At 30.8% G+C, this 72,089-nt stretch overlaps 2 protein-coding genes across 4 annotated transcripts; both read left to right on the top strand.

Annotated features, from left to right (window-relative positions):
- The first annotated feature begins 27,166 nt into the window (after positions 1-27,166).
- Positions 27,167-36,745, top strand: LOC132938730 (uncharacterized). The gene is made up of 6 exons (XM_061005740.1): positions 27,167-27,553; positions 28,996-29,092; positions 31,048-31,148; positions 35,489-35,624; positions 36,224-36,330; positions 36,409-36,745. The coding sequence occupies exons 1-6, from the start codon at positions 27,428-27,430 to the stop codon at positions 36,514-36,516; spliced, it is 675 nt and encodes a 224-aa protein (XP_060861723.1). The 5' UTR covers positions 27,167-27,427; the 3' UTR covers positions 36,517-36,745.
- Positions 36,746-44,370: 7,625 nt separating this feature from the next.
- Positions 44,371-54,025, top strand: LOC132939548 (uncharacterized). Of its 3 annotated transcripts, XM_061006776.1 has the most exons (7): positions 44,371-44,479; positions 44,585-44,832; positions 47,956-48,091; positions 49,002-49,105; positions 53,216-53,348; positions 53,470-53,552; positions 53,655-54,025. In XM_061006776.1, exons 2-7 carry the CDS (start codon positions 44,758-44,760, stop codon positions 53,781-53,783), a joined length of 660 nt encoding a protein of 219 aa, XP_060862759.1. In that variant the 5' UTR covers positions 44,371-44,479; positions 44,585-44,757; the 3' UTR covers positions 53,784-54,025. The 3 variants fall into 3 exon arrangements, with proteins under 3 accessions (XP_060862759.1, XP_060862758.1, XP_060862760.1); XM_061006775.1 differs by having other exon boundaries at positions 44,380-44,832; XM_061006777.1 differs by having other exon boundaries at positions 44,380-44,832; positions 53,470-53,565; positions 53,655-53,794.
- Positions 54,026-72,089: the final 18,064 nt, after the last annotated feature.

The raw sequence follows: 72,089 nt of genomic DNA, 5'->3' as shown, positions 1-72,089 counted from the left end.
TGTTCGTTTTGTTCGTTTTGTAACCGACGTTAAATATTTTTGTTTAGTATTTTAATATAATAAATTATAGTCTATGCTTACACGCGATAAGACATTTTTTTTAAATACTTGGAGGCATTTCCATTTCTCAAGTTAAACAAAAGCCAAAGACGGAAATATATTATATTATGGCAAAAGTTGCTTTCCGTAGTATTTAAAGACTGTTTCTGTTTATATTTCAATACAAAGTAGGTATACGCAATGTCTTAAACAATTCAAAACCATTCAGAAGCATCGGGTTTAAGAACTAAAATATAGTAAATACATTACATCTGTCGATAAAGAATTAAATTAAATTATATGGATGGCAAAGTTCACCTTATTATTGTTAGCTAAAATCTCGGTTTCTTAACACATAATAAAATATATATAAAAAAGAAAAGAAACAAAGAAACCTACATCAACAATGAAGAACGTCAAATTTTTAATTTATCAAACCTTTATTAATGCTTAATTTATTAAATAGAATAATTCTTGATTAAAAACTAAGAACTCGCTAAATCGTAAGTATAGTAAGAATTAAAATACAGTGTACTCTCGGTAACTCGAACCTTGAAAACTCGAAATTCTCGACATCTCGAACAAATAAAATTCCCCTTAAAATAACAATAACACATTAAGATTTTGATGACTCAAAATTTTTAGTAAGTCGAATTTTTTTTTTCCTTGTGAGCTTCGAGTTACCGAGAGTATACACTGTAGTTAGTTTTTTCGTTTAAAATAGAAAAATCCATTTAACTAGAAAATGTAATAAGCACATATAATAATGCAATATGAATCTTATGCTGATAGGTAGGTATCATTAAGCTTGTATATAAGACAGTACTTCCTCGATTTTTTATTTAGTTGTTTGTATTAAAGTTTAATCTTTATTATATATCATACATTAAACAATATGTAAAGTATATAATATGGTGCGCGAGCGTGACAATATTATATTATGGTTTGTTGAAGAGGCTATATCCGTTGAAATTAAAACCATTTATGCAATGAAAAGTAGTTTATGGCTCATTGGCTGGAAAATAAATCTGTTGTGTTTTTTTTGATAATAATTAAAACCTATAGTAATAATATATTATAATTTATGGAATATTTTATATTTTTGTATACAAATATTTAGTTATTTCATTATTATTGTATACTTAGCTTGCATAATATTGTAACATTTAAATACTATCAAGTTATAGCCAGACGTAATAACAACACTTAAATTAAAATAATTCTCTAAACTTTTATTATTATTAAATCAATTTGTCCGCATTTTCTATACTGTTAGGTAATTATTTCTCTGTTTGAAAACGTTTTTTTTTAGAATAAAAATAAAGTGTAAATAATGAAAAAAAAAGGCTTTGGTGAGTATTGGATGGTAATCTCATTCGTTTTTTGGTCATTTAAATATATATTGCTTCAGAAGATTTGAAACGCTTTTGGTTTAGTGATTCTGATCGTTTCCCGTTGTACGGTTTACGAACGTCATTGAAAATCGACTCTTTTTTTAAAATCCAAATCGGAAACTAATGTTAAAATAAAAAATCCCAAAATCAACAAATAACGGTTGAGTTTATCTGTAAATAATAATTTTCCTTATTAATACATAAATAAATTTTATTATATAAATATTACCCGACGTAAAATATGCATAATATACGTATCACTCGAATCCTATTATTTTTATTAATAAAAAAAAAACGCATGTTGTTAAATCCAGCGAATCATTTAAACGCTTCTGTCGTGGTCGAGGGAGTACCCAAAGACTGATTAAAACAAATTACAAGTAGGTATGCGTATTATACTAATATGTAAATAAAATATTTTAAATTGTGTCTTACATTATATTTTGTATATAATAATATTATAATATATAGCAATAAAATGATTATAATGAAACTTTAATAGTATATACTAGCTGATCCCGTGTACTTCGTTGCCCAATAAATGTACCAACCCCAAATGACTCGTACCTTGTTCAATTTGTTATTTAATATTCGGTGTATGCTGTTCAAAACTTATCTTAACTTTTCCGTTGCCCGGAATAAAAATTCTGATTCGCAGCAGTAGGTATATGTATTATCAGTTAGACGGACCCCGTGCTGTTTTTACGTAAGTGTATGATTCAACTCTAAAGTGCCAAAGTTATACCATGTTTGTCGTTTTTACATAATTTCACCTACGGTGGATTAATAAAATCAATTAATACAAAATCCTAACCCAACCGTACTAAAATCCGATGGATAAAAAAAAACAAATTCGACCCTTCTTAAATTAGCCTATCTTCTTCCCAAAGGTCTAGTCTACACATAAACGTCATAAACATTCATTTTTATATATAAATATACTGACCAAAAAATAATGTTACAAATCAACGCCCGAATAACTAATAGCACCGATATTTTATAATACACTATTATTATTTTCATCTACAACAATAAAATCAATTTTTTATTATTTAGTTGATTTTTTCTAGCGCCACTTGGTGTAACTCACTGCAGTAAGTGCAACTCAGCCACCCTGGTAGGCAATGTGCGAAAATTCAATTTGATGCATGCTTGTACCTAATCTGCCCGATTAACCAATAGCAACCAATAATAAATAAATACTATTGCTATTAATTATTTCTCCTATAACCAATAGCAACCATTTATAAACAAATATTTCCATCGTAAATCTCAAAATCCCTGTTTGAGCACTTCTATTAATTGGTCGTAGCGTGATGTTATATAGCCTATAGCCTTCCTCGATGAATGGACTATCCAACGAAAAAATAATTTTTCAATTCGAACCAGTATAGTTCCCGAGATTAGCGCGTTCAAACAAACTCTACAGCTTTATATATTAAGTATAGATGAATTATTACGATCACATGTTATAATATTATATAGCTATGGTGCTATATCATATATTATATGATTCGTAGTTCCCGCTCTTATATATTTCAGGCAGAGCCGTTTTTAGAAATTAATGACGCTTATTTTAAATAAATTTTTTTTTATATCATAGTACAGTGGTGGATGGCGCCCAATTTTTTGGAATAAATGTAGTTTAGCATCCAAGCGATTTTTGGAAAACCCGTGTATTAGAATAATGGTACAATTAGAATTTATTGGTTGGACTTTGTTTAAAAGTTGTATCCGTTTGAAGTTCACGATTTTGCAACCGTTTTTGTTATTTAAATTACTTTATTTACAAATAGCTGACCCCGTGCACTTCGTTGCACATTAAAAATTCCAACTCTATATTATGTTTCTAACTTTGTTCAATTCATTATTTAATATTCGCTATTCAGTGTAATGGTGTTAGAAAGTCAAACATTTTCATCCATCATATTGAATCTCAAAATACCTTAAAACTTTAAAACACCTAAAATCATTACAAAAACTATTTGATTTTTTTGTCACCAGTAGATAAATTATTTGTCCGAGTTCTATAATATTAGGTACTAAGCATATTTGATGATATTATTGTGATTAAAATAATTGATTTTACTATTAGGCATTAGTACAACAGTAGATTAAATTAATTTTTCCAAAAAAATTACCTTTGAAAATGTGTGAAATTGTGTGTCAAAAACATATTAATATACTGTAAAAGGTTTATATACCAATGAATAATATTTTTAAATTACGATAAAATAACTAAAATCTTTATTCTTTGTTTTAATATTTAATTTCGTTCAAATTTGAACTTATAATATATCTATAAAAAATAACTGTATTTATATATTTGTTTAGATTTTTTAGTTACAGTAGAACTATTTATGAGAATCCTTGTTTTAAATTATCAATCCTTAGCTATAAAAGTTGAACATTTTATAAATTTTTACCTACTAAATAATTTGTTAATTTTAAATTTGATAAATTATTAATTATAAAATTATAAATTAAATTCCTATAAAAAAATGTAAAGGGAATCTTGTATGGAAATTTCAAATCTTAGATATGAATAGGAAAGTTTTTATTAATTTCTAACTAGAAATAATTTGCAACTTTTAGAGTTTTTGATGAATTTTGTCAATTCAGGGTACTGATCAGTGCAGATCACCTTTGGCACCCCTATATGATCATTATTTTTATAATATAAACTAAATTAATTGTTTATAATTTTTATACAGCTTTAATTTAATTGCACGCCTTTTTATACTGATTTCCAAGGCACAGACACGTTTATCGCAAATTAATTCGTAAACATACTATATGTCTAAGTACAACACGGATTACTGGTTTTCGTATTTAATTAATGAGATGGACAATTTTTACATGCATATTTATCGAATATAATAACGAGTGTTTAAGCAAAATGTGCGGGACTTGATTGATGGCCTGACACGTATGTATTATAGTAGGTGTAACGTTTACGCGAACATAATCTATCATTTTATTTGACATTTCCGACGAGGAGCTTAAACGCCCGTCGTTTTTAATAATGTTTAAAGGTTGGATTATCAAAATTAGTGAACGGAATCGGTAACCTAACTGAGCAAATGATAAGGGAGCGTGATCAGCTCGTAGTGCTTTTCCGAACATTTTGCTAATCTCATCATTAACAAAACGGTTATCATACATCATAATAATGTGTGTAATTAATATATTATGTCCTTGAAGACGGTTAGGTACTGACACTCGTGAGAAGGTATATTTTCTTAATTACCAAAATGGTATGTAAATATCACAGATATAGCATAATATTATGATTTCTTTATAGCGAAATAAATGTTTAGATATAGGTACCTACTTATGTATAATTCCGCATACATAATTTATACATTCTCTACATCTTTATCGTACAACGGCAAAATATAAATTATAATACTGTTTTGGACGGACTTATTGTATTTAAAAAAATATATGTAATAATCAATAAACATATAAATATTTTGGAAAAACGTGTAAGTATTTATAGGTAGGTACCTAATGTAATAAACGAAATGGATTTACAATTTGAGAATATTTATTTACAACAATTGCCTAATATACTAGGTTGCTTTTATTGAATATAATTAATAACAAATTGACACAATATTTTTTAAAGTTTATATGGCACGTGTGTTGATATAAGATATTATGTAGGTACGATTGTAAAAACGTGCTAACATCGTTGATTAATTGAAAAATCACGAATTATCAACTTAAAAATTGTATATACATGTATGATTAAAAATTATATTGTGACCAAATTAGGGTTTAAAAAATGTTACTATGTAAATGGATATGATTGGTTTATAATAGTTATAATAGTTTTAGAATTTAATTTTGAATATACATGGTATACATTTCAGACGGAAACCATATTAAATATAACTAAATTGGTTACTAATACCTACATATTATAATTTATTGATCATTCAAAAAGAATAAATACCTATAATACGTATTATAGTGGCGCTACTATATAATCACCCTCATTTAAAATCACCAAGAAACAATAATGCATACGTGGATGCAAAAACCATACATTTGGGGAGAGGGTATATATTATATTACTATATAATTTAAGTAGCGTTCACTTGAACTTCTATTATATAGATAGCCATCACAGCTCTGTGCCTATAATTTATTTAGCGGCACTACGATTTTACATCGCGGTCTATAATAAGTAATAGTTACAAAAATATTACTATATATATTTTATATTTTACATCGAACCCACGACGATTCGTACTACAATTCTTATAAAAAAAAAAAATAATAAAATAAAATCCGAGTACACTCGGGGAAGTCGGCTGGGAATATTACTCCATATAAATTCGCGAATGTCGCTACGTCGTCGTCGAATCTTTGACGATTTAACGATCACAAAGGAATCTCGTTCATCAGTCATCATTTATACTTTCGTTGCATGCAGATGATAAATGGCATTAATTTTCCGCGTGATTTGTTATTTCATTTGTTTAATTACGACCATACTATCGGTATCGCCGGATAGTCCATATCAAAGAAACGACTGCACGAGTATTTAAAATTAAAATTAAAAGAAAAATTCTGCAGTATTTAAGCCGACTGTTTTCGGCCGATAATCGAGGAGACGCCGTTGAGTTTTAATTTAATACGCGTTAGTACTTATAATCCTGTAAAGTCAATTACGATATAAATATAGCTATCTAAAATATTCACTGTTCGCTGTAATACAGTACGCCTCCGGGGCGTATTGTTTTCGATTTTAAACTTTCTGAGAACCAACCAAAAAAAAAGTTTAATAAATAATTACTGTATATATTATATATATATAGCCATAAATATTATAATATTATGCTTTTATATAGCTGTTGGCTATATAGTCTTATATTAATATTATCCGAGGTAAAATATTTATACTTCTTAATAAAAAACGTGGGTTAAAATATGAAATCTTTAATTCAAAGATAAATTGAAAATATGAAGCTTCACACGAATGGTTAATTAAATCTCACTAAATTAATGCGATTTAACTATTCTAAAATAATATTATGGTTACAGTCTTCAATCAGATATTATAATACCGCTAAATGATTCAATGTGTTGACGAATAACACAGAAGATTAACCATAGAGTCTTATGCTAACTATATACCTGTATTATATATATTTTTTCTATTGAAAATATTTACATTTACAATAATTTAATATGGTTATTAATTGCTTAGCTAAATTACAGTGTTCACATTTTTATTTAAAGTTATATTATTTACATGTTTACATAGTGTTATCTCATGTTAACTTATTTTAAATGTTGGTATCGATACCAACTGCATAATATTATATTATATCCGGCTTACGACTTACGATTAATTTTTTCAGACCTATTTATGAAAACAGTGGTCCGGGGACTTGTGTACTGTAGCTGCAATGGTGCTAAACGGCTAGTCGTTCCACCATCGATCATCAGTGGTCTGAACTGTATTATTATATTATTATTATTATTATTAGACACTGCAGCAGGAGCACAAAGGCCGTCAGTTCCTTTTGAAGTCTCGACAAAGGCCCCATTGTCATGCACCGAGCAGTGAGGTTACGTTAGGTAAGACACAACCCGCCTTATTTATAATATACGCTGCATGTTATTAATAATCCACGGCTACCCAGATACTATGATCTCGGAACACGAAGCGGGACTTGCAGCGGCTGCACGCGTAACGGTATTGAAACAAATTGAGTATACGTTTCGCGAAATCACCTTAAAAAGAATTTTGTACGGATACGTTTGTCACGGGGAAGGTGAATAATATATACATCATATACGTATATAACAACAACGAAAGGAAAACGGAGTCCCTTAATCTTTTGTCCGGCGCGGGGCGGTGGCCCAGTAGATATAATAATAATATACAATATCTGAGGCCCGTAAATCGGTCGGACGACAACTGCAGGTGGTTCACTATGGTATATACCCGAAGAAACACGCACGAGTGTGTGAGTGTGCGCGGTCCAAGACTGCTGTTGCCCGCGTTATAGTCGCATGGCATGGCCGTCGGAAAAGTTTTGAGAAATTGTTTGGATCGCTGCGCGAGATCGTAAATCATCGGCGGTCCGCCGACCCACCACCCAATCGGACTCGCGCGGGACACAAAGGCTGGTGGTGGTGCTGGCGGTTGTGGAATAAAGTCGTGTGCGATGTGGGCGAGATTGTGGTGGCGTTTGGGTATACACTGCAGCACAATAGTATATAAAGGAGGCAGACCGGAAGGTCAGAAGTTTTCATTGTCATCCGGTCTTCTTCACCGCCAACCATCCTCCCCCCCCCCCCCGACCATTTTCCGTCGTCGCATTACGCACACGCGCGTACACATGTGCGACATAGAACATTCCGAAAGAAAAGGGTTAAAGGTCGGGTAAACGCGATGGCGTTAGCGCGACAGTGCGAGGCGCCTGACACAATGGAAATCGTCGCCACTGTCGACGTTCTACAGTCGCGTATTGTAATAGTGAACTTGTGTACAAACTACATATGTAAATGTATAAAATACGAATAATATAACTCTCCTATAAGTGCACTCCGAGAGTGCTTTTTCCAGTCGCCATGGTGTTGGAACACCTCTCCCCCCCCCTCTACAACTGAGAAAACGCTTGAACCTGCTACGCAGTTAGATATTAGACTGATATATTTACCCGCGATGGGGCACGGTGGTTGTTTAAATATTGTATACGTAATGCAAGGTTATCACTGAGCATCCTCACCCCTTTTAATCTTCTCCAATAATGCAGTGCCCTGAGAATATATACACACATTAAATGTTTTTCAAATGACAGTCACCCTTTTCATCTGTAAATTATTTAGCAGATAATTTTTATGAACATTTTGAATTTAGTTTTTGAATAATTTATGTCTGTTTGCTAAGGATATCCACGATAATGGGTTTGGAAGATATGATGACTGTGGTAATTAGAAGATTCTAGTGGTTTATATTAATCTATCAACATCGATCATTTGTACAGATGGTCCAAGATGAAGACCCAAGTATAACAGATTCTAGACCCAATATTAGATTTGTTATTATACCTAGCGGCTAGCAGAATAACTTGGATTCGCCAGTGTGCAGTTTTTTTTGTGTTATAACTTTCTTTATTTTAGTCAGTATTTATGTTACAGGTAGAGATTGCTTTTAAATCATTACTACAATTAATATTGTGATAATAACAATAATGATTATTATTTATTAGATCGTCTTGATTTATTAAAAATAGTTGTTTCTGAGTGCCTCCTCCTTTAAAAAGTAATTAGGTACCTTCAACGTCGGATTTTACCTCATCTGTCCGAGTAATGGCAACCATATTTATATACAAAAAATAATAAGCATTAAATTCAACTATTACTATTATCATCTGCAGTTAACGACAACCATTTATAAACAAAAATTATATTTTAATTTAACCATAAATCTAAAAATGTATGTTTGAGGACCTCTTTAAAATGCAAGTTTTTAAAAATCCTTTCTTAGTCGGTCTCTACATCATAAAACGAAACTACTGATCGAATATCATATTCATAGCTAAATTATTTTATAGATACATTTTTGTAAAGTTTTAAGAACTACTACTACTATTCATTTTAATAACACTTTTCGTTCATTCGTATTTTAAAATTTAAAAAAAAAATGATCCACTAAATAATTTAAACGATAGAATAGGGGTTCTTATTTCAAAAAAAAAAGTGGGTACCACCACAAGTCACTTCTTAAGTAGTTGGTACAAAAAAATCTCAAGAATTTGAAAAAATGGCATTTAGTTTTAAGTACCTATATTCAAAAATGCCAAAAATCAGAATTTGAATAAATTGAATATATTAATTATTAAATGAAAAAATGTGTGTGAGCATGCTTGGTGAATCACACTGTATATTTACAATGTAAAATTTATTTAATTATTTTATTGTCATATGGTACTTTTAATTTTTTTTTAAATAACATCACTACCAAAACCTAGTTAATTGTGAAACCTAGTTACTTGTGTAATATGATAAATTATTATATTTATAATTATTATATTATATTTAGGTATTGAATATTGTGCGTAAGCAGCAAGCATATGCTCACCCAACTCCCTCGTCCACTTACAAAGTTATTTTAATTTTTTTCAGCGTTAACGTTCTCGTTATTTTTGGAAAAGTTTAAATACGAAAAATTCTTCTTTTTTTTAATAATGCTATAATTGTTCACCATTTTTCTTTTATTTCAAACCAGCATAAACTTTTGATTTTCTAATGGAAATTCCTGTTTTTTTTTTACTTTTAAAAACCCATAAATTGTTTTTTTCCTTTGAGGTTAGCCGAGTTTATATTTTGTTTTAATCTTTTTTATGGTATAATCCTTTTTAAATTATAGGGATTGTATTAATTCCTCAATAATAGCTATTTTACATTTACATTATCAACCATAGACCACGCTAAAATAATTTATTCTTACATTATGATTTATAGTCCAAAACAATGTATACATTGGTAGAGATGAATATTATGCCTACATATACTGCGTAATATCAAGGTCCATCGTCCATTACTTCAGGGTGGGCGTACGAAAATTTTTTGGTTGTACAAAAATGTACAAAATTGAAAATAGTACAAAATAATGTAGGTATGCAATATAATACTGAATAATTTTGAAATTCAATTTCAAACATAGCAGTGTTGGGGACGTTGGGGCAACGGATTTGTAATATCATCGAGTTGTATACTCAATGGTATACTAATAAGTAATATGTAGCATAAAGTTCAAAGTATTTTATTATATATATACACTTAGTTACAATAAACACAAATTGACGTCTACAAACCGCTAAATGTTTAACATTGTGTTTAAATTAGTTAACTAATCAAACTATTCAAACTACACACATGGTCTTTAGCAAAACAAGAGTTTGTATTATTATACTAAAAATATGTTCACCCTTTGAAATCGTGCATCCTATCGTCGCCTGCAATGGTGCTAGTACGGTGCGGAGTACGATATTGAAAACTCTAAAAATGAATGTAACAGTATATTGCGTGAAAAGGGCGAAAAGTGAGCTATTTCTGTCGCGGGTGACGTGTGCGGCACGAGCCGCAGACGAGGGCCGCATTTCGCCCACGACTGAAATTGTGTTCCCGCACGAGCCACACATACTATTTTGTCACGTCTCTGGGTTCGTAGATCACGGCAAAGGTGTATTGCAGGCATCTATGCAACAACCAGACTATAATATTGTTCTGTTTCATATCTCATGAAAGGAACGATTTGGTCTTATTTATTTTAAGCGTCGTGCACGGAGGCTATACTATGAATATGAGATGTAACTAAAAATATTATTATACGTCTTGGCAAACTCGCATAAATTCGATGGGTTCATGTGGTTGGAAATATAATTATGACTACACTGCACTCGCGTCCAAAAATTACAGCAATATTGAACGCCGACGCACATCGGTGGACCGCATACAAATCGTTTGAAACAATAAAATAATGATATTATGCGTATAATGTATATAGCCGGTAATTACTATGTACCTACCTATAATATCATCATTATTATATAGGTTAGGTACCTACCTAATACAGAGCACAGGCAGGTCGGTTTTTCAGCCACTGACCAATGAATTTAGGTATAACTCTATACTAATGTGTGAAATATATATATATATAATATCATAACAATATAAACCACTTACCACGGTTATCTGCTTTTGATACCAATAATACCTATGGTATATAGTATTATTGAATCTTTAAATTTGTCCTCAGGGTGTGCTAGTAGTACCGGGAACAGCTGTTTCAGATAGTTAGTTCACCGGTCAAATTATGGGAGTTCGATACGCAGCCTGTATATTATCTTAAATCGTGGGTCCTATCCATTCTTATATTATCTATGTTGTTCACTCGCTAACTTCAACTTCAGCTGAACAAGCGGACAAAGAAACGCTTCGTCCGTTTCCACATAGATGGACGTTTGCGTTAATTCGCTATTTGTGAAGCTATGTATTCCCCAAATACTGTTTTAGGATTACGTTCTAGAAATATATTTTAAACTATGTCTGCGTAAGTCACATAGACCTGTATTGTGTTTATTCGCTGATTTGTGGGCTCTGTGTTCCTCTATGGCTGTTCTAGTATAATATTGTTGCACCGTATTATGAATTTTTTCTATATAACTATTATTATCACATTTCGGTAGACGAGCGTGGTTATCTGGGAGGAAACCTCATATTTTTATAAACAATATATGAATTTGTTTCGTACTGTTACTATTTTGCACTTTGTATTATAACTAATACGTAATAACTATGTGTTTGTTTTGTATTCATATAATAAATTATTAATTGCATGCACCATTTTATGTTCATTGGTTTATTTTTCAATTATATAATTACTAGCTGAATAACCCGGCGTTGCCCAGGAAAAAAATTATCAGAACGTCCGTGTTCTATAAAGTGCGTGGTACTCCAAATGTCAGTTCTATAATAGGATTCAGTATGACGCGGTCTTCAGAAGTAGCAAGTACGTGATAATATCATAAAATTATCATAATAAATCCAAACTATTGGCACTTCAAGACACTATCGTCCATCATTAACTACGAGAGGTGGAATGGACTCCGATGGAGGACCGAACTGAGACCGACTGTACCGTCGGCAAAGGCCGTGACTTGCATAGGTGTCTTCCTACGGAGAACGGACTACGGAGTACTATCATCGTTGATCAATTATTATTGCTGTATATTACTTTTTATTTTTTATTTTCATGGTCGAATACAAAAAGTCATATAATTATAAAATATTAAACCGATATGTCAATCACTCTGACAACACTTTATTATACTCTGTACATTTTGCAATAGGTAATTTTACTCTGAGATTACTAAAAAGTCATAAACAACGATTTTACGTGAATCTATTTGAATGCATCAATGTCGCGCGCGGGTCTGAGAACGAAAACAAAATGTATTGCGCTCAAAACATTTTGGACCCCTCAATGTCGTCAGCAGATACTATCTATATGGACTGCGGAAGATGTTTGCAATCATTTAAACATAATATCGAATATACAATTGCTTAGTGCAAATGTCAAATACCTATATTGGTACACGCTGGTACACACAAAACAAGACAGGTGCCATACGAGACCCATATGTTTTTCAATTCGACATAATATTTATTGATAACCACGGGACGTGTTCGACGAGTCTTCTGTTATACGTTTTACGAGAACCGTCGATAATATTAGTAAAAACGACGTCGATGTCATTATACTCATTAGTCATTATTTCAATTATTACCATTACTAAAATTACGCGAACGTAATATTGATCTCGGTCGTCCAAACACTGGCCGGCCATACGACTGCCACATAATCCTGCGGGTAATTGTTTCTTACCAAGAAAATATTATTATTTTTAAAATTATTTAAAATGTGATTTATTGATAGAACCGTCCAATATTATTTTGTATTTTTATTTTATTGTAATATTATATTTTTCATACTTATTAAATAATATTGGACCTCATATCGTATATTGTTGCTCGTTTCAGTTAATACGTTGGATCTCATTTCGTATTAAGAGCACATCGTAGTATCGTACCCACATGACGTGTTGTTTCGACACACTAAATTACTAACTTATAACGAAGCTAATTTTTACGTTGCTTCAGTGGCTCCGAAGTGTAATGTTGATAGTGGATACTTATTTGTGGAAGGTGTTGGCAATAACTCAAAAATATCGAATATACAATTATTTAATATAAACTTGTAGGGGTAGGTACACGCTATACACAAAACAAATTATACATGAAATCCATGAAAACTGCTACAAGTGGTCAACTATGGTCAGGTTACCCACTTTTGCGTTACCTATATACATACAACATAAATAAGAACGTTACGAGTTCTGCTGACCACAGTAGTATAAGCTTTGTGTATTAATATAATAATAATATGTAAGAAGATTGTATTACAATTCGTTAAGAGATCTGTTTAAATAATATAATAATTGTCATATTCCGTCTCAGTGTCTCACATACACAAGGTTAGCTACCTACTCTGTGAGACCGACATTATATTAATTGATTTATTTTCAAAATCACTGTACACCAAAATACCAAAATATAAATAAGAACGTTACGAGATCCGTAGGAGTATAAATGTATAATACAGTAATACAATTTACGTATTACATTCAATTGTATAAGAAGATTGTGTTATAATTCGTTACGAGATCGATTTAAATATGACTATTATATAACAAAATTTAACTAGTACGTATTGCTCTAGATCCACAGCCGCGGACCCCAGCAGTACCCTAAGTAGACACCTCCCCCCCCCCATCTAAAAAATCTTCTATGGCAGATGTCATAGATAAATTAGGCGATCGACGCCACTTTTGCAGATATCCATCTCTTCTACCTTAGGTAGTTTCAAGTATACAGCCGCATGTGTTTTCTGAATTAAAAATACATTTTAACATTACCTAGGTCTGCCCGGCTGCGAGGGGGGTATCTTACTACAACTGGCAGAGTGGAATTAATATCAATGTATATTACACGGCCGATTTGAGTATTTCGAGGGTATATGATGTCATGATGAAAATCTAGACTGTATTATATCATTGTTGGTATGTACTTCATATCATAAACTATATCTAAAATATTGTACATAGTGTTTATTGTAAAAATTGTAAAATAGACAACTCGCACGCGGTTCAAAAAATATCAAACATTCGCACGGCTCCGGTTGTGCGTTCTCGAGTCTGCTACGAAGCCGGTACGAATTATAACATAATATAAATTATGTTTTAGTTTCAGCGGTATTGTAATAACAATATGGTTTTGAAACGATTATATTAGATCCGGATTAATTAATGCGACGTTGCCGATACCTAGATCTCCGAGGATGGCGTAAATATCCTTGCACGGAGTTGTGCAATATTAAATAGTTTTTATGTCCGTATCGATAAAGTGGTGCGCGCCCTACATGGAACACGCCGATACCAAATTACACACAGATCTATTGTTTTCCGCATTTTATGAGATCCGGGCAATTGCAATGAAATATCGCGTTGAATCGTCGGTAGATTTCGTTTTAAGCGAAATCGTTGTCACCTCTGGCATTTCGGATCTCACTTCGCTGCTCGTCTACCGTATGTCGGATCCCATTTCGTAGTAATCATAAACGCACGCACGCACGCACACACGCGCGCACGCACACACACACACACACACACACACACACACACACACAAGTTTATATTATTTTAAACACAATACACTGAACATAACGAACACCCGGTAAACGGATGTGGGATATAAATAACAGCAGATTATCGTATAAACTATTTACCGACAACGCATAAAATCCAAACGGCGGTGTACGAAAAATACGATTGATAAGTACTTACACGTAACAGCACACACACACACACACACATACACAAACACATAAACGTTCAAAGCTATAAAATCGAAACCGATCAAGAGTCACACTCGCCCGCAAACATATATACTACGCCATAAAAAAAAAAAAAAAAATAATAATAATATATAGATACTACACGTATACATAATAATATAAGTATACTTCTCTCCGATATTATTTTTATTACAAAACCATTGATTTTCGAATAGAAAAAGTGTATACGAAATATTTATAGAAACAACGTCGAAACGTTTGTTATTTGAAAGTTGCAAAGTTCATAAGCACGCTCGTGAAATAATATATTATTGCAACTACGTTTACACGTTTTGTATATTTTATCAATTTATTTATTTAACTAAATAAATTAAGAACAATTAGTCGCTAATTGAAAATATTTCATTGATTTTATTATTGCAGACATCGTACAGAGGTAAAGTAAGTTAAAGAAAGTGTTTATATTTTTCTATATTCACTATGTTATGTGTACATGTTATTATTGTACTTAAAATAAATTGTACTTATTTAATACAAATTTTACTTAGACTAATGAAAATTGATTTTTAAGCTTAATTTAATTGATTAAGTTGTTAGTAATGAAGTTAATAAGTTCAGAATATGCACAAATAACATATTGAGACAATATTGGGTTGAAAATCTTCTAAATGGATGATAGAAGTAATTAAATTTGCTTTAGTTCTTCGATGAGTATAGAAACTATAAATTTCGGTGCAAACAAACAAGTTAAACTGCGCGGTAATTCTTAAAGCTCTAATCATTGGAGTATGAAATAACTCGAGGAAATTGTAAGTTGTCCCGTTTTTTTGAGTTCTCATTATGTATTTAAAAATACTCATTGATATTCTATTCACCATTTATATTATTATTATTACTCTGTAAACTAATTCAAATTTTGTACAGAATTGACTTCAGATGACCATTTTTGTAAAAATACAGCGACTCTTACAAACACTGTGTTACACAAAATCACAACAAAATTGTCTGTACTCAAACTTTAATAAATCCTAATCTCCCACAATCCTTGAATATAGGGCAAAATAACAATCCATGCGTTATATAAAACAAATAACTTTTCGCAAAACCGTAAGAACGAAAAAAGTGTTACACACTTACACGAGAACCGTAACTCACCCGAATACCGACAAGATAAATATTTGCACTTTTTATACCGTATAATATTATAATATAAAGTTTATGAAATACCGTTAATTTTACATATCTTCTACGAAATTATTTAAAATACTTGTTCATTCGTGAAAATAAAATCAATATAAACTTTTATAATAAGCCGATATCAAATTTAATCATAACAAAAACTAATAACAAATTTAAATGGCAGTTCTTAAAATAAAATACATTTTAGGTAGTTATAGTTGTATAATTGTATTATATGGAAAAATACAGTAAGGAATTTACGAATTATTGGTATTTTAAATATGTTGAGATACGTGACTAAATTAAAAGAGTTTATTTGTAATTTTTCGTTTTGTTATATTATAAGTATATAAGTACCTCCTTATTTCGTTATTTTTGTAAAACAATTATTTATTTAAAAAGCCCGTTGTTCTCCTACATAATAGATTTTACTAACTGGCGTAGGTATTGTTTTTGAACTAATAATATTTAATTCCATTTCAAATACTTTCAATTACACTTCTCATAAGTTTCACAAGATGCTTGATATTTTAAAGAAAATCATATACTTCCCATAAAATCCTTGGCGTATCGCATAAAAAAACATTGGGGATTTCATGAGTTCTTTAACAAGTTTTATTAAACTCTTGAAAATACCCTTTGGATGAAAGAATTATTCTATACAACTATAAGAGAATTATTTCCAATCTAATACTATACAGTTCTTGATAAATATTTGACCGTCATAGTATGACGTTTTCCATTAGATGAATTCTCTCGAAAACTTCTGATTGTATAGTCTGCTCGGATTTCTCCTATATAGAGTTTACCCTTTCCTAATGATAAATTTGCCATCCCAATTCTGTAGAGTACGTGCGTACGGGGTCCGGGAAACGCCATTGAACTATGCCTGACTAGGTTATTTTATGATTATATTATATTTTTGTCGTACTGTGGATATTCTACAGTTTAGCAGCGCTATTGATAATGCAGTTCGTAATAATGTGTATCCTAGTATATATATTATATACAGTGTATATTATATCAATGTACTATATATCCAAAATATGTTTGGCCCCTTTTACCTATACCTTTATTACGCAGTATTGTATGATAATCATGCCCGTTTGATCTTTTGTGTGGTCGTTATGTGATTTTCCTACCCGGATGTGTTTTAATATAACATAATTCTAATCGTTGAATTTTAATAGTCCTAATTAGATTTTCTATTCAACGTATACTTGCTAAATCTATTCCCGTCTGTAATCATAATACGGGGTTTTAAATATATATTCTATATATTTTATTACAAGCTCGTCTCTAGTACCTACATAACAATAGCTACGACATCATGAAACACACTTTATACAGTCTCCAGTTTAGAATCGCGTTTTTCGTGTACAATGATCTATCATTGAATTCAAATTTAACATAGTATCTATTACAGTGACCCAATTAACAGTTAACACCCGCTGTAAGGTATATTGCGGTACCTACTTGCTCATCTTTTTAGGTTAATACATAAGTTTAGTGTTCTAAGTGACCTTGTATCCCCGTCATGTCGGTCCATCCATCCATTAGTTACCAGTATACATAGTCACGGTTGTTGATAAATACGAATATACGATGGATAATGGATATGATAAATATTCTTTTTAAATTGTTTAATAATATGGGTTTATAGTTTGTTGCGTAATTGTATTCTCTATGATATAAACTAAGAGCATATTAAGTGGATCTGTGTGGACTTTGCGGCGATGCGATTTCTGAATTATCACAAAAACGTGCAGGATAAACATCCCTAGAAAAAAAACGTTAAAAAATACAGCGAAACCTCGATAAGTCAAACGTCTATAAGTCGAAATGTCGATAACTCGAAGGAATATCTTCGCCCCTGCATTTCAATAAGTACATACAATTTTTTCTATAACTCGAATTTTCGATAACTCAATTTTTTTTCACCACTAACACCGATTCCAGTTATCAAGGTTTCATTGTAGTTTGAAAACGACTATGCGGAGCGTGTTTCAAAAATCATGCACACACGTCGAGTAGTATGTGAGATAGAGACGCGTTTGTAATTATTATTATATTGTGTGCATATATAGCATAATGCTCGCGGCCTTTATAATATTATGTATTTATGTAGAACGATAAACACGCGAATGATTTTACACCATGAGCACGGTTTAATAATGAACTATTAATAATCGTGGGGGCGGAGGATTTTAATTTTCCAAAAACTTTTCAAAACAAAACTTCCGTTGCATAATACTGTAGTAATAGTAATACTATATTCAATCTTATCATACGTCTATCATTGATTTAATCAAACAAAACTAAATAAATTTAAAACTATTTGTATCTTCATAATTGTAAATATTTTATCGCTTTTATTATTGACATTACAGGGGTTATATTATATGAATTGAGAACTGAGAAAATTTTTCGATATTTACTATATGTGTACAGTGTACTTGTTATTTGTATTCAATACTAGTATTACTTAATAATTAATATAATTTACCGGAGCGTTTAACTGAGTTTTAAAATTTATTCAATATATATAATAGGGCTCGGATTTATATGTAAATACATATTTTTACTGTGACTTGATAAATTAATTTAGGTAAGTGATAAATTCGTTTCAAGGGATTTCCATTGTAATGAACTATATTTTATTTTACATATTTTTACATATTTCTCAATAATTCCATTTTTCCCTACATATTTCGACAATTTACGATTTATTAATAGTTGTATACGATGTATACGATTTCCTATGTTTCAAAAAGTACGTAAACAAAATAATACCAATTATTAAACTAATCGACCGTAATCTACGGTCGATATAAGGACTTATAGAAGAAGCTGAAAAATGCATAGAACAAGTACAAGAACCCTTGGGAGTTGCAGTAAAAGAAAAAATGCACAGCGTATTACATAAAAATCCTGGCTTAGACTGCCTAAAATTAATTAGAGATACACATTGCGAAATTAATGGGGTAATATTTCCGGCTGAACTCACTGTTTTGGACATTGCAAATATGAAATTTGCACCCATTACCTCGGTGGAAGTCGAGCGCTCCTTATTCAGTCGGTACAAATCTGTGTTACGACCAAATCGTAGATCATTTAACTTTGAAAATTTGAGCATGTATATTGTATATGGTATCTCATTGCTTTCAAGACCAAGATTATCAAAATGAATAATGAGTAATAGTAGTAAAATAAGTAAATTAGTTAATAATGTCATTTATAAAGCAATTTTTTATATTTTTTTGTAATTTTTTTGTATTCCATATTTTCATTTTTTAATCACATATAAAGTGATTTATTATTACATATATATTTACATATTTTGGTTTTTTTAATACATATAAATCCGAGCCCTAAATATATATTATACTAGCTGATCCTGTGCACTTCGTTGCCCGTTAGATGTACCAACTCTATATGACTCAAACTTTGTTCAATTCGTTATTTAATATTCGGTGTACGGTGTTCAAAATTTATCTTAACTTTTCTGATGCCTGGAATAAAAATTCTGATTCGCAGCAGTATATTATCAGGTAGGCAATCTACCTGCGGTAGATCGCGGACCCAGTGCGGTTTGTACGTAAGTGTATGATTTAACTCTAAAGTATCAAAGTTATACCAAGTTTATTTGGTTGATTAATGTAATCAATTAATACATAGTCCTAACCTAACCTAAACGTACTAAATTCCGACGAATAAAAACCAAATTTAACTCTTTTTAAATTAGCCTATCTTCTTCACAGAGATCTGCACACAAACGTATATATTTTAATATAGGCTATAGCTGATCCTGCACACTTTGTGGCCCGTAAAAAATTACAACTCTTAAACAAATTGTGATTGTTCAACTCCTTTTTGGTGTAACTCACTGCAGTAAGTGCAACTCGGCCACCCTGGTAGGCAATGTGTGAAAATTCGATTTCATGCATGCTTGTACCTGATCTGCCCGATTAACCAATAGCAACCAATAATAAATAAATACTATTTGTATTAATTATTTCTCCTATAACCAATAGCAATCATTTATAAACAAATATTTCCATCATAAATCTCAAAATCCCTATTTGAGCACTTCTATTAATTAAATGTAGCGTGATGTTATATAGCCTATGACTTTCCTCAATGAATGGACTAGCAAAAAAATAATTTTTCAATTCGAACCAGTATAGTTCCTGAGATTAGCGCGTTCAAACACACAAACTCAACAGCTTTACATATGGGTATAGATGATTATTATTATTATATTTCGTAAGTATTGTACTCAGGGAAACAATAAAAAACTAGTCTTGCGAAATAGAAAATTGCTCGTCGTTTGTTCGGACGGCAACGCGAATATTATAATAGTTTAATATTCAAACAATATATTATTATATTACTATATAATATGTTTAGACAAAACAACGATGACAGTTAAAAAAAAAACGGTTAAACGAAAACGGATAATATTTCAAACGAGAATATTGCCTTATTTCAAATCGTCGTGGACTTCATAAACTTGAACAATATAATATACCCACAAAGCACAATACGTTAAATCATAAAAGATACCCCTCTGGTATAATACGTTTTATTTGTCCGATTAAATACGGCCATTAACTCATATATACATAATTATAATATTATGCATTGTCCTGTATAGAGCCACGTGGAGTTTTTCGAAAAAAATTTGTTTGTTGTCGGAATGGACATCGTCAGTCACACCTAAAGTGAGATCTGAGAATTTATGACACTGCGTACTATGCGACCACATGTGGTGGTAAATTTTTATTGAATAATATTTTTTTTTTACGGAAAAATAAAGATTATACCTATTTTATACATTAACAAATTTTTTAGAAAAAAAAAATTGGATTTTACTAATTAAAACTTGAAATATTACACGAATATTTGGATATACGTAAATACTAATTTACTGTAGACTTTACAAAATAATAATTTATATTTATACAATATCAAAGGTTCCCAAACTAGGTAGGTCGCATTAAGTTTTGAAATATTTTGAAATATTTTTATAATGTAAAATAGTTATTATTTTTTTTTTTTTAATTGATCCTGAGCCCGACAACTAAGGACATTAGCTATTTTTGTTTTATAGGTTTTTATGCCGGTTGGGGGAGGAACACGTGTGTGGTAAAATAGTTAATATTATAATAATATTATCTTACTATAAATTATATATAATATATAAAAAGAGAAAATATATTTTGTGGATAAATTTGTGTATATTGTGATATATGGTACATTATTTTCCGTTTAACTTATATCATACATTGTACCTACATTATATATGTTCAAATTTAGTTTTATCATTGATAATTATCCACGTCGATTGCAATAACTTTTATGTGTACCAATGGCATGTTACCACGATGCTGCTATAGTCTAAAAGTTATCGCAAAAATAACCATCAACAAAAAATTATTATGTCGCCAAAATTTAAACATTTTCCAAGTACCGTGAATAGTTTGAAAATCCCCGGAATATTTTATAGTACGCGTTGTCCCTTTCACGATACTATAAAAAGAGACAAAATGCGTATTTATATTCATTTAAGCCTTTTGAATTTCTTATCAAATTACAAGAATTTTAACTTTAAAAACTTTGAAGTAATGATTAAATCAAATGAACTACGTCGTATCTACAAAACAAGCCTATATTAATATACCTAAGTAATATTATAATATGTTCTTATAATTAATTTTTTTTCTTTAAATTCTTTGTATTTTCAAAGATAATGCCTGATTCCCGATAAAAGTTTTTAGAAAAAATGATTGCACATAATAGTTAACGGGTAATATAATCTCTATATTGCAAGATTATTTAAAATTGATAAACATTTATTTTTAAATATAATATAATCAGTTGCAGTAGGTGTGCAGAAGATTTGAAAACTGAATAATAAACCAAATTTTTATTAAAGTCTGTCCACATATTTCGATTGTGTGGAGTGGGGGACTTGGAAAAAAATTAATAAATAAACGAAGTACCTACCCACTTTATTTTTGTATCTACCAAATGCCATGTTTAATGAAAATAAAATTACACCAATACTCTGACTGCTGCATGCATTTATGAACGTATTAATACCTACGAAAGATCTATAATCAAGCATTGAAATAATTGTCCTTCCATTATGTACGTCTACACTATTCACTAACTACAGTCAAACGTTCGGTTTTCAGTGAAAAAACAGTGAAAAATTATTATTTTTATTTCTTGTAACTAAGTTGCAAGAAAAATTAAATTAAGTGGCCATATTATTATTAACTATAGAATTTGACATAACGTCGTTATTATATTATAGCCTTGCAATAGTAGGTACCTTGCAATCTATAAAAAAAAAATCCAAAAAACTATCCAATAATTACGAAGAGTTGTAGTAGGTACTCGTATTACAAATTTACAACTTATGTTAATTTATAATATAATGTTAAATGATTTTCATGTGTTATTTATTTAAAAAAACATAATAATTAAAATTTATATTTTATTGAGATAAATGGAGCATACCTTTATTTAAATCAGAAAATGTAATTCACACGTAAAAGTATATAACATAATATTATTATTAAGTAAATGCAAAATATTATTATAGTCTATCGTGCAGAAGCGATTTTGTTTTAGTAAACCACTTAGAAGCGGAAAATTGTTAAATCCACCTCTGCACACCCATAATACTATTACACACACATCACACGCGAAGAGTCCAAAAGTAATAATACTACATAATATAAAAGTTGCTTTAGGATTATATATAGGGTGGTATTTTTTTATATTAACAGAATTACCAGGACATCTTAAGCCACGGGTATATTATATAATTTTAATGTACCTATTGTTTTTATAATTTGAACATTAATTATAAGAGCTAGGACGTGCATGGATATTGTAATTGTGTCGTTGTTGTCTCGCGTCTTACAAACGTACGATATAGTAAGTAAATTTTGAGTTTGGTAGAACCAATTTTTTACTGTCAGCTTTAATACCCGAGTGAATATACATGTGGTCAAATTTAAAGGTAAGAACATAATCTGTGTACAACTCCCGTTGGCTTTTACTTTATTTTAATTTTTAAGCGAGTTATGAGCATTTATATATTTTTCACATAATCGTAAGCGTAACTCACTTAAAAATTAAAATATCTTAAAAAATCAACGATAAAATACTGATAATGTTCCTTTAAGTCTGATAATAGGTCGAATCCCTCTGCATTTAAGCTAACAACACAAAATTGTTTCTGCTAAACTGAAATTTGATATATTTTACGTTTGTAAAACGGAGACAACTGCACACGCGAGTACGACGTCTTCTTAAGGATATCGTATTATGTATATGAGGGTTTAGGTATTAAATACAAAATACGAAATAATATTTTTCATAATATTTAAATTTGAACATTTAAAAAACATTGAGTATAACAGACTTTATTATGTTCGTTTCACAACACCTATATAGGGCAAGGTTTTACCGAGTACGTGGGTACCTGAGTTACTGGTTGGGTACGATTATCAAATGGGATAAACAAACCAAATCCGTAATATGTATAATACCTCAGTATACCTATTAATATGTACACCATAGAATGTAGTGGAATATTGATATGCAAGGCCGTATCCAGAAATTTTTCAGGGGGGGGGGGGGGGTCCAAAACATGTATATTGTAATTTTATTGAATTCAGATTTTGATGTTTGGTTAAAAATAAGATATATTAAAGAAATTTCGGGGGTCTAGACCCATACTTTTACATTATAATAGTTATACCTAGGTAATATTATTATTGTTGCAGCTTAAAAATCAGAGGTCTAATATACGATTAAAAAGGGTAAATATTATATTTCATTGAATGGTGAACTTTACGGGGACATTAAGGAAAAATAAAAATGACTCCTTATACAGCAGATAATCATGAATGGTCTTGTAAATGGCTTATATAGAAACTTCGTGTCATAAAAAATTTAAAAAAATATACCGGCGAGTGACTTGATCTTACTTAGTACGATGAACATTTGTTCAATGTATAGAATAAAATAGGAACTCTTTAAATACATTTTGAAACCCGGGTCCTTCATGGTTGCTGAAAATGCCACTGCTGATGCTCGATAGTATAAAATATACAATAATGTATTTATATTTAATTTTAAATCATTAATCATTGTCAACTGCAGTGCTTAGCGTTTTATTGTAAGCGCTAAGCAATACAAACAAAATATAAATTGATCAAATATTATATATATTATGTTATAATATAAAATTGTTGTTTTGAATTTTGAAATTAGTACACTATATAACGCCGCCCAAAACATTTGTAAATTCTCTTTCGATATTCGTCCACGGATCATGGTCTCCAGTAGCTGGTATATCCGATTAATAATTATTTTTTATGGACTTTAACGCTCGCGTAATTATAATATATGCGTTAATTATTAATATCAGTTACGGGATCACCGAAATTGTTTTGCATGACATTATATTGATCATGTCTGCTTGTCTGCATTTTTTAAAATTCTTATTAATTTGTTTTCATTTTTAAATTGAGGTAAATGTATAACATTAATGATTATTCGACGTTCAATAATTTATTATTTTACTTATTAATTATTACCAACAATTTAACCTCGGTTATTTTATTTTAATTAATACATTTCTATCCTGGCCAGATTATTCAACATTGAATAAATAACAAATTTCAAATATGATTGCAAGTTGAGAATCGTTTTTAGAAAAATACTAAAAATTGAATAAATATTGAATCGTAAAAGTACTCAACATTTTAAATAGTTTGGTATATACAATGCAGCCATTAGCATAATATTTTTTTCAGCACCCTGAATGCATTTATAAACAAATTATAGTTAATATTTTACATCATAAAAAATAATCTCATTGAGAAATGAAAACGTTTAAAGTTAATAATGATAATTCACATACGATATTTCAATATTTAATAATTTAATGAAAATACAGTTAAATTTCTAGAGTAATTCATTATACACAAATCATTAATTTAACAAGTACCTACCTGCCAATATAATAATATATACCTATATTAGTTACAATATATATATATATTACAAACGAATACAATTAGGTAAGTACCCACTTGGCCATTTACTTTATGAATATTATTTTTTACTTAAGTGCCTCATTAGAAAATTTTACAAAATACCAGTTGGATATTTTTGTTCGATTTTCAATAAATTTTAATGAGAATATCAGTCAGTTACAATAGGTAGATAATAACTGCTAACCACTCACTGCTTCAAAATTTACTTTCCGAATAAAATTACTCATACATTTCAATCAGAATCTAACAGAGTTATAAATACCTACTAATCTATGAAGTGAAAAAACAAATTAGACACCAACTTCCAAATATGTATCATATAATACTATAATAAATTGTACAGTCTTACCATTTACCATTATCATTGTATTACACATCATAATATTATTATAACATCAATTATTAACAAGAACTAAGAAGTGTTATGGAAATTACGTAAACACAAGATAGGTAATAATATTATGGATTATTTATATTTTTTTGGCTGACTATTTGATAAACCATTTATCATGAATTCATGAGATATTCTAGAGGAATACGAACGAAAAAAAAATGAAAACTACGTTTTTGGCATGAAGTAAATAAACAAACTTAATATTTTTGTTTTATTTTTTTTGATGATCATCAACATTCAACATGCCGTGGTATAATATTTGACAACAACCAACTGCAGATATCTTTCTCTGTATATATTATACATTCGAAATCTATTTATATTATAAATGCACTTACCACTACGGTAAATACATTTAAGACAATATACTTTGATGAAAATCCAATATTTGATTTAAAACAATTGAATGGTTTTTATATCCATATAATATAGTCATCCGAAGGGCGTTAGCCGTTAGCTATTTTATGTTTTTTTTATGTACATCGTAGACTGTATTTTGTTTAATGCAGGTAGGTTTACAACACTAAACACCGACCTCAGTGAGGTGATATGTCTGTGAAAAAGCGAGACCTGTGGATTATTCGACACGTAATATATTATATTATATTTACATAATAATTTGTTACTATATTATGGTGTGATTAAAATAAGTATATAATTTTTTTCTCAACATTTTTTACCAGACCATTTGTTACAAATGTTAAAATAGTTTGAACAAGAAGCTTATTTGATTAAATTAAATTAAATTAAATAATTACATAGAAAACAGAGTGAAGAAGCCTTGTGGAACATCAAAAAAATAATTATAATATAAAATATATAATCGCTCACCAAAATTGTGTGTATAATATTTCACACGGTATATAAGAACCATCATGTTAGCACCCTGTACGTATACCGGGTGATCGATTTAACGCAAGACACTAATGTTTTTTCAAAATCTATTAATTTTTTTGTTACGTAGTTTTAAGTCGTTAAAAAACAAAATTTTTATATTTTTTACTGTCATACTTTTTTAATTAGTTTTAATTTTTTTAGAAACAATGTGTTTTTTAATCATTTTTATTCCAAAGCAGAATATTTCCGGAGTACTTCGATCGAATGTTGGAAAAGTATAGTTTATGAGTAGCTAGATATTTTAAATATTGATGACAGGATCCGAGTAGTAGATACGCTGGTCACCTAATAACCTATTATTAGTAAATTATTAGTCCTCCACTCATGTAAATTTTAAATTATTATAAGATGCTAATGAACTACTCGTCTGAAGTTAGTGACGATATATGTTATAAAAAATAAAGTCGTTCGAAAGAGTAAAAACTTAAAATATATGTTATTTTGTTTACGTTGTTTGGTCACGACTTGAAATTATATTTAAGTTTTCTTAAGCAGTGATACCTATAGTGTTTACGCGTTAAACGGATCACCCCGTATATAAACATAAGGACATTGGTACCTAACGTGCTCCTCAAATTTCTTCATTCGTCACTAATTTTTTTTTTTCATATTTCTCTCTTTTTTTCCATATCAGCAATTTATAATACTATTTTATTATATTGCAGCTGCAGTTATCTATAACAAACCTTACGCAGTACGTGCGTATACAGACGCAGCTATCGACGACGGTTTAAGCGCATATTTTAGTCTGCAGATAATAATATATCATTTCGATTTCGTCCGCGTGCAACTCTCGCCCATAATCATAATATAATTTAATAATAATGAGATAAAATAAACACAAATTAATATCATATTATTAAATATTAATGTAATACCGTTACTCCGCGGTCGCCGCAGTCATTTTACGTGACGCCGTGCTGATCGCGAGCACGTCCTCCGCAACGAACGCTTCCGACGAAAACCGCGCGAGTCCTATTACAAGATAATCGTACAAATGATTGTCAATTTAAAATATCTGAAAAAACAATGGTCGGACTTTCCCGCGTTCGGAATCTCGTCGTTTAGTGTATCGAACCCGGATCCTCGCAAAACCTTGTACGGGTTCACGGCTTTGCAGTTGGTGAGTATGATATTATTATAATATCGTTTGGGCGAATCAGCCAACCAGGTAAACAGTAACCAAGTAACGACGCTAACCAGTCACCTCAGATCGCAGGCGTACGGGACCGGGGGATTCACGCAATAAATAATATTCAGGCGCAAAATGACTAAATATTATTATTTGCTCCCATCAGCTGCTAGGAGCGGCATATTTGTATAAGGAAGCGTCAATATTGGTTGACGTTTTTTTTTTTTTTTTGTATTGCAGTAAGTAAATAGGGGCGTTCATTTTTTAATATAATACATATTATATTAATTTTATTAACATTTTGAAAAATGAAAATAGCCATTTTAAAGAAATAATAATAATATTATAATATAATATTGCGATTGTGTGAGTTGTACTAAAAAAGATAATAGACATTGTAAGTAATCATTTTATTTTTTCTAAGACAGTATATTTGTTTTTTTTTTGTTTTTAGATAACATATTATTATCGTGATTAGTTGAATTTGTAATATAAAATTAGTGTTGCTTAAAACTTGTACTTTCATGTTTAATTGCTGCAGGTTGAAACTCGTTAATGTTGAATGAGATTATTATTATAATTATAACTCAGTAGGCATTTACATATTGAACAATATTTTTTTTTTTTTTTTTATACATAACCCGCGGAAACTTTGGCCATTGGGTGGTTTTTTAACTGTGGGCGAGGATACTGTAGGTTAAACACGTGTGTTTGTAATTTGGCAGATTTTTTAGTGGTATTTTTTAGTGTATCTGCCAAGCCCGAGTGGCGGCACTTCTCTCCGGACACGGTAACTTGCCCGAAGAAAATGCCACCCGCAGCCGAGGTTTTGAATCGTCGTCGGTGCGTATCGCAACCGACGCCTTAGTCTGATCGGTCAATCCGTCCCCCTCATATAATATAACATGAAATGTATCATAAATCATAATTCATAATATCGGAATAAGAAAAATAATATTATTGTACATCATTGCGATATTTATATAATACCTTTTTTTCGATTTTAATGTATACAATATACCTATCTATATTTTTATTTTATTCGTGATAAAACTTTAATATTAAATTATTTATTAACTTCTCAAATTGTTTCCTATGTAGTTTTATGAATCCTAATTTATGTTAATTGAGATAGTTATCTGTTCAGTGTTAATAAAAATTAAATAAGACAATTTTAATTAAAATTGTGTATTGTTGTCTGTTATAAGCAATGCACCTACACTATAATTTCATTGTAGACCAATAATAAAATATATTTTATATATTTTACTTAAAAAATGATGATAATATCGTAGCTTTAAGAGTAAAAGTAGATTTCTCCGGAGTGAAGATTGTGTTTTATAATAAAGATCTGGAGCGGCTCTAACACTTATTTCGGCCCTGCACTCGATTGGTATACTGACTCATGCTTTGTGTGTTGGTTTTTATTTTAGTGGTTTCAATTGTTTTCAATTATACTGTTAGTCAACAGCTGCTTATTAGAATGGTACGTCGAAAAGGACGGCAAGATGTCGAATGATCGATGGATCGGTAAGTAATTGAAAATTGTTACGTCCGTTATTGCAGTTATACATAGACGTAAGTATATCCGACTAGTCATACAATATAATATTATTGATATTATATAAATATCATATTATTGTTTGAAACGTTTTGCTCAGCCTCCACAAGATTTCCGGAAATGTGTTTTGGACACAAACATTATAGTGTTTTAAGTACTTTTAACAAATTAAGTTATCGTTTTACCAGACCGATAACATTCACGTTCACGTTCGGTAAACGGAGCATCATGATGCTGTCGCTGGAGGGTCCATTTTCCTTCAAATATGAGAAACTGTTTTCCTCCACAAAAAAAGTTCTGATTCCATTTTCCTTCAAACATTTTTCGGACTAAAATTATTTCTATTTTGCCTCCAAATATTGAAATATTTAGTTGACATTTTAGCCGACACCAGTGCTGTATGTACCTGCATATTATAAAGGGATAATAATTCATAACGGTCGATTACATCGTAACATCGTAACTTTGATCAATCCAAAATAATAGATAGTTGCGTATAGGTACTTTAGAGCTTACATATTTTATTTTTTTTATAATTGTTAATAATTTAAAGGAAATGGGGTTTTTTTTTTTTTTTTAAGCTAATAAGACTTAAAAATATATTTAGGACTTAGGTATTGTATTCTTAATGCGTTATTGGAGGAAAATAGTAAAATCTGGAGGAACGACGATTTAAGTATTGGAAAAAATTATTCACGGGGTTGTTCCACGTTATTATCACTTATCGCACCGATGTATTTATATTCGACCTACCAGTTACCACTCGATAATTTAAAGAATTAGGTATTCAATTATTAATATAATGTCGTTCGCCTCGTCGTGCTTTATGCGATGCTATAGATGGATTTAATTATTATGAGTGGTTGTTTTATACATCCGCCCCCTCCCCCCAAGTAGTATTTCTAAACAATTGTATACTGTTAAAAACAAAATTACAAAAAAAAAATCATTGAAATTTTCTGAAAAATTTTATCTGCCTCCCTTCCCCTAACCATGTCTCTGGAGCCACCCCTGATATACATGGAATATTTTACATTATAAGTAATTGTGGTATGATTTTAGCATAAATTCTGAGCTTACAGGGAGTGTTGTAGATATACAGTATAATATAAAATATGTTATTACTTATTAGTTTATCTTTATTATACTTTATGTATTTCCGTGCTACAAATAGAGTCTTATAATTACTATATTCATTATATTATTATAATACGCATATTTTATAGGTGCCTTTTATTATTATATACATGTAGTGTCATGTTGAAGTATTTAACAGTTTATAATACATTTAATTCTGCGTGCGTGTACTAAACCATAGTATAATTTTTTATGTATCATACAATTAAAATGTGGTAAGAAAATAATACATAACATATACATAGCACAGACATGCATACAGGTACTATATTAGGTATATACGATATAGGTGAATTTCTTAAACTATAATTATTTAAGCCACCAATATAAAACACTTTTTTTTTTATTATTGATTAACCCACGGCAACTTAGGCCATTGGGTGGTTTTTCAACAGTGGGTACTGTAAGTTTGGTAAACACGTGTGTTTTTGGTTTTGGCAGAATTTCAAGTCGGGCACCGGTAGGTTCCTGTCATGCCCAGTCGGGGGATGGCAGCCTCGCTCTCTAGACAGTTGCCTGCCACAATAAATAATAATATATTACTAATTTTACTAACTAACGTAGGTACGTATTATATGATGAGATGTGCACGCAAATATTACGTCATGACTATAATAATTAGTAAATAATTTTTGCATTTAATATTACGTGCGTCAAAAAATAACTTTACTGAAATATCGTATTGGCGCGTAATGCGTTTGAATGCGTGTGACACTGAGCATATAATATATATTATTATTATTATTATTATTATTATTATTATATTAATATGACGTGTATTTCGCAGGTTACGGTCAGTTTTACTTCAATGCCTCTCTGCTATTCCAAATATGTGACGTCATATTGTCAATGTACGCGAGTTATCATTTACGAAATGCCACGACCCGAGTAAGCACCAACACTACAACTTTATGTACTGTGCACTGTACGTCTCTGTACCTGTTGCTTATTTTTATATATATTTCCTATTAATATTGTATAATGTATGATGAAGGTTTTCGACACGTGACCTAATTGTAGTACCTATAGAATTTGTGAAATGTTACGATAGCCACGATAAAAATCGTTCAGTACTTTGACGTCTTTTAGAAATTCAATTAGATACTGTCCTATATGCATTTCACCTTTGTGGTTATAAGTATTATTTGGTGCCAATACTAGAGTGTATAAATAGGTACTAAGTTATTGTTATCATAAGACAGAGTACTTACCTAATTATATGGCATTTATTAATAATAATATGTTATTAACACGCCACGTCATCGTCGTTTGTTTGACATCAAATGCGTCGAGTCTTCAGTCTACTGAGCATATTATACTAATTCGACAACAATGTAAAACTATGATTTGGAGGTACCTATATGTTAATTAATTTTTTTTTCTTTAAATTCTTTATATTTTCTAAGATATTACCTGATTCACGATAAAAGTTTTTAGCAAAAATGATTGTACATAATAGTTAACAGGTAATATAATCTCTATATTGCAGGAGAATTTAAAATTGATAAACACTTATTTTAAAATATATAATCAGTTGCAGTATAGCTGTGTAGAAGATTTGAAAACTGAATAATAAACCAAATCCCTATCAAAGTCTGTCTACATATTTCGGTTGTGTGTGTGGGGGGAGGGAGGGGGGGGGGTGACCGTAAAATAAAACGCGTAACGTATACCTAAGTACTTCGAGTGGTTAGGCGATTAGAGGTAGGTACCATGAAATATACCGTATTATACATTATCGTATCGGCCGTAAAAAAAGGATCGGTACTGAGTTTACATAATATACGTATTATATTCCTATAACTGAAACCATTTTACTGTCTACACTCTGCAGAATAACAATAATATTATACTAGCAGGATTGAAAAAAAAACCCTACTTAGGTACTGGCCAGGCTTACAAACGCATTCAATATTGTATCGGTTTTTTTTTCTATATTAAATTCTATATCTATGCACGTAGCAGTTGGTGAAAAATAAAACGATTTCGAGCAAGTATAATAATATGTTATGAAAAATTATGAAAAAACTATTTATTCGTGTGGTTGAAAACTGACAAGTCATCATAATAATTTATTGAAAGTCGAAATCACCGATAAATTTTTACCACAAGAAGGCTTTTATTATGTAGGTATTATTACAATGTTTAAATAAAAAGTCGGGTTTCACTTTGAGTAGTGATCATAGCTAGAGATTGAACCGTCGTGTGCGTCACCGCTGAGAACGCTCAGATACCAATTATATACCTAGGTTCGTTATACCTGCAGAGGTAGCTGTATGTCGCCCATCAAACATTTTCCGGGAACCACGACACCGACTGTGGTCACTGTACATAATACGTATTATGTGATGGGGTTTTTACGAGTACCTATGTGTGAATGGCGTCCAGAGGATTCCGGGTAAAAATAAAAAAGTTATGGGATTCGAAAAGGTTATACATCAATTGCACCGGAAGATACTGAGGTAAAAAAAAGGTTATAATTCAATAATGAACTTTGAACGTATTCCCCTCGTGATGTATTTTAGAGTTTAGATTAATCCCTTTTAATACTAATTCTCGATAATTTATTTTAACTTAGACAATTTTGGACTTTTACAAGTCTTGGGCACGGCATATCGTAGTGAACAAATTTCAAAATTTATATTGTATTTATTTTTTTTTTTACAATTTATTTAGTTAAACCAACTTTTAACATTCACACATTTTGTATATTCAATTAAAATACCCAAAAATATTATATCTAGTGAATAGTTTCGTCTCAATATTTTCTTGACGCAATCGATGCACATCTATTTGTGATAAATCCATTCGGCGCAAATATGCACCCATGTATTTCAGATAGTGCAATTGACGAACACCGATTTTTACAATATTACAAAAGTCACCGTGTCGGACGATTAAATCCACGTTCATTTTCAAACGATATTGTTTCGTCGACTTCAAAATATAATAATATTATGAAACTATAAACAATTACCTATAATATTATACTATCATGAAATGACTGCACATGATAATAATATTCTACCTTAACTTTATACGACGGATACCGTAATCTGTGCTTTGTAATGTTTTCTTTAAGCAATGAATATTATGTAAAATAATAAGACACGCCGACTTTGAGTGGCGTCTTTCGACACACGAAACACACGAACACACTTTTAACTTAATAATAATTATTACATTTAATAGTTTAAGTTTAAATACAAAATACTGTATACACGCATACCTACGGTGGATAAGTATATGATATTTTTCGTTACGTTTCAAATATTTTGTTTTCACGTTTCTCGTTTGTCGTTATTATTATATTTTGTATATTATACTATGTACCTAAATAATATCTGGCGAGTATTATTTTACTCGTGTAGAACGATCTTCAAAGTATTATAGTGCCTGTCACCATAATATAATATTCACAAGCCCATAACGAAAATCTCAAACTTTATAGCAATTTGGTGTTCTACAATCCATTGACTAAATATCTATAATATCAACTATGAACTCAGTAAATATTTTATTTGTCGTCATTCTCGACACGTTTTTACCACGACAATTTAAGTTTTAATTAAACATGTATACACGCATACCTACGGCGGATAGGTATATAATATTTTTCGTTACGTTTTAAATATTTTGTTTTCACGTTTCTCCATAGTACCTATTATTATCGTTTCGCATAATATATTATAAATAATTTCTAGCGAGAATTATTTTACTCGTTTAGAACGATCTTCTGAGTATTATTATAGTGCCGCCTGTCAATATCTTATGATGCAAGGCTGGGCAAGTTAATGATTTTTTTTAACTCAGTTAAGTTAAGTTAATATGCACCAATAACAAAAAGTTAAAAGTTGAGAGTTAATTTAACTCTAGGTTAACTCAGTTAAGTTAAAAGTTAATACACACTTTTTGTTAACTTTTTATTAATATTTAGGCAATTCTTAATCAATTACAGTTTACAATAATAATATAAGTATTAATTTTTTCAAAGTGTTCCTTACGATTTATAGTCAATTTTCTGGTGAGTTCGGGTTTTTCAGAATAAAGTTAAAAGTTAATACACACTTTTTGTTAAGTTAAAAAAAAAGTTAATTTGTTTATACAACGCTAGCCTACTTAATTTTTTCCCAACCCAAAACTAAATTATAGGATATAGTGTTAATACTTCATACAGTATTTCCATATAAGTAAGATTCATATAAGTAAGATATACATTTTTAACTTTAAACAATTTACGATACATATTTTTTGACATGAAAACGAAATAGACTGAAACAGTGAAATATTATAAAATTAAAAACAAAATAAATTAACTTCACTTACTTTTTAAAATGAAAAATTAACTCGTTAATTTCACGTTAATTAAGAAAGAAATTTATTAAGTTAACAGTTAAGTTAATGAATAGCCAAAATTAACTAGTTAAGTTAAATAGTTAAAAGAAAATTAACTTTTTAACTCGTTAATGCCCAGCCTTGTTATGATGTATAATATTACACAAACCCATATTGAAAATCTCAAACTCCACGATAGCAATTATTTGGTGTTCTACAATTTATTTACTTATAATAATATCTAACATCAATGCGCCTATTAATATTTTGTTTTTATAATTTTTTTTTATTATCATTGCTTTATTCATAGAACGAATTGATTTTGACTCGCATCTACGTGAGAAACACGACATTTCTGCTATCACATATTAATCTTTATTATTAGGTATATAATTTGAACGAAATATAGTTCGAGATAAACCACACACCGAAATACTAACCGAATCGGCATTTTGTTTTTCTACAGACAGCGCAATTATTCATAAAATATTTCGATTAAAAACTGCGTGTATAATATTATGTGTGTGTGTTTTTTTGAAGTAAAACTTATTTCTTGAGTTGTGGGTGGAAAAAAGATCGTAACGAAAAATGAAACCACAGGAAAGATGAAACGACACGTTTGTTTATTTATTTATACATGTCCATGGAAACCATTAATAAACAAAAATGTCTATCGTAAATTACATATTTTTTTATTGTATTGATTTTTTTTCAGTCTCTCCCAATTCACTTATAATTTCACGGGCCCAATTACTTATGAAAGAAGTTTTACTTCACCCAGAGTGTGATGGTGGGCTCACACACTCCCTCACTTTTTTAAATAATTGTTTATACCCAACATTACCTTTATAACATATTATTGTGAACGTTGTCTTTGTATATTTTTTTTTCAGTACAATAACATACAAGACGTCAGGATATGGCTAATTGTCAACAACATTTACCTCTTGTCGGCGATAACGTGTTTTATATTCGTTTTGTCCAGAGTCGGGAGTGTCGTAATATGCATTAAATCGATAACCATATTGAGTAAGACGTATAATAATATTACAAGTAAAACAATTATATGAAACTTATCGTCGTTGACACAAAAAATCTTCCCATGGTCTAAAACCAGCCGTTTCCAATAAAGACAAAAACCGTTTAAAAAAAAAAATCACCAATGATAAAACTAGGCAAAATTTTAATTTGAAAAAATTGAAGTAAAAATTCAATATTTATGGAAATATTGAAGGATATGAAAAATTGGAGGTTTCACAAGGGGGGTTTTTTTTTTACTAAGCTCACATTGGAGGCTATTTAAATAATAATTGTTGATCTCATATTATAAAATATTTATCATCATAGAACGTATTTCATAAATAATTTATAGTAAATAACACATAATTAAAGGCGGTTTTATTTATTATTATTCACTATTTCTACGATAAAGATAGGCATTATAGGATAGCACATACAAGATATTATCTAATTATAGCTATTTTTCTGAATCCATTAAATCCAAAATCATAAATTTGTCACAGGATGTTTTTTCATGTCTATGACGTATAGTATGCAACTAATATATTATAGTTTTTGCCTATATCTATTTATTGTAACCTCGTCACTTTTCACTGTCGTGTTTATAGTATTTGCCAATTACAAGATATACATCGTTCATCAGATTTACAAAGACGAAAAATTGTCGTACATTTTTTTGGAACAAGGTCCGCCTCTGTTACCCAATTCACAAGAAGTAAGTAGGCCACATACACGTTGGATACGTGAAGTTATACTCAAGTAACTATATTTTGCCTTTTTTATTTTACATCAGTCTGTCGACGGAGATAATCTGTTGCCTCAGAATTACAACACCGTGGAAACTGAAGTGGAATCGTCAAAAAAAATCACCTTCGAACCACTGCTCTACACGGCAAATTAATGCAACCGCAGATAATAATATAGACGGTTGTGTTGACATTATAAATGGTATATTAATATTAAAATAAATTTCCAATGCCTATATGGTTTTAAATAGATAATATTATATAGTTGATTTATTTCTAACTGTCGATGATTTGATAACGATACAATACTGTAAGTGTTGTATCTTGTAAGTTGTAAATATAATATAATATAACATAACATAATATACAATATACATCATAATATTATAGTTTACATGCTTTGACGACTCCCGATCCCGCATGATCCACTCTTCATAGATATTAACTGGTCCAGCTAGTGGTCTCCAGTCTCAAAAACCCGTACTTGGAACCCCCCACATCATTGGTGAACTTCAACAATATTACCAAAGGCTAAAGATTTTATACCCTCCTATACACTGTCATAGTAAATTCAGTTGAAAATTTCCTCCAAAATAACTTCTAAATCCCCTCCAGACTTTACTCATCATCAGTATATTATGTAGCTGCCTCAGAGGTTCACATTAGCAAAATACTATTATTTCAATCCAAAATCTTATCAACAATATCAATTGTACCGTGGTGGGTTGGTTTATCATTACTTTTAACTATTCATTTCCACTGTCAAAAATTATATTTTTTTTATATACTTAGCGTTTTTTTTTACACGGAGTTTGACGGAGTGTTTTTGTGTGGTTATCAAAAATTTTTTTTTGATTCCTTATCATTTATAAGTCATTGTTACATGACATGACTATAAATAAGTAATAACGTGATTTAAATTAGAATATTATTAAGTGAAAACTTTTTTTAAAACACTTATACGTACATGTATTATGGTAGTTACAGAAGATGAATTTTGAAACCGGTCGTTAAATATAAATCTAATAATACTCAAGGCTATAGGTTCTGTTTATTTATTCATATATTATGCACGTTTGTATAAATAATATAATATTTATTATTATTCCTTTTTAATATTCATATTGTTTATATTGTATTACTAATTACCGCGGCAACGAGAGTAGTAGGATGGATAAGCGGCGGATCGAGGGGAAAATATTATATTTTACTATATTATGTTCGTCGCATAGGTAAAAAAAGGTACCTACTTGAACATTTTGGTTGTGACTTTTAAGCCATCCAACCAATAATCTGCTTGCGACTTCCCCCGTTCGCTTCTGCACAATATTTCTGGTCGATTTGCACCTTTTATTACCTTCAGCCGTTTGCCCTGTAGAACAATGATTAGCCAAAAATTAGCACGGTTTTTCAATATAGTACAACTCTGCCTCCTGATAATATACTTTATAGTGGCTTCTTGTTTTTTTTTTTTCCTAAAAACTAAAATACTGATAATAAAACCTGAAATTAAACCTCATTGTTATCATATGGATAGGTATATTAATATAAAAACCATGAATTAAGATAATATAGCTATACAACCATTAATAATAATTATTAGGGCCCGGATGTTGAAGCCCTAGTCAACCTATACAAATTCATTTATGACATAAAAAACTCAACAAATTCCCTAAAAATAATAAACTGTATATTATTATGTTAATGATCTAAATAATTAAATAAAGCTCATAATATAAAAGTTAAAGTTAATACAATTTTTTATCAATCTTAAAATTAAAATTTCAATTTATAGAAGTGCGTGATTTTGATTCAAATTTGAATTTTAAAACTGGTTTTAATCTAAAAAACAATCAAAACATTTTTTTTAAGGATTTTTAGTAATAGGTAGGTTTTATATTTTTCGATTGGTTGAAAATATAAAATATAATGAGTAATTATATTTTATATTAATGATAACTAACTAGTAATATTTCTCTCGATTTTTAAAAAATACTTTAAAACTTAAATAAATGACCTTAAAACAAAAAAACGCGAAAAATGAAAATTCAAATTTAGTTATGTATTCGTATTTAGAATGTTATTAAAACACATGCGTATCGTTTACGAGTATACCTAATTATATATTTTAAAACCAGACGGTTATTAGGTAAACCTGAACTTAGACTTTGTGTCGGTGCTGGATTTTCAAATTTTCAATCAAAAAATATGTGTAAATGGATCACCAAATATTTTAATAAATGTTTCAAAAAAATAATACAATGGTTGAATTGAAAGCAAAAACTAATTCTAATAACTGAATATAAAAATATAATATACAACATGTGTACATATTATCCTTACTCAGTGGCGTAAGTAGGAATTTGTCCTGGGGGGGGGGGGGGATATACATTTTTTTATACACAAAATATAAAATTTTCAAGTACATTGGTGAGTATATAATATAATATATAATATTATGAAGGCTCTGGGGGTGGATTTATCCCCCCTCATCCCCCCTTAATTATGGCCCTGTCCTTACTTACCTAACTTTACCTAACTAATCTATTATACTAGTGCGGATGAATATCAATAGATCAATAATGAGTAATGAAAACACGATGAAAAATAGTAAAACACATTTTTAAAACTTATAAACCAGAATATTTTATGGTATTGCAAAACAATAGTTTTGAAACGCCTTAAAATGTTTCACTTGCAACCCCAAAACTACACCAGTTTGGTGACAGGAACTGGTGTCGGTTCTGATACGATTGTTCGACACCGGATACGGATGTCGTCACGTCGTTTTCTTAGGAAATAGATGACGTCTCCTCCACATCCTTATCAGCGGGCTCAGGTGTCTTCGAAACCGCCGTTTCGTTGAAGTACCGACCATGTCCACGTCAGTATTCATGGGAGGGGGGTGGCAATATCGTCTCCTCGAACGTCAGCGATTCTGGGTACGCATCGATCCTTAACTGTAGCACCTGTCTACGTTTAGGCCAGGGCACAGAAATCGGTCACTTCCCGGCAATCCAGGTTATGTGTGGACGGTGCGCCGGCTAGGATTGGATCAAAAAAAAAAAAAAAAAATGTGAAACGACCTAAAAATAAGGCGGACATTTTTCTGTTATTAATTGACATCAAAAAACCGACAGCCGTCAATTATATTTGCGATCTGTTCCGAAACTATTACCACCGTAATCTCGTCCGTTTGAATACTGCGACTTGCCATTTCCCTCACATAATATGATATTTTTAAGTTTAGAACTAGTCGTTATTAGATTTTCTTAAAAATGTATGGTAGTTTATCGTGAAATACTTAAAAATAAAACATATAAAATAATAATACGCAGAGAATAAAATATAATGCATGGAACCTCGTTATGTGTTGTAGTAAAATTGCATACACTGAGCGCCGCGTGAAATAAGTATTCGTATGGTAATAAACTAATAACTAATAATAGTAATAATTATTATTGCTATTGCCATTGGCGTTTTCAAATTTTCAATAGTTAATATTATTTTATTTCTTCGTATGCACCCATTTGAACTTCCGTAACGAAACAACTCAGCTTCGTAGAAACTACATTGCGATTAATGTTGAATGTTTTTTAATAACGTTTTTTGGTAGGTATGTAATATTTTTGCCGGGCTTCTTGTGTGTCCGTAAAGCGTATTTTTAAGTTTTAGTTGTAACAATTCTTAATACTTATCACATGTATAAATAATATTAAATTCATATTATTTTGTATTATATTTATTTTATTTTATGAAGACCTATTATAATAATATATTTGCAGGTGTTTTGTATACAAAAATTCAAGAAAAAACCATTGAGCATATGAAATAAAAATGTAGGTTGCCGTTATGGAAAAATGTAAAAAAAAAGTCTGTAGTAAAAATTGTTTTTCGCAAAAACTTCTTGTTAAAAGCGTTGCCGTTGTCAGGTCTTAAGTAAAACGAAGAAAAAAAAATACTAACGATGATCGTTTTACGTTTAACAGTAATATAATATAGCAAAAACCATATATCATTATACTTGCACCGCAATTTACATACCGTCTACGCCTATGCGTTCTGGTCGTTTAAACGACAAAAAAATGTATTATTTTCTTTTGCAATATTTAATTTATTTTAATTACAGCTTAAAAATGCTAAATTTAGTTTAGACATAGCTGACAGTACATATCGGTTCACTATCGGCAGTTAAAGCCTAAAAGGCTAAAAACGACGAATACATAATGCCATGCACCTTCGTCAAGTTATCAAATCATCGTGGTTTTTTTTTTCTTTTAAGCAAAATCGCTTGACATGATGTGATTTTAATATTTTTTACATGACAAATAATTAAAAATATAATCGATAAATCGTTTGTTCTGACTTTAACTGTGCGTACCTACACAACACTATTTGTAATAATTTGTGAACGAACCGTAATGTTATAATATCATAATATACTTGGGTTCGTATAATACGTTGATAGTTTCGAAAATATTAACAAAGATTATATTTTCGAATATTTATTTTTAAATGATCTTATTCTTCCAACAAAAAAAAGGTAAGTTTTCATAGTTTACCGATATTCACAGGATACTTGACTGGAAAATAGCAGGGTTATAATGGCTTGGTAAGACAGTAAATATAAAGAAAACCAATCTGTCGATTTTTATAAAAAGTACTTCAGTTAACATCAAATATTTTCCAATAGAGCACATCGTAATATTTTTTTACCATATTAATATATTATTATTTACTATACACGTCACAAGGTAATGTACTTAGGTCCTAACCTCGACAGTTATCTGGAACAACCGTATTATTAAGTGGCAATGATTAATATTAGACATTCGCTCTAGTTCACTTCAAAAAACCCTGGCAAAAAACAAATTTACTTGCCTAAAAACTAAGCTTTTAAACTCTTTAAACCAATATATATATATAATATGGACGTACGAGATACAACTGCTATGGAAGTCATCTAAAATAATCGAACTTAAATAAAATTCAAGTGCTTCGAGACATCGCACTCCACAAAATCACAAAACGCTCCACCCTTTGCCTCTCCACAAAGACCTTGGTATAAAATCGATCGAGGATAAAGTTGCACTATTTTACAAATGGTTTTTTTTTCTAGACCATAAAACCACCACAACCCACTCGTAAAATAACTTCCATACCCTTTTTGCTTCCTGGAAATTCTTATCGCTACAGACTTAAAAGAAAGTGGTACGTGATCTTTTCAATTAATTTTCTTTAACCTTTTAATCCCAACCTAAGTGCCACTAATGCGAAAGCTTCTTATTCACGTAACTACCATATTTTATGTTTTTCATTCCCCATTATCACATAATATTATATACTCGTCGCGCATATATCTTAATAATGGCTTGTATATATTATAATATATTCTTATAAAAAATAGTAAAAAAATAAGAACAATTATAATTACAATTCGAAACGTTTTCGATTTGTACAATTTAATATTATATCGTCGTTAAGCTGTATAATATTTCGATATTTCATTTTAAAATAATACGCCCCCGCAGTGCATGCCGTATATATATACATCGAATCATATTATTCATGACAAAGTTAAATGCTGTTTTTACGTAACCGTTTCTTACATTCTCGACCGTCGTTTAAAGATCGGACACAGGATTATTACACCTCATTTCGTGGTCTACGATAGAAATCATTACCATATACAAATAGAATATTTTTCACACGATGCTTACCCTTATAATATCTCAATAATCTCAGTCTTAAATAGAAAAAAAAAATACAACTCACATTCCATGACGTTTATACTTTTAAAGATATTTGAAAAACATTTATTTGACAAATTTCATATAATATTATTATAATAACTTAAGTTGTGGCTTTAATAAATAAACTGCAAAACACGTATATTGAGCGTTTTCACGCACTCTGAATGGAATTAATACGTTAGTTGTGTACTTGTGCCGAAGAATCTCAAACATGCATTAAATGACAATCTCGTTCCCTCTCTGTTGGCCGCAAATATAAAAGGCTTACGTATATAAAGTCCTTATCAGTGATCCCGCAATCGCCCGTCCAATTGGCCGTCTTTTGTATAATATAATAGCTAATAAGTGCTACTGATGGGTGGGTGGCTTCTTATTCACGTAACACCATAATGATTGTTACCCTAATCTCACATATACTTATTGCGCTTAATTGTATAGATTGTATATTTCTTGTAAAAATAAAAAAAAAATAATATATAATAATATATTATAGTAAAAAAATACCGATATTTTTATAAAAATAACAAGATTGTCTTGTAGAAGTTATTTTTTCTTCAAACTTCCTTTTAATAAAAGTTTAGCAGTTAACACTATCTAGTATCTTGTTTAGTAGTTAACTAGTTAACGCTATCTCATATAGGAGTTAACAAGTTAACGCTATCTCATGCAGGAGTTAACAAGTTAACGCTATCTCGTGCAGGAGTTAACATTATATGTATATACTATAAAGTTCATGTAGGAGATTACCTACTAACCAACATTTGTTAGTAGTTTACCATTCCCCATACATAAATTAGGTCCGCCCCGTAGGTTTTGGGCTATTCCAAAGCGGACGGCAAAAAACCAAGCGAAGATAATATAATAATTCCTTCTTAATTACTGTTGTAATGTCGTTACGATAATATTATATTATATATAATAGATGTTATGTGTAAATATTGTAATCATTATTGTTCGTCTCCAACGCACGCACACACATAAATACTATGTGTACCTATATTATACAGAGTGATTCTTTCATCGTGGATGACGATTTTTACGTTATTAGGTGTTATCAGGAAAGACACAATATTATAAATTGTTCGTTATGATAAACAGTATTTTTGCTAAATATTTTATAAAGACGTTTTCTTGTTACCTATTTTCTGAGATATAGACATACTGATATTACCTAACGTAAGGTGTTTTTCGACAAAATTAGACTATATATTATAAGTGTAAATATTGTTCACGTAACGTAATTACGTCATATTATGCACAGTGTTACATCGCGTTAGGATCTAAACTTGCCCGCAATCTATATAACAATAGTTGAGTTACTGGATGATTTTTGTAAAATTTTAAAATTAAATTGTTAAGTTTCCGTCAAGTATCCCGCAAGGCCACAAATAGTATAAAAAATAACATTTTGTAAGCCTAAATTTGAATCATTTTGATCTGGATGCGGGTATATATTGTTATATCAGTGCAGCAGTACCTAATACCAACGTGTAATTCTTCTGAAATTTAAATAAATATTTTAGAAAACATATTATTTTGATTTTCATATTATGTTATTCAAGACAAAGGTATTATATATATTCACTAATTTAAGGAAGGTATAATAAAATACATAATACTTATGTGAGTTCCTATAGTATAACAATGATAATGTCGGAAATACTGAAATAGAGTATTTTAATTATTAATTTTTAAAATATAATCAGGTGGCAGACTTCCAAAAAATTAGCGACGTTTTCGTTTTTTTGGGAGTCTAAATGCCTCCAAATATAATTATAATTTATAATACAATAAATTATACAATTATAATTGGTAGTTGATTAGCACCCGAGTCGGAAAGACGTAAAATAAACAATTTCGTCGAAATTACAAAAAATTACCTCGGGTAATGTTAACTATTTTTAAAAACAATAGCACGTTGTAATTTTTTATTATTTTATATCATAAAGCATGCAATTAAATAAAATTAAGTTAAAATAACACATCAAAAATTATAACTAATCACAATTTATTCATTAGGTACAATAAACCTAATATTATATCATAATTTACAACATAATAACCTAACCATATAGCTATACAATATAATACATATTATACCACGATACCTTGAATTATACAATATTACTTCTGCAGTGTATTTGCAATATTACGACGTATCATTATTAGTTTCGAATTCGAGTGGGTACACTACTTAACACTATGCTACACACTGTATGTGTACCTACTTATATATAATATAATATAATTGTATTCAAATGAGCGACAGCAGAAACGGATTGAGCCGTCGTTCGCCCGCACTCGATTCATATAATGATCATACGCAGGCACGCACGACATATTATTAAGTATTAATATCGTTCAGGTATCGTAATTTTTTTTCCGGTTGAAACCATTCACAACCGCGTAAACAACCGTAGACAACTATATTATGTTATATTAATATTATAACATTGTTCTAACCGTACAGCCACACGCGTATACCGTTTTGGTGTAGACGATTGCTGCTGGCTGCAAGACCAAGGCATCTCCTCTGCAGGTCTCTGCTCTCTTTCACCGCGATAATAATATCGTATTATAATTCATACAATATCGTTCACATACAATAACAATAAATTATAGTAAGAGATTAGCACCACCACGATGGCCGAAACACCGTGTTTCTTCGGACTGACGACCGTCCGCGTGGGCACACGCGTCGTGGCTTATTTACAATTCGTGAGTATTATAATATGATATTGATATTATGACGTACTGTCACGGCGTGCAAATTGATAAAAATTTTTTCCCCGGGGCATTGCGGTGTAGTACAATAGTATTTATCAGCAAATAATTAAATCACCGACCGATCGAAAACCGATTGATCGATCCTACCTAGTCATAATATAGTACAGTGGAACCTCAGTAACTTGGATCGGTCGGGGACGGGAAAAAAAATCGAATTATAGAAAAAATTGTACGTGCATATCGAAATGGGGTCGAGACATTCCTCCGAGTTATCGAAAATTCGACTTATACATAATATAGACGTACGAGTTATCGTGATTCCACTGTAGTTCCACACGCCGATCTGTGTACTTGGTGTGTTTTCTATAGGAGCAAGACACACAAAAATTAGCCGTTTAAGTTTGTAAAGTGTATTCAATTCTAAGAAAAATGCTATAAGTGTTACGTTTCTTCTCGCGTGATTCGGTTGGTTATGAGTTTATGACTCACGACTTATGAGGAATTGAAAAAATACGCGTTACTTACGTCATAGTTTACGGCCCACCGTAATTCCCTATCTTACACGTGTATAAGATGTTGCCACTTCACATTACGATTTACCTAGGTATTTAAAAATATTATACTATCAATTTTGATTTTTATTATTATACTATCTTATGTTTATTTTTGTGTTGAAGATGATAATGAAATCAGACGTTCAAAACAATTAATTTTATTTTCCAATGCTTAAACAACTAAATATTTAAGAGGATGTCAGCGCACTATTTGTTTTCTCTCTCTGGCAACATAGAAAAACCGCATTAAAGCAGAATCATTTTACTATGTTTTTATGTAATCTTAGAGTAAAATCACCCATTACAAAAAAAGATAGAGTATAATATGGAATGACATATCGATTTCATTTTTTTATTGTTATTTGACTTTGTATTCGACTTTCATAATAAACAAAAATATTTTGTAAATTTAAATTATGTTTAAATTGTTTTGAGAAAATATTTAGACATCGAGATGTCATTCCCTCAAAAATAATATTCTCCACCTTATTTGTAATGCGTGATTTTACTCTAAGATTACTTAAACACATAGAAAAAACGATTCTGCGTAAATGCGTTTTGTGTATGTTTCACGTGGGCTAGAGAGAGGAAACGAATAGTGCGCTGACATGCTCCAAAGAGCAACTTTGTAAAAACAAGCTTTAATTTAACACGAGTTTAAACGTGTTCGTATATTAATAGTCGTATAATATTTAAGGTATCAAAAAAAAAAAAAGGTGGATAAGTGGATGTCGCTCTGCTGTACAGTAGGTTACAAGTGGGTCACTGTAATGGATGGTGTTAAATTTGAATTCAATGATATAATATCATTGTATAAGAAAAACGATTCTGAGCGAAAACGGTCAGTCAGCCTATGATTTTACCAAGTATATTTGATGATATTATTGTGAATAAAGTAATTTATATATAACCTATTTACGTGGAGCCTTGTTTTAAATTTTCAATCTTTAGCCATAAAAGTTAAACATTTTATAAATTTTTAACTACAAAATAATTAAAAAATTATAAATTTGATAAATGTTGTCAAAATTTGAACTTTAAATGCTTATAAAAAAAAATTGTGCCTATGTATCTTTAATATTTTTCAACTGCTATTAGAACGATATATCAGGAGCCTTATATTAAATTTTCACACTTTTTTACCCAACAAATAAAAATTTATTGATATTTATAGAAAAAAAAAACTAAAAAAATTGAAAACTGACAACGTCCGTAAACAGCTCAAAAAGAGTCAAAATATTTTCAACATTTTATGGTGTATAGAAAATGCTAATATAAACATTCAGTGAAATTTTCAAGTATCTACAGTCATTAAATTAATTCTTTAATTACAATAAAATAAGAAAATTGTTACATGAGAAATCGAGTAAATATCAAATGTTGTAAAAATATAAGTTTCAGACGCTCATAAAAATTTAATTTAAGTTTCTTCTAGACATTTTTTTTTTGATAAAGGTAGACAAACTTATGAGTAATCTTATATTACATTTTCAAATCTTAGATTTAAAAAGAAAAATTTTTATGAATTCTCATCAAAATAATTTGCTATTTTTCGTGATTTTTCCGTATTTTGTCAAAATTTGAACTTTAAATGCTTATAATTAAAAACTGTGACTAAGGATTTTTAATTTTTTTCATCTGCCTTTGAAACAATAACCTAGGAGCCTCCTATTAAATTTTCAAGCTTTTTTACTCAACAGATAAAATTTTATTGATATTTATAGAAAAAAAAACTAAAAAAATTGAAAACTAACAATGGCCGTAAACAGCTCAAAAAGAGTCAAAATAGTTTGTAAATTTTATGGTGTATAGAAAATGCTAATATAAACATTCAGTCAAAATTTCATGTCCTTACGGTCATTTGTTTTAGAGTTACACCGAAAACCAAAATCGATTTTCTCGAAAACAGATTTTGCGTAAAAATTCCCGTTTTTCCTTAATTTTTCTTTCGTTTATCACGTCGCTTGTGAAAACTACTGGGAAATTTTTACTTTTGACCCCCCAAAGTACCAACTAGATTCACTTTCCTATCAGAAAAGTTACTATTGAAGAAAATCCAAGCACTTTTACTGTCCTAAAAGGTGAAATAAAAATAAAAAAATAAAAAAAAAAACACACATCATTGTAGAATCAATACATTCATCGCTTCGCTCAGAATCTAAAATAAATGTATTGAATTCATTGTTTCGATATCGTCTTCGGTATAAAATTCACGGAACAATAAAAAATCAATAATATAATTTTAAAACAGGTACTTCACAGGCATACCTACTAAATAGGTAATCCCGCCGTGACCACAACGTCCCTGTCTAAATTTCTCAACATCTCCTAAAAAAATTGATATGTTTTTAATCATCAGCTTCTATGTAGATCGGTTTGCTATGTCTGTCTACAACAATTTAATTTGGAGAATAATATCGTGTTGTGTATTACTTGAATGTACTTTTCCATAACAGTTTTTTTTTTTAACAAAAAAGCATTATTTTGTAAACATTTAAACGGTCACACCTTACACTAAATTGTTGTACAAATCTGTTATGGTTTTTTTTTTGTCCCACAGTGGTCGCAATTGTTCATTGTCACGCTGTTGATGATTAAATATTTCAATCATTGGTTGGACACGGATGCGAGTCCGACTACCGCAAACACAAATGCGATCGCTACGAACGAGACTGCAGCGACGTCGACAGCGATGAGTAACGCATTATATTATAATATAAATGTGAATATGGGATTGGTGGCGGTCACTTATTTCAACCGAAACATACCAATCTTTTTGCCGATTGACCTATAATAGTGACGTGATGAGATTTTTGAAAACTGATTTGAATTCGTTATTATGTGTAGCGTGGTGTACCTACCGCATACTTGAGATCGATCATTCCACTTTTATCGATTTCGTTCCCCAACTCCTATAAACTTGATTGGAATATTTTTAAGATGTGATGAATTTTAAATGTTGATTATTCTGGATGAGTGAAATCAAAAATCTTAAAATGTATGAATGATCGATCTCGAGTAGATATTACACAATATAACGAATCCAGTACCGTTTTCAGAAGTACTATCGAATTCTATTGGCCGTCGATTGGTAGGATTGAAAAAAAGTACCCAGGTAGTAGGTCCATACTATTGGCCAAAAAAAAAACACACCGTTCTGAAACGTTCACGGGCACAAGGCTGCTGTGGTGACTTGTACAGTTGTGCGTGGGAGTGCAAATGACACGGTGTAGTGCAGGGACACGGACAATAACACACACACTAATAATTATTTACTTCACCCCAACCTCAAGTCATGAAATTTAAATATATTTGAATATAATTTAAAAGTTTTAATGACTACCTATATGTTATTAAATTTTTTACTTCTCCCTTCGTTTTTTAACGATGTTTATCGAGACAGGGAGTGAAAATGTCTTTAAAAGACTATTTATTACCGGCGGCGGTGTCAATAATATTATATAGTGTTTACCGCTCGAAGGTTTTGATCAAGAAGCTTGTATTAAATATTATTATTATTATTATTGATTGGTATCTACTATAAGTATATTTATGTTATACTTACTACTGTAAGTACATACATAATATTATATTTTACGTTCACAGAATATTACAGCGAACTGGATTTCGACATCTCGATCTTTTCACAACTGTCGGGTTCACTACTGGTTATATACACAAGTTACTATTTGAGAATAGCTACGTACACTGTGAGTAAACAAGCATTTTAAGTGTACTACGTGTTTATTAAAAAAAATTTGAAACATTAGTTATCTAGATAATAATTTAAAATTGTAACCGTAAAAATAAAACGTTATTGTTAGGTAGGTAGAAGATAATATTATATGAAATGGATTTCCATATTATAAACCTTTTTGATCTCAATGGCCAAAAATATAATTGCTTATACATTTTTCATGGAACACGGCCCACAATATAATTTGAATATAGGTACCCTATTTTAAACAAAAATGCATAGTTGTATCAAATTTGGTTTTGTTTAGGTATGTACTTATTAATTTAACAAGGTATCTATTACAACCAAACTACGTTTTAATCCACCACAGTTTCCTATTTCAGTTCGAGATGTTCATGCAAAATTATACATTTTACTCGTGGGCCACATACAATTACTATGAAGCCCGCGGAATGCCAACCCCTCTGTTCCGTGGTTTTTAAAAATTATCACACATCGATCGGTTGAAAACTATTTAATTCAGTATAACCGGGCTGAACATAAAGAATCGAACCCATTTTTCATTTGTCGGAAACGACGTAGGCCTAGAAGAACCATAATAATTGTGATAATAATAATAATAACAATATAAAAAGCTACGCGTATAACAATAACAGTCGAATACAAAAAAAAAAAAAAGAAGTATACTTTAAAAGATATATTGTCGAACCTACATTAATTTTAATATTCCGATATTCCTCCGAAATCGTATTGGCACTTTTCATATATAAAAAAAACCCTCTTTATAAAATAAAAAATCCCTCTACAGACGTCTATTAATAATATTAAAGTGTGTGTTTTTCTCGTCATTATGTTTTAAATCAAACGCGTATTGTCGTGTGAAGTTATGAAACACGTCGCATAATATAATAATATATCACGATGAACTTACTGCAGTATTGTTAAATCGCTCGGAAAGTCAGCTTTCTGGAAACTCGCACCGCAACCGTCACATCAAAGCAACGGCGTCTGCTCCAAGGACCTGTTTTACAAAATATACCTAGGTACCTACCTATATAATCGTTGCCCCGCCAGTCGTTCCTTTATTATTTAGTCGAACGGCAGTAATTATTTTATAATAATAGTGTTAATTGTATACACAAACTATACGACGTATAACCAGCGTGTATGGTCGAATTAAGCACTTAGCCTGCCAAAATTGATAAATTCTCCCCTAAACATATTTTAGAAAAAACCAGAATATAAGTACCTGCGAGCACCAATAATTAATAAACAATAACTTATATTATAATCGTATTATTGAAGTAATTAGATGACATTTTTTTGGAGCAGGAAACATTTTTGTCAAGTCCTTATGTATTATTGTTTCTCGTGCAGTGATATACCTACCTCTACGCGATTTGTGCCAATATGTGACCACTATTCCATAATATTTTTAGTAAGCGGTATCTATGCAGTGGTTCCTACCACTTGTAGGTGGTATAGGCACAAATCGCGCATAGACAGAACTCCATTCAAATATTCATAATAGCCCGACACCCCCCCCCCCCCTCAATCTTCTAAGAAGGAAGAACTCTAATGTAAATTTGTATCATGTTTATTTTTTTTTTTTATTTCATCGTTGCAGATATATGATACCTAGTATTATTTCGTTAGAAAGTTATGCAAACATTAATTAATATTCATATAATTAAATAATGATTCAGTATTTATTTCCATAACAGTATGTTTAATGTTATAATATTTAAAATGTTTTAAAAATCTCACAAAACAATTATTGCAAGTCCACTGTCCAGATAAATATTCAATAATTTTTGACGAATTGTTTCTTAATATTTATGATGTCAGTACAGAGAGCTGAAATGATTTTTAAACATTGACGGTCTCAACCTGTTTTAATACGGCTCATTAGTTGTAATTATTAACTATCAAGTATCAACACGCAATAGCTAAACAATAATCGTAAAAAAAAAATGTTATGTTAATGATATAATACATGTAAAACATTTGGCGGGCTTTACCCTACCACCAAGGATGACCGGTCAAAATATCTTCGCAGACATTTCTTCGGTCAAAATATCTCCGACAAAATTTCTCGAATTCTATATGGTTGCATATGATACAAACATGACGTGTATGTAATTTTACCTGAGCACCCGGGTAAAATGACATACATACCTAGTTCATATATTTTTAAAAAAGTGAGCTCAATTTTTTGTAATATAATAAAATTATTATTTGATTAGCTACAGAAATATGTGCATAGTATTAGTACAAATATATAGATTTTCAGGTACTAACTAATACCTATACACTATTCTCTATAATATACAAAATGGTATGTCATATTAAGCCAGTCTCCTGTACTGTGTACAAAACATAATAAATGTAATTCATGCTATACAACCGGTCAAGAAGAAATAGGTAGTTATTATATAGTGATTTATAAGCGTACCTATTATTTCAAGTTTTTAGATAATCAAGAAACTAAATTTAATTATTAAAAATCACCTTTGACGTTTCTATAGAGTTCCATATAATATCTGTTTAAAAAAAGGTTAGTATAAAATAATTATTAAAATATTTTCATGGGAGATATTTCCATTAGAGATATTTTGACCTAGAACCCCACCAAGTCAGTATAGTCACCCTGCACATTTACGCCTATGTACGGATGTGCTTCACGTTTAGGGAAAGCAATGGTATAGTTAAATTTTGATAATATTATATGTAAAGTTTTATCGCTATTGAACGATGCCGTTGTTTACCAACGAGAAACCACACCAAGATTACTTTGGAGTTTTTTTCAGTCTCGAGAGTGACGCTTTGTCATTGTTTGACACACTTACACTATCACAATTTTAAGTAAATAAGACTAGGATAGTATTTGTGTATATCGTGCAACCGATAAGAGCAGTAAAATATATAACAATATGTACATATTATATTATTATATAAATATGCTTAAAAATGAATGTGCAATCATTGTTATCAAAACCACCAAAAAAGATATATTATTATCTTGTTAATTGATTTCTAAAAAATAATCGTAGAGTAATAATTATCATTACGTAGGTACGGATTTCTATAAAACGTAGGAGAGAGCAGACTAATGAATTGTTATTTTTTTTTTAACAATAATCCATGTGTTTCTTTTCGTCGGGTATGTGATTTTTATAAAATAAAAACTCTTCTTTAACCTGACTATAACGAATCCTCGAATAATTTTATGTCGTATGAAGTGGCGTCGATAAAATATTATATAATATCATGGACGGAATAAAAATGAAATTCAGTGTTAGGTTAGATTAGCAATACCCGCAGCTATGATTTATACGCATCAAGACCATAGTAACAACTACTAGTTTTTGCAAGTAAATTATTTCCGATAACGAGACAATGTTCAATTAGTTTTTGATATGATTGATTAATTTCAATATACTGTTGGACAAAAGAATAGGTACTTAAACTTGAATTATGTTCATTTCACTTCAGTTCTGTTTTGTTATAATAAACCTATTATACTCTAATAATACCGTGTAAATATTTCATTATATTTTAATCACTTACGCGAAACCTTTTAAAATTAAACAATAAAATAAAACCCTTTATAACCAACTAATATCAATTATATTGATTCATATATTGTAAAAGCACATTACAAATAAATTAATATTATATTATTATAATTATAATCTGTAAATACTTGACAGTTTTATCAAAATATGTTATTACGCATTGTTGTTCTACACGATTTAAATGAACATCAAATTATTCATAGGGTGACCTACGGAACGTAATCTGAATAATATTATACATAAATAAGTGTTAATTGAGTTTCAAACAAATTGCATAATACTGTATTACAAATTATAATTTGATCGACCAGAGCGTTGTATCTTCACATTGTGTAAAAACTTATAACTCAACTCCAATAATAGTGTACTTGTAATTTAAATTAATATTAGAATTGCACGAAAAGTCACAGGTTAGGTCAGTTATAATATTATTACAATAATTATATAGTTTTTGTATTTTCCTTTTAATTTATAACATTAGATTAATGGTGATGAAAATATTGTAAGTATATACATACCATTAATAAATTTAATTTTTTTTTCAGCACAACTTAATGTACATCAATTTTTGGATGATACTCAACTGTCTCAATTTTCTCTCATCAGTAGCGTTTATCATTTTCGCTGCATGGAGAATTGGAAAATTTGCAATATTTTTTACAGGGTTGATTGGATGCTGTAAGTATACTTACGAGATAAAACACATTTTCCTATTAATCGACTAAAGTATGACGAAGATATTATAACCATGACGATCACGAATTAATACTTTTTACTTTTTTTTTTTTATATTTTCCAGTCGCAAAAGCATATAAATTATACGTTGTCTATCAATTTTACACGGACGAAACATTACCAGTCGCAGTCAACGATAGCCAAAACGTAACCATTTAAAGTGCACTCAACAACGATCATTTATTAAAACATCAATAGTTACAAGACGGACGGTGGATTGTAATAATTGTTTTTAATTTTTCTGTGCAGTCGGCGAGCAATGGAATCCAGTCGTTACCTCGGAATCACGCAGCTGTGGAAATCAGAACAGAAACAATCAGTGCAAACGATCACCGCCGGCCCACTTTGGACATAAAAAATGTTACACAGACCGCTTAATAGATACGACGATAAATCACTTTAGATTTTAAAACTCATTGCGATATTATACCTGATGTATTATAAATAATATGGTGGCCAAAAATACAGTGGTTGGAGTTATTATGTTACAAAACTATATATTATAATATTATACATTTATTAATTATGTTCTGCATTGTATACTGTACAGGTATAGGTACGTGTACTTGATTATTATATAATGTAAATTTCAAAACAATTATAAACAACCATATCTCCAGTATTATAAATTATCATATACTAAATTTAAATATCATGATATAGATAAAAACAATTTGTGATCGTTAGATATTAAAAAAAAAAAAAAGCATAACATTTAATAAATACGATCATTATAATTTATAACCACCAATTAAAGTATAATATAACTATGCAAATGTGTGACAATTTGGTTCCAAATGTATTCGTAATTGAGAAAAAATCAAGAAAAGCGACATTATAATATGTTATAGGTACTTTGTATACAATAAATTGTATTATCATCGAGAGTCTAAAATTTCGGTCCGAGGGATAGGTACGCTGCAGCGTGTCGTCGTATCGCTTATAAATTATAATATTAGATAGGTATTATTACGCCACGTAAATATAATATATGATTATTATTATTTTCTCAATTAAAAAAAAATTAACTTTAGTTCAGTAGTTGATTGACTCCGATTGACTGTAGTAATTTACGAATATTATGTAACCTAACCTAACCTAACCTATTATTTATTATTTAACCCTGTCATGGCGTGTAGTTGTGTGTGCGTTTTTGTTATATTTTAATCAACGTAAAAACTATAGTAAATAATATATAGTTTTGAGTCGGAAAACAACAATAAAGTAGGTATGCAAATCTTGATATGACAAAAAGTCGATTAACATGAAAATACGAAGCCATATTATAATACCTACAAAATGTTATGAATATATTTTTAGAATATTAAAAAATTAATTATTGTACTTGAGGAAACACACGAGGTTTAGGCGAGTTAATACAATATACGAACCTTCCGACAGAGGACTATTATAATATACTAAAAGCACCTGCAAATGTGTATTAAATATTCAAAACTTAACTGAAGTAAGGATAACGAAATGTGTTTGATAACGTCATAATTAATAAACAAAACTTCACGTGGGTGTTTTCGGACATTTATAATAAATAACAAGGTCATCCCTTATTAATAAATTAAATGTATTGAATTTTAATTTATTTTGCAATTTTTAACAACTACGCGAGATTGGAAAGACATTATATTTGAGTTTGACAGACGAGAAAGGCGAAAATAGAACAATAAATAATTTATAGGTATAATAATAACGGTACCTATATAAATGACCGTGTACACACTACTACTCGTATGTACATAAAAGATTAGTACTCAAAATTATTATAACAAATTGTTTGGTTAAAATAGTTCATTATACCTGGTTATAGTTCTACAATTGATTATTAATCAATTGTATACGAGCTTGGCGAATACGAATAATTGTGAATATCGGCTGCAAGTTACATAATTTATTAAAATATGTACTATAATAATATACAATATATAATTCGTATTTATTATATTTAAAATGGATTTTAATAATTATAGCACAATAGGCACATCAGATGGATACGAACCAGATAAAAATGAATAGAACCAAATATACAGAACATATACTTATATACATAATACATATAATACGAAGAGATGATAGATGGAGCAATATTATAGTAGCATCTCTGAGATAACAATCGTATATGATATAATTATGTTAGGTCTATTTCAATTAAAACGAGAGAAGTAAATCTAAATTAAATATTATTCATGTTATCCGTTGGTCATCACGATTTCCCGAAAAATCCTATTCGAAGTAAATATTTTCAAAAACCTTAATAATATTATTAAACTTCGTGCGACGTGAAAATACAAGACGTGCTAATTTAAACTGGAATTTCTGTTGAAATATGGTGAAAATATGTATAGTTTAAAGTTGTATATAAATTGAAAACTTCAAGAAAACGTGTAATATTTCCAGAGTCGATTGCACGGTACCGACTTATGCACCGCGATATTTCACCGAATTATTTTTTCATTTTATTTTAACGTACCGTGGATATGACGAATGACGTCGAAGATTCCACGACGGAGAGAACTTGAGAAGAAAAAGTGATCTTATAAAATAGTGACTTTTCTTTCGCTGTTAGTTAATATTCTACACACAAGTTTTTTTTCTTTTATTTGAAACGTCGACGTTGGTCACATAATTACTTGAAAAAACAATACCTACCGATTTTTTCAAAAACTGATTTTGTGTAAACATTCCAGTTTTTCCTTGATTTGTTGTTTTTATTTTTACCGATTATTAATAGTACTGGGGTCCGGGGATGTTTTACTCCCCCTTCCACCTAAAAAAAAAAAATATCAACTAGATCCAATTTCCTACCGAAAACCATATTCAAAGTTAAAAACTAAAGCATATTTGTACTGATACAGAGGGTCATGACAGACGCACACAAAAAAAAAACACACATCTTTGTAAAATCAATACATATTCATCGCTTCGCACAGAATCTAAAAAAGGGATCTACTATACCTAATATAATGATTTTTATTTCGCTGTAAAATAGTATACACACCCGCGTTTTTTTGAAACGCCAACGTTGGTTTAATTAGGTAGGTAATTAATTAATGATCGTGATAAAATGAAAAAACAAATCAGAATCGACCTGCAGGCATCCCTGAAGCGTTGGTATAAACAATTAGGGCAAACCGCCCTCATTATTTCGTTGTTTAGGAAATGTAGGACATACGCTCAATACATTATATTTTCCTGCATTTTATATATTTCACACTATCGCGTTTAATGGTGAAACACTTTGACTTAAAAATAATGAGCATATAATATAATCTTAATTGAGTAAACATGTTTCTACCTTTTTTTTTTTATTGATCGCATTACAATATTACTATTTTAGACCACTTTTTAACTTTGAAGACACCCACGCGTTCGTAAATTTTTTTTAAAAAACCTTTATTAATGAGCAAGACTATAATATTCACCACGAAAATTTATTTTTTCGATATAACCAACACGAACAATTTGTTTTTAAATACGTTATTTTTATGTGTTGTAAACTTGAATAACTCTTTTTGTAAACGTGATATTTAAAATGCAAAAATTATGGCCTAAGTGGCTTCCTTGTTATGTTGACATTTTAAATTTTTGTTTCTTGTTTATTACTGGATCTATTCTCTGCGTTTTTCAATTTAATTTGACAGTTATTACGCAAAAAGGTGTTATTAATATTGTACTGACGTAGGTACTATATGGACTAACTTGTAAGTTAATTTGAATTGGTACTTAAATATGTTTAAATTTACTTTCATATTTCCTAAATCATCTTAAAATTGTAATGGTATTTTTCTGTAAATCTTTAGAATATCAATTTACCAGTTGGATCAACATTTTATTTTCTGACTAAAACATTTTATTTGATAATATATTATTATATATTTATAATAATAGCAATATATCGTTATACTTCTAACTACCCGACTGTTTTTAATGTATCCAAAAAAATCGTATGAACAACGAAACGCACAATTATTATTATAAGTCGTTAAATTGCAGCTTATGACGTTTGTGTTTCATTCGTTTATTTATGGTTTTACGAAGGATGTTTGAGTGACCTATTTATTACATCATAATATTATATAAATGTGTTGTACTGGAAATGTCTAAAAAAAATCCAATCTTCTAAATTAGTATCGTCGTTAAAATATATACTACTGCACCACTTTAAAGCACCATTGAGAGAGCGAACACCGGAAAGGGACTAAGTAGGTACGGTGCTATAAATTTGTAACAGCAGTGACGAAAAGGATACGCTAATTGCAGCCGTCAATTCTATAGAGACTGAATTTTTTTTCCCTCGACCGGAAAAATTCAACCGTCGTCTTCGTTCTCTCCGTGCATATACTCACTGCAGACTATTCCGTGACTTTTCGTCCACTAATCAAACGTGTAAATCATTATTTTTTTTTTTTTACCCGGTCGTGAACTTGGGAGGAATTGTGTTTCAAAAATGACGACTCGCAATAATAATAATAATAATAATAATAATATGTAATGTCGCTCGTAGTTTCAACTGCTGCAGCTGTCGCAGAGTGACCGTCATTAGTGTTTGGCGTATATTATTATGTGTATAAAACAGCGGGATAACACATTTTACACGTCTTTTACACGGTAGTTATATATGTATACGACCTATAATAATATATTATCATTATTATAATACTTCTTCCGCCTCCTCCTGCACCGTTTTCCTCCTCGCCAGCTCGACGTAACTGCACGTATTGCATCTATTTATTTGTTTTTGCATTTTTTTAGTATTTTAAACGTTTTACCAGCCGTAACTAAAACACACACACACGGTCAAGTCCCGCACGGGACATCACAATATATACAACATATACCCTTATATAATATATATACACAAATTATACCCTTACACCGCAACCGACGTAACGTTAGGTACAACTCCTATCGACGTTTCTTTTTTTTCCCCTGCGTCCTGACAGCGTTCGACCGAAATTAATTTAAACAGCTGAATGACGACACAACAATACATCATTGGTACCTGTGATTTTGGTTTCGACCAAACCGAAATACCGTACCCGACCAGCAATCTTCGCAGAATCCGTACCCACGCGTTCAATATGTACCTAATAATGTCCGATTCGACATGTTTCACCCGAATAATCCGGTCTTACACATGAAACTACGGGCTACCACGGAGATCTAGTGAATTATTCTCCGGGTCGTTGTAAAATTAGTAGGCACACTATAATATATCGATTATAAGCTATAAATATAATATAATATAATACTACTTCTTACATTTAGTACTTAATGTTAGACGCGTAAGCATAATATAATAAAGGCACGGTGTCTAATCTACGGTCAACTGAGATGTTTTGGTGATGACTTTTCGTTTCCTTGTTGTGCCTGCCCCCGGGTAGTCTGTCATCTTTTAAAGGTGACAGCTCTAGGCATAACAAGGTTTACGTATATTTACTGTTTTTTTTTTCTTCATTTTTTTAGTTTTTTGAACGTTTCACCGCGGTTGTAACCAAAACACACACGCGGTCAATTCCCGCACGGGACATAATATTATTATATAGGTATACCCCTCATATCTAACCACCCCTAACAACTATTATCGACGTAAATTTTTTTTCCCTCGTTCATAATATTGTGTTATCGAACCCGACTGACAATCCTCGCAAAATCCGTACGATGTGCGTTCGATATAACAACAATTTTATTTATTTATCGATAATAATAATATATATACGCCCCAGACGGGCTCAGTACAGTACATACTAACAAGTACAAATAATACTTAATATAATATCGATATAGATCAGAGTAAACATAATGATAAACTAACTAAAACTATTTACAATTATGGTATATTATGTATCACTTAAATTGGACTAGACGTTTTGACCGGGTTGAGTCATCATTAAAAAAAAAAATCAAAATTTTTTAACGCGTTTGCTGTTGTCAGCGTTCTGTTGGTTGGAACGAAAAGACTGTAAAAATATAGTCCAATCGTCAGCACGGCGTAAAACGTTTAACGTCTAGGTATTTAATTGTTCCCGTTTTTGTTTTTTAAGCTTTTCACCGATTGTAAACCAATACACACCCACGGCCAAGTCCCACACGGTACATATTATAACCTATACGATATTAATGGAGTATCCTTACACCGCACTTTCGACGTAATTTTTTTTCTCTGCGTTCCGTAATAATTTTTTAACTGCCGTACATTACATAGGTGCCTACCTTTAATTTTGGTCTCGACCGACATAATATTATCGTACCCGACTGACAATTCCCGTAGAAGCCGCGCGCGTTCGATAATATTCCGATCGTCACATTTTATACCGCCGGCCGATTGCAATTGACGTTAACCGACGCATAAAATGAACACGCCGTAAGCCACAGCGGAGGCCGCTAAATTGAATTTAAACCGCACAGCAATAAAATTATACGATTTTCGTCTTTATAACAATGGCCGCGCCGTATTATTATTATTTTAATATAAAACAATATGTTATGTGCTAATGGGCTTGTTCCGTGTAATTCGCATGACGGCTGCTGTGTTTTCCCTGCAATTAATGGGATTTTTAAAAACAGATATGTGCACAACTACAAATCGTATACACGCCGTGTAATGATTTTCACATTTAGATTATATTATTATTCAATATCGTTTAAATTAAACTGCACTGTTGGAATGAATAAATTAAAAAAAAAAAAACAATAATTAGGAAAAAATACTTTTGCATTATTTATACATTTTGTATATTATTATAAACAGAAATGTAGTCGAAAAAAGTTGGAAAAAAACAGGTGTACCTATTTAAAACGCAATACGTTTTACATTATTTTAGGTTATTTAATTTTATTTTTATTTGGTAAGAGGCCTCAACTACAAAGGTTACATTAGCTTACATTAACTTAGTAGAAGTTAAAATATATATATATACCTACATAATATTAAAATACATGTTTCCTTAAAATATATATAAATACCTATAATATTATTATGTTTATGTGAGTAATAATTACTATTGTGAGTGATGAGTGTGTGTGTGCGTGCGTGTGTTTATAGCCATCTACAGCCAAGTCTAAGGCACTATTATGATTCTGAAATTTGGTACATAGACGATTCTATGTCCGGGGATCAATGTCAATCTTACAAAATTTGAATTTAAAAGCAGGGCTTGAAACCGATTTGAGAAACCGGTATAAATCGTTTTAAAACCGAAACCGTAATCAAAACGAAACCGAAAAAAATTGGATACTGGTATTAAAATCAAAATCAAAACCGGACAAAAATTGGATACCGGTATTATAATTTATTACCGAAATGGAAAAAAATTGGATACCTACCGGTATTAAATTCAAAATCGAAACCGTAAAAAATTGGAAACCGGTATTAAATTCAAAACAAAAATCTGAAAAAATTGGAAATCGTTATTTTTTTTTTTTAATTTACGTGTTCTTAAATACGTAAATTCCATTAATACTCATAATAAAATTGAGATCATGATTAAAATGTTGATAACTATTTCATTATTCGCAAAAGAAAATTGGAAACCGGCATACAAAACCGTAACCGAAACCGAAATTTCTTAATACTGGTATTCCTTAGTTGAAACCGAAATCGTAAAATTTCAAAACCGGTAAACAAAATCGAAACCGAAACCGAAATTTCCTAATAACGGTATTGAAAAATTGAAATCAAAATCGAAAAAATTAAAAACCGGTATACAAAACCGAAACCGAAACCGAAATTATTTCAATCGGTTTCAAGCCCTGTTTAAAAAAGAGAGCTCGTAAAGGTCAACAAAACAAATATTTGTTTGATTGTATAGGGTTGTCACTTGTCATTGGTTCCAAAATATAAAATAGTTATTATAGTCGGACATAATTTTATCCTTTGTTCTAAACTACCCAAATTATTATGTTAAAAATACGAGTGGTTTACATTTAATGGAATATAAGACCAGAGGTAAATCTACTAGCATTGTTTAATTCATCACCATCAACAAATTTAGAATTTAACTTATTTTTTTATCTAAAAATAGAAGGTTGTTGTTGATACGGCTTGAAACCGATATTGGATACCGATTTTGAATACCGTTTAAAGCTGAAACCAATAACAAAACTGTAAACGAAATCAAAAAAAAAAAACTATATTCAAAACCAAAATCAAAATTGGAAAAAATAAATACCAATAACTAAAATTTACAAGACTAGTAATAAGTTGTTTAATAATTTTTGATTCTGAGCGGAGCAATGAATGTATTTAAATAATGTTTTTTTTGTATCTGACGTCCGTTATTATACTTTGGGGTAGTTAAAAATGCTTCAATTTTTTAATATATTTTCTAGCGGGAAAATTAGTTTAGTTCGTGTATTTGAGTGGTAAAAACAAAAACTCCCAGTAACTATCAAAAGCATCAGGAAAAAAAATTAAATAAAAATCTTTACTTAAATCCAGTTTTTATAGATGTAACTCAAAGATGAATAATCGTACGCGATACTAGAATTTTATAGCACGTTATGTTTTTATTAGCATAATGAAAGTTTTTCAAATAATTTGACAAATTTTGAGAAAACATTTGACATATAAGATTTTTTTTCTATAAATGTCGATAAAATGTTTATGCAAGTTCAGAATTCTTGAAAATGTAATACAATAAGATTCCTCATAATATTTTTTGTTAATAGGTACCATTTGATAAATATCGATAATAAACTGTCACAATATATTTTATAACCGTTATTTAAAGTTGGAATGTTGACATAATTCATCAAAATCCTGAAAGTTTGCAAATTATTTTGTAAATATAAATACATAAAAATATTCCTTTTTATATCTAAGATTTAAAAATTTAAAACAAGATTTCTCATACGTTTTATAATTTTAACAAAAAAAAAAGTGTAAGACAGGAAAGTCAAATTCATTTTTCATGAGCATTGAAGTTAAATTGTTTTGACATTGGATATTCAACCTTACACTAAAAATTTCTCATGGAACCATTATCATCATTTGTTGTAATTCAAAAACAAATATCCGTAGATACTTGGAATTTTAACTAAAAATTTATTTTACGATTTTCAAATTCTTTCGTTTCTTTTTGAGTTATTTTTTGCCTATAGTAAATATCAAAAAAAAAAAACGAAATAGATTTTTTTATAATCACTCTTTTACTAGGTGTCCAAAATTATTTCACACATTTAAAAATTATCCAATATATTATTATTTACATATACTTAAATATATTATATATTATGCATTTTAAAAGCGCCTAGAAAGAAAATAATTGGTATGGGGATGCAGCCCGCTTACCGCTTAGCGCTCACATATATGTACTGTATAGTAAAGGTATTTTTTAAGGACTTCTTGGGGTACATGGGCCCCATAATATTTGCTTACACACCAATCAATATATATACCGAATTGCGGCACGGCAGGTAATAATGGTTTACCTAGATGTTGGTGTTGGACCGTGTCGTAATATAAGTTCCTTTATTAGTATGTATTGCGTTTATGAAATATTCAAAACATGTAATCTCATCTCATCACTATTTCTTGACAAATAAACTGATTCTGCAATGATATGAAATTCTGTGGAAACAAATCACTACTTCTATAATATATAGAAACTATAGATGTACGACATTTCCAAAATAGATTGGTAACATCACTTTATATAATATTTCACGGTGTACCTACCTATATATTGATATTCTTTGGTTGTCAAAAGAGAAGTTTGATACTATTTTCACGAAAATATTCTGTCTTGTATATTGCATTATTTACACTTATTTATATATTTGATAACAAGTGTCAAAACTAACAAGGTTTTCTAACTTTATTATTATTATTATTATTTTTTGAAAATTAAATTTAAGGTTCATCATAATTCATAATATTGTTGTTGGTGTATCGAAAATATTCAGGAAAAAATGTTTTATATAGCGAAATCGTTCATCTTTAAAAACTCACTAGGTACTTATAATTTGTCATTTAAATCTGTTTTTAATATCAAAACCGCATCATCGATCCAATCGGTATGAAGGAACGAAAGTTGATCAGTTTAGCAATCAGCATATTATAATTAAAAGATAAGTAGAATATATATTTTATGTACCAAATATTCAGCCTGAATTTCGAATTATATGGAATAAGAACTTCTTCAAATGGTGAATTAAATTCCCTTCATAAGATGCAAAACTTTGCAATATAATATGATGTCAGTCGTCATACCCTCATAATAAATTCACCTTCTATACTCATTTCTCCCACCGGGCCCCACCACCAAAAAAAATGACATTACGTCATTTTATATGAAATAATTATGTACGTTTCATTTTATTGTTTTGGTCCGGTGTTTGATGATTTATAAAAATCTTACTCACTTGTCAAACGTCCTTTTTCCATTGTTATACTCGAACTCTATAATTAATGTACAGAGTGATTCACCTGCAAGCATGCCCACTTCCATTTTTTAGCCGTAACAATGGACTTTTAAATATACCAAAAAGCCATAATTTTTAAATATTTAGATATTTTTTATACCATTAAATATGAGTGCGCTTATAACGTTACTAACTTCCTTTTTCAAATGATAACCACCCTTTTTTAAACAAATTATCGATCATATGATTTTTTTTCTGAGAATAATAAAGACTAAATCCAATATAGAATATGACATAATATTTTTGTCAAATCGTTTTTGATACCTATTAGTACATATTCATTTTAACAAAAATCAGAAACTACTCGTTCCAATTTTCAAAAAAATCATCAGCTCAATAATATTTAAAGTATAAAAGGTTGGTTCTCATTTAAAAAAAAGTATGCGTTCCGCCATCACGGGACACTCCTAAAATGGTATGTTAAGTATTCTAAATAATTGCAGAAAATGTGGTCCTGTAGTACACTTAATTCCAAAAACCAGAATTCGATTTAATTCATTGTTGATGAAAAACGAGAGTGAAGATGCTCGTTGAATTATTACTCTGTGTATATGACGTGTATTATAGAAGAGGATTCTTGAAAAATGTATAAACTTTTGTAACGCCTTAACGCGTTTTAATGTTTTACTCTGAATATTACGTTTATATTTATTCGAGCGTAAGTAAATACTGACTACCAATCAATTACTTCAATTATAAATTGATAAAATACTGTTCAAAGAAGCCAGCTTATTTGCGTTCGTATATAAATTATAATTACAGCGACCGCAATGTAATTCCAAATACTTCCCAATGTGCACATTTTGATTTGAGCTTCAGCATTTGTACATACAGTTATATTATATTATTATGGAAAACGAATAATTCGTTTTCTGTTTAATTTATATTTTTAACGTCAACAGTCAATTACGATAAAGTATAATTTATTACTTTCGCTCGTGCCGACTACCGCCGAGGCAGTGTTAACATTAGCTGATATATATTATAATGTTATTATTGTACAAATCTCGTAGATCACCTATCGATCACGTCCGTGGACGTAATGAAGCTTTTGCCTCTAACCGTTTCCATGTGGCGTATTATACTAAACTATAATTATATGTTGCACATGCAATACATCGGCGGACGTAACAAGTCCTGCACATCACGCTCACCCACACACGCGTGATCGTAGAAGGGATCAACATTTCCGAAAAACCGGGAAAATTTGGTTGCATTTAAAATTTGCAGGAAAAATGGTTTGTAGACAAAACGGTGGTTTGCGAAAAATTGCAATTAGAACACAACGGCTTTGGTTTCGAATTTAAAGCAATATAGAGTTGTTAATCCGTGTTTCGTGTTGGTAAAAAATCACCTTGTCATATTATACTATTTTTGCAGCTTAATGAATTAGAACGGCGTGCCAAAATCGAATACGGACACGAACAACTGCGATATAATAATATGAAGTCAATGGTACGTAAAATAAACAATAATATTATAACAGATAGAGGTACCTATGCCGAGGGTTTCCTAGTTTTTGCGCAAATACTTAGAATGGTCTCGCGTTAGTCATAGGAAACGAAAACTTAATTTCGCGCTTATTTTTTTTTATAGGACATGACTGGTGATAATATTGGTATCTGTAAATACTTATAAGTTATATGATTTATGACTAGGTCGGTAATTAACTCGTTTTACATCTAATTTTATAAAATTAAATTATCAGACGAAATATTCAGCTTTAGAATGTTTATTGAAAACAAATGCTGCTGCCATTTAAAAAGGTAAGAGACTTAAGAAATGATGAACGATCATAAATATATTGAAAAACATAATTATCTCAAAAATATCTGTTTCTAATAATTAGTCATTTATTTACCCAATCGGAAATATTCAAATATATTACTTAGGTACACCGGCACTCAGAAAGGGCTACCCAATGGTTGGCTAACCCTTATCGGCGCGCATCACTGGCCACAGTTTTCACAAGTAAAACAGTAACTTCAAATTAGGTAAAAAAATAAATAGATTTTCAAAATATGTGTATGATTTTTCAGATAATGACTAGGGTTCCTGTTAAAAATAATCGTCTGGTATACCCATATTATATTGCATATCCCGCGTCGTTATTCTCATTACTATTCTGCAACCGCGGGTACAATAATACGACGAATCGGCCTTGTCTGCCCCCACGACACTATATATACATATAATATAATAAATATTATAACAGCTACACATTTACAATCGTTTCGTTGTACATGACTTCGATACGTTCACAAAAGTGTCGCGTTACCCCTCTGAAAGTTTTTATTAACCGTTCTCACGGTAAAACTATACCAAGACTACTGTCTGTACGACGCCGCCGTGGCGCCGTCTATATAGATGTGTATTTCCGGGGGGGGGGGGGGGGGGGGGGGGGTGAACCTTCGAAACAATAAATCGGATCGAGTGTGCGCTTGACTATATAGTAGGTAATAGGTATATTGCTAACGAATATAACGACACGTGGATAATTAGCCGTGATGTCGGTGGTGGGAGAGGGGCTGCAAATTAACGTGAAAAGGATCGATATTGTAAATCATTTTTCGCTCGTCGATGAAAACTGCATAAAATATTATCAAAGTCTATATAGGGCTAAGATTTTTATAATATGCACGTTATAGATTCTGAGAAGAGCGATTTTTTTTTTACGATGCGTGTTTTTTAATATTGTTCGTGTAGGTACACGATAAGTGGTTGAAATATAGCATAAATACTATAATAAATAATATACTTATAGTAATATAGCCACATAGGCTGTACAGAACTTGCCAGAAAATAGCTTCATCTAGATGAGTTTAAAACTATAAAAAAAAATGGCAAAATTCAATTCAGAAAACACCCGTTTGCGCACATTCAAATTTTTTTACCAGGAAATCGACGACTCGCTTGCGCACAACGACTCATTCATACACATGTATTTATCGTCACAGACTGCAGTACAAATTATCAAATATTTAATAGCAATATTATCTTAACATCATTTTGGATTTTCCGTACCTAACTACTTTTAGCACCTACAGTTTCAGTAGGTAGTTATGGTTCAGTACAGTGAAGTACTAGTGTTTTGACGACGTAAATTCTCTAATATATGGACGTAGACATTTCTAATATTTTAGGAACTCGGCGAGGAAAACGAATAACGATGTTTCAACATCGATAATTATAAATTTAGTGAATATCGTGTTTTAATGAGTGGATATTCAAATTTTAGATTATATATAATATACTGACTATACTGTAACGATAGTATGATGTAACACACACACACACACACACACACGTTTTTAATCACGCCTGTTTGAAGCAGACAGTCCTCAGCCTGTTAAAGTGAGAAGGAAAATGTGTGTGCAAAGGAGTTCTGTTAATAAGGATTTTTGTCACAGGTATAGCCAAAATATATATGCGCAATCGTGTTGCGCTCTTTTGCGCAAACGAGTTGTAAAAAAGTTGTTAATGTTCGCAAACGATTTTGAGTGGACTCGTTCTACACTTTTGGGAACAATGGTTACCAAACAATTATCTTTTAAAAGTACTTGAAAATCTACCACCCCTCCAAATACAAATTTAAGTTGAAGATAGGACTTACAAAACTAAAGTGCCATCAGACAAATTAAAATAATACATTATTTGCTCTACTCAGAATGTAATAGCATGGTTATAAAAAAAACTTTTTAGTGGTCAAAAACTCTAAAATGTATAATATAAATATGAATGTGTCCAAAGCATAATTAATGTCTTTATCTTAATGAAAAATGGACCGTTAACTTTTTTAGGGCTGGTTAAAATCCTAAGCCTCGGTTGACCTATCCTCGCCTTTGCGGCGCTGTTGGCTGAAATACTTTCTTCGCTCAGAATCGTTTTTCACGTGCAATGGTCTATTATTGAATTAAAATTTGACACATCCATGACAGTGACCCACTCAACACCTATACGTCTGTACAGTAGTCTGGTCCACCTTTTATTTTTTCCAAATTATTTCATAAAATTCATAGAAAAATTATTTTGTAATCACTTAGATCCAAATTTGTGATGAGAAACCACAGTCGAAGTTGAAGATCGAAACATTTTTTATATCTTGAATACAGCTGTATCATCATTTTTATAAAATCAAGACTGCTCCGCTCAAAATCTAAAATATGTATTTCAATTAAAATACAATGTTTATACATATCTACTATATAATAAAGGTTTATTTTTCATTTGTTTTAACTAGGTATATTGTTATGCTCAAATTACAAATTATATTCTAACTTTAGTTGGGAATTCATATTAAAATTGGTTTTATTATAATAAATATAATGTTTTGGCTGAAAACAAAACTTATAACTTTATTAGGTATATTTTGTTGCCAAGAATATTACATTTGTTTAAACATTATATTAATCGTTTACTCGTTACAGTCGGTCAAATAATATTTTGAATCAATCGTTTATATTTTGATATTTTGTCACTTGATTGTGGTAATAGTAGGTACTTATTTTGTATTTGGTTCAACATAATATTTCTTATGGAGAGCCGACCAAACGACTTCGTTACGACTTCGGGCCCGGCAGTGTCCGACGAGACCAACGACGAAGTTAACAATATGCGTTTGACCACCCGCGCAGACGCGATCAACGAATCCAATTCTCCTGCGGATACGAGGAGAACTGGACATCTATCCGGATTCCGGAACATCGAAATCGGTTTGCCGACAGTGAAGCGTGTTCTTCGGGTAGCCGATCGACGCAATACTGCTGCGGTGAAGTCGGCCAAACTCCGGTTGTCGGGTCTACTCGCCAGCGCTTTGCGCCAGGCGGCTGTGCGACGTTCGTTGAATTTAGCGATGCCGGCGCTGTTTCCGCGGCGGCTCGATGTCACCGAACTCCTGACGCTGATGTCGGGCGGCCATAGGACCGCGCCGATCAACGAATCCAATTCTCCTGCGGATACGAGGAGAACTGGACATCTATCCGGATTCCGGAACATCGAAATCGGTTTGCCGACAGTGAAGCGTGTTCTTCGGGGAGCCGATCGACGCAATACTGCTGCGGTGAAGTCGGCCAAACTCCGGTTGTCGGGTCTACTCGCCAGCGCTTTGCGCGAAGCGGCTGTGCGACGGTCGTTGAATTTAGCGACGCCGGCGCTGTTTCCGCGGCGGCTCGATGTCACCGAACTCCTGCAGACGCTGATGTCGGGCGGCCATAGGACCGCGCCGACAATAATTGGCGAATCAAATATTCCCGCGGGAACGACCGGAACGGAGGACGGGCCTCGGTCCGGGCAATCGTGCGCCGAAACCGGGCCAGCCGCTGATCCACAACGGCCGTCGACGGCCGCGCACATTGATTTTACGCCGAAAGTCGAACAACTTGTACTGCCCGACTTGTCGCCGGTTCGCGGACGTTTGCAAGAATACGCGCAGGGACAGCTGCTAGAGTCGTCCCGCGTGGAATTGGAGACGTCCGTTGACGACACATCTCCCGGCGGGACAGCCGACGACGACACATCTCCGGGCGGGACAGCCGATGACGCTGTCAATGACGGGCTGCGTGCACCGACGACCGTGGTCGAGTTGATGTCCGCAGCAGCAGCAGATCGTCCGCGAGCCGTTCGTCGCAGCAGGTCCCTGATGTCGGCGATCGGGAGGCGAATCTTAAAAGTCAGCAGGAGATTGTGTTGCTGGTGTGGGAAAAAATGAGCAGGCTGTACGTACTATACCCCGTGTTGTCGGTAACCGATCCGACGTAGTCCGAGCCACCGATCGAGGAATTTGCCGAGACGTGATGTGGTGGTGGAATGTTTTCAATATAATATTATGTAGGACAAGCGCATAATTATTAATTTGTTCCGTGTTATGTAAAAAATAAATAAAATACTTATTTACAAAAAGTTTGTTGATACGATTGACTAGTGAATAAAATAAAAGTTAAAACGATTCAGACGCGATTCCATAGTAATGTACTATTTAAAATATTCAGATCTGTAGTTTTAGATTCTAGCTAGCGGAGCGATGAATGTATTGGTTTTACAACGATGTGTGTTTTTTTTGTGTCTGTCATCACCACAGATTTATATAATAAAGTTTATTATCTATATCTGTGGTCATCACCTCGGCTGAACAAAACTAAAACACAGTAACTACCGTTTTTGAAATTGTTCAGGAGAGCCAATATTCTAAACACTAACAGGCTTATCATATAATAAACTCTTGTAGTTACTTGTTTGTAAATTGATAAATAATCATCCGAATCCAAAGAAAATAATATCGTTTAATTCAGCGTAACAAGATGACAATGAGGATACAAAAAAGTCGATTTTGATAAGAACGTTAGTTACTGTGTTTTAGTTTTGTTCAGCCGACCTTTTGACATCACCAGTTTTTAAAACCTGATAAAAAAAAATTATGATAATGGGCATCGATTAAGTTATAATAATCGATAAAATATATAATATTATGTCTATGGTACTATCGATTATTTCACTATTGTCTTTTCCCCACTTGGAAATGGCGACCGACTTCAAAGATAACAAAACATGTTTGCTATCTAATTATATTATAATATATCTGTGGCTGATGGTAAAGACGAAGTGTTATCTAAATTATTATTTTCGAATATATAACACGTTATTACATAAAAAAAAAAAATATAACCACACGATATAATATATTTAAAGTGGTACAGTTACTAGTTAGGTAGGCACCGCGCATATTTTGCCAGTGCACCATTATAATACCTGCAGCAAAACGCTATTACTTTTTAATTCGACATCCGTCTGATGCATATTTTTAACAATAGCACTTTGAAATAACATTCTTCGGTTTTTATATAATATGATCGGAAGCTTCTTTTAAAACCCTTCGCCACATCATAATATACCGGGCTGGCAAACGGCGTTGGCTTTTTGTGTTCTCTGCCGTATCTATCTATACCTAGTGCAAGTTATATGATACGGTTCGACCGACGATCAATCACTATACCTAACCTATTATAGGGGCGTATTATTATAATTTCTTTAAACGTGTGAGTGTGGTTTTGAGCGTATACCAATATAATATTATTATTAAAACGGATGTTTAGTCTGAATATAATATTATTGTTATCGATCAAATTCGTTGTACATAATATTGTATGATAATATTAAATATTCTATCGTACAGCGTAATACGGCCCTACCACATTGATTAATGGATGGATGATTCGGACTCGAGGCATTTTCATACCCATACACTATAATATTATATATTGTTTATATTATACCCTTTGCACGATGGATAAATGAGTTTTGTTTTGAAAATACTATTCGTTATTACGCGATAAATAATGCTTATGTTTTGTATGCTTGTATCATGTTGTATAGTTGTACCTGAAAAATACAAATTCGTTATTTTAGCAAAACAGCACAGACGTTTGTCTTAAAATTATGACGTATCGTGCATTTGTGATTATATTAATGTCCAGATAGTTCGGTATCATGATCAACAGTATTGGGTATAGTTCCTGGGTAGGTCAGGGTGGTGTATATTATTATGATATTTTTCTTCTTCTCGTACATCATACAATTTGTTTTTAATATGTACATAATAATATTAATTATGTAGCAAGTTTATACAAGTTTGATCAATATAATATAATATTATAGTATCAACAAGTGTTGTACATAATATTTTTATCGGGACCATCTGTCATATACATAATATACAATTATTATTTATTATTTACGGAATAACGTATACAGATTTAAACTATAATGATAAATCAAAAATTTCTTGTAAGAACTATAACATTACGTAACACTTGAAAATATCTAAATATATTATACTGTTTTATTTCAATTTTTTTTTTTATTACCTATAGTAATATTTACTTTAATATTTATCCAATATATCAAAAATCGTGAACAAAAAAAAAAAAAATGCTATCGTTACACCGAGGTTGTTATGTAAATAATAATTATAAGTTATAACATTATGGTTTGAAATAAAAAAATGCATCCAATCAGACCTCTCCTGATACAAAATCTATAACACGAATCTACGAACATATTATTATTATAGTATACGACCGGCGACTGTCCCTTCCCCGTTTGCCATATTATATTATGCCGGCTGCAGTAAACGACCTTTTAGTAGCTGGTCGCTCGTAAACAAACGGTATTCACCTTTCGCTGTCGCATCGACCGGAAATCACAGCGGTCGTCCAATAAAAGTCTATATTTTATCGCCGTTGTCTAAACGGC

Source organism: Metopolophium dirhodum, chromosome 2 (genome assembly GCF_019925205.1).
Source record: "Metopolophium dirhodum isolate CAU chromosome 2, ASM1992520v1, whole genome shotgun sequence".
In the NCBI taxonomy this organism is placed as follows: Eukaryota; Metazoa; Arthropoda; class Insecta; order Hemiptera; family Aphididae; genus Metopolophium; species Metopolophium dirhodum.
Note: the sequence above shows the minus strand (reverse complement) of the source record. Positions and strands in the feature narration are given on the sequence as shown.

Excerpts from the sequence above, each read along its gene's own strand:
- LOC132938730 (XM_061005740.1), top strand. The coding sequence starts at position 27,428 with ATGATTGTCAATTTAAAATATCTGAAAAAACAATGGTCGGACTTTCCC. Across the intron at positions 31,149-35,488 it reads TACGAAATGCCACGACCCGA|TACAATAACATACAAGACGT; the intron begins GTAAGCACCAAC and ends TTTTTTTTTCAG. Across the intron at positions 36,331-36,408 it reads TGTTACCCAATTCACAAGAA|TCTGTCGACGGAGATAATCT; the intron begins GTAAGTAGGCCA and ends ATTTTACATCAG.
- LOC132939548 (XM_061006776.1), top strand. The coding sequence starts at position 44,758 with ATGGCCGAAACACCGTGTTTCTTCGGACTGACGACCGTCCGCGTGGGC. Across the intron at positions 44,833-47,955 it reads TCGTGGCTTATTTACAATTC|TGGTCGCAATTGTTCATTGT; the intron begins GTGAGTATTATA and ends TTTGTCCCACAG. Across the intron at positions 53,553-53,654 it reads CAGTCAACGATAGCCAAAAC|TCGGCGAGCAATGGAATCCA; the intron begins GTAACCATTTAA and ends TTTTCTGTGCAG.